Source organism: Dama dama, chromosome 4 (assembly GCF_033118175.1).
Source record: "Dama dama isolate Ldn47 chromosome 4, ASM3311817v1, whole genome shotgun sequence".
In the NCBI taxonomy this organism is placed as follows: Eukaryota; Metazoa; Chordata; class Mammalia; order Artiodactyla; family Cervidae; genus Dama; species Dama dama.
In genome coordinates this window covers 64,100,104-64,172,192 of record NC_083684.1, presented here as the reverse complement: position 1 = coordinate 64,172,192, position 72,089 = coordinate 64,100,104, and the positions used below count along the sequence as shown (strand labels likewise).

General features: G+C 40.0%; 1 protein-coding gene and 2 pseudogenes across 1 annotated transcript; all 3 read right to left on the bottom strand.

Annotated features, from left to right (window-relative positions):
- Positions 1–13,431: 13,431 nt before the first annotated feature.
- On the bottom strand, positions 13,432–14,242 carry LOC133055156 (vomeronasal type-1 receptor 4-like; annotated as a pseudogene).
- A 21,291-nt stretch (positions 14,243–35,533) lies between these two features.
- On the bottom strand, positions 35,534–36,474 carry LOC133055155 (vomeronasal type-1 receptor 4-like; annotated as a pseudogene).
- Positions 36,475–45,982: 9,508 nt separating this feature from the next.
- On the bottom strand, positions 45,983–46,924 carry LOC133055154 (vomeronasal type-1 receptor 4-like). Its single transcript, XM_061140605.1, has one exon. It carries the CDS (start codon positions 46,922–46,924, stop codon positions 45,983–45,985), a length of 942 nt encoding a protein of 313 aa, XP_060996588.1.
- Between the last annotated feature and the right edge of the window lie 25,165 nt (positions 46,925–72,089).

Genomic DNA, 72,089 nt, shown 5'->3' with positions numbered 1-72,089 from the left:
AAACAACGTTAGTGAAGTTGATGGAATTCCAGTTGAGCTGTGTCAACTCCTAAAAGATGATGCTGTGAAAGTGCTGCACTAAATATGTTAGCAAATTTGGAAAATTCAGCAGTGACCACATGACTAGAAAAGGTCCATTTTCATTCCAGCCCCAGAAAAACACAATGCCAAAAAATGCTCAAGCTTCTGCACAATTGCACTCATCTCACACACTAGTAAAGTAATGCTCCAAATTCTCCAAGTCAGGCTTCAGCAACACGTGAACTGTGAAATTTCAGATGTTCAACTGGTTTAGAAAAGGCAGAGAAACCAGAGATCAAATGCCAACATCCTCTGGATCATCAAAAAAGCAAGATAGTTCCAAAAAACATCTATTTCTGCCTTATTGACTGTGCCAAACCCATTGACTGTGTGGATCACAATAAACTGGAAAATTCTGTAAGAGATGGGAATGCCAGACCACGTGACCTGCCTCTTGAAAAACATGTATGAGGGTCAGGAAGCAACAGTTAGAACTGGATATGAAACAACAGACTGGTCTCAAATAGGTAAAGCAATACATTAAGGCTGTGTATTTTCACCCTGCATATTCAACTTATATGCAGAGTACATCATGAGAAGTGCTGGGCTGGAAGTAACACAAGCTGATCTCAAGATTGCTGGGAGAAATATCAATAACCTGAGATATACAGATTGCACCACCCTTATGGCAGAACATGAAGAAGAGCTAATGAGCATCTTGAGGAAAGTGAAAGAAGAGAGTGTAGAAGTTGGCTTAAAGCTCAACATTCAGAAAACTAATATCATGGGATCTGGTCCCATCACTTCATGGCAATAGATCGGGAAACAGTGTCAGACTGTATTCTGGGGTCTCCAAAATCACTGCAGATGTGATTGCACCCATAAAATTAAAAGACCCTTACTCATTGGAAGGAAACTTGTGACCAACCTAGACAGCATATTAAAAAGCAGAGACATGACTTTGTCCACAAATGTCCATCTAGTCAAGGCTATGGTTTTTCCAATAGCCATGTATTTATGTGAGATTTATACTATAAAGAAAGCTGAGTGCAAAAGCATTGATGCTTTTGAACTGTGGTGTTGGAGAAGACTCATGAGAATCCCTTGGTCTGCCAGGAGATCCAATCAGTCCATCCTAAAAGAAATCAGTCCTGAATATTCATTGGAAGAACTGATGTTCAAACTGAAACTCCAATACTTTGGCTGACTGTGTGAAGAGTTGTGAAGAGCTAAAGAATGTGTAGAGCTGACTCATTGGAAATGACCCTGATGCTGGGAAAGATTGAAGGTGGGAGGAGAAGGGGACAACAGAAGATGAGATGCTGGATGGCATCACCTACTCAATGGACATGAGTTTGGGTAAGCTCTGGGAGCTGGTGATGGACAGGTGTTAGGATCCTTTAATGGATCGGAACCTGGTGGTCTGGAGTCAATGATAAGGCAGTGAAAGAGCAAGAGGGGCTGATGGTCCCTGGTTTACACCGAGGACCAATAAAGCCCTTGACACAGGGCTTGCATCGCTCACGAAGGCACAGGGCACCCTCTCAATGGGAACTTGAAAGCCCATGTAGGAGAGTGAGCACGATGGGTCTCTATGCGCCAGAGAAATACTCGGGGAGTGGTGGGGGGGGGGGGAGAGAGAGAGGGAAATGACATGGGGAAGTAAGTTCTGATGGAGCAAATGAGCTTTAATGATCTTTTTGTGATTACGTATAGGCTGTTGTACAAGGAATTTCTTTTGACAATGATAAAGATCAGAAAACTAAATGTGCAGCAACACTTACTAAGGGAACAAGGGATTAACAACAGTCATAAGGTCAGGATACAATCCATATCTCAAAAAAGAGAATTGAGACTAAGTTTTGTCATAAAGAGAATGTTTACTGAAGGAGACCCAAGCCTGTCTCCCACAATGACCCCAGCCCTGGGAGCGGCTTGCCTTTCTACTGATAAGGAACAGAGGATTTATGAGAAACAGCATGTAGGAATCCTCCCATTAAACATCCCCTGACAATTCTCACTTATTTATTTATAATATTTGTAAAAAGGGCTTTGACCATTTGAGTTTGTTTAGTTTCAACAATTTCTGCATGAAGGCAACAATAAACAGCAAATATAATTGTCGAGACAATCATCAAAATTATAGTTCCTGACCCGATGCTGTGAGTGAAGCTTGGAGACCATCTGCATGGGTCTAGCCCAGATAAATGGTCAGATAGTTGTTCAGCTAAAGTTTCCAAATGAGTGGAAGATAGCAGATTTTTAGAAGCAGTTTCAAAGATTTATTTTTGTAATATTATACTTTCAGAGAGACATTATCATGTATGTTTTGTAAATGATATTTTATATGTTCCCAGATGTAGGCAGTATGATTAAATTGAACAGGAGTAACAGAAAATTGAGTAGAATTCCATTCACATTTTTGTATCACCTGTTTTTTTATATCTATTAATTGATCCCCAACCCATTTGATGACTGTTTTTTAGTTCTTGTATTTCATCTTAAATATCCTCATCTATCTGAGCCTGAGTGGCCCAAATAGTATAAGCATCTTTAGTCCAATTTTGGATAAAATTATGTGTTTGAATTGAAGTTTGTAATGCAATGCCAGTGATGGCAGCAGTGGTGCAAATAGCTATTAATCCCAAAATGCCGAGAATCAGCCATCCAATGAATCGTTTAGACTGCTGGAGCAGTTTAGTAAGTAACCAGGAAGCAAGTCCAGCCATGGGACCTTCTTCCCAGGGCCATTGGAGATTTATTGGTAACCACAGACTACGTCAAGATCGAAGAATCGAAAGGGAATCATATCTTAAGGAAATAGAGGAGTTAAGAGAGCTATATAATTTTCAATTTATAGAAGTTACAGAACATAAAGTCTTAATGAATTCTGAGTTTCCTATAGCTACAACAAAAGGAAGTGGAACACAGGCTTGTATGAACTATGAGTGATGATAGCAAAAGAAATAATTACTATGACTCTGATTGGTCCCTGTGAAATGTCCAGTCTAAGTCCCAAGTTCTTCAGTGCTTGCTGCAAGTTTCCAGATGTCCCATTGTTTAGGCCCAATCTGCTTATCAAGGACTATTTGAGGATGAGAATGTGTCTTTTTGCTATCAGGCCAGCCAAGGAGTCCTTTTCATGGCAGTGTTTCATTGAACTATTGGTAAGCTTTGCTGTTACTTGAATAACATAATCACATATAGTACTGTTATTATAATCTGAGCAGTTAGATAGCCATGTACCATGGGGTCCCCAATCAAAAATGCTGTAATTGGCCATAAACATTAGTTTCCCTGATTCAGCTTGACATCTATCTCAGTAAATAGAGTATATTTAATGTCTTTATAAGTAAACCCCTTACATTCTGACTTTTGTCCTCTTCCTAGAGTATTGGTAGTGTTGACATGGTTTTCAGAAAAGGACAGGGCAGTAAACAGTCCAAGCAATGTGTGGAAGTTCTTTTTTGTAGGCAGGTTGAAAGCCCGTGTTTGTTGACTAACATTAATACATAATTTTGTTGGTCCCATGCATAAAGGAAGGATTTTATAGCCTAGAGAAATGTCACTTAGTCTTCCTTCTTTCTCAGGATGAGAGGGCCCCTCCAAGCTCCAAGGAGGGGGCATATGTGTTGAGTCATTAGTTGATATGATTGGTCCTATATCTGTCCATTCTAGAACCTACAATAAAAACAGGGGTTAGGTACATAAGCCCAATAAGTGTGATCAATCAAGTCAGCCTGAGTGGGGGAAGCAAAAGCAAGCAAAGAAAGTATAGCAAAAAAAATATTTTCAGGCTTCTGAGGCATTCCCTGTTGAGAAATCAGATTTTCAGCTTGATTAGTAAGGATTTTTATCTGTCCCCAAGTAGGGAGATCATAAGGACGATGACGTCGTGTGTGGCATTTTTTGGAAATGTTTTAAAGCCACCATGGCTTGTACTGGAATTTCTTCCTCCTGAGGTTTTTGCTGTTTCGTCTCTAGTTTGAATGTTGGCCCCCCCTTAGGTCGAATCTTCTGAAGAGGAAGCCATGTGAGTTCGTTGGATCCATCTGGAGAAATAGAAGCATACCCCTTTTCCTGTAAGATTAGTTTTCTAGATTTCCATCAACCCATCTTGATACCAAATGGGAAGAGGAAGGGAGGTGTCCTTCAATGTCTCGAAATGTTTTTCTGCTTTTGTCAAAATATCACCTTGCACTAAGTTAAAAAACATTCAAAAAAATAAAGCTACATTAACAATAGTTATAGGCTTAAAGAACATATTGCGTTGGAATCTAGTAGAGTCTGCTCTAGATAAAGAAGATAGAAGTGTTCCTATCCATTTCTCCTTTAAAAACATTTTTTTTTTTGTATTTTCTGTGTGTGATGTGTTTAACTCTGTCTCGTGTTTGTGGATTAAAAGGAATGTCTCTAATGTGTTTAACAGAGAATGAAAGTAAAAATTGTTTGAACTGTCTAGAAATACAGGCAGGGCCATTGTCTGTTTTTATAGAATTAGGTGTTCTCATTATTGCAAAGTAAGCTAAAAGGTGGGTTATAACATGTTGTGTAGCTTCACCTCGGAGAGGTGTGGCCCATATAAAAGAAGAATTTGTATCAATCAAGATATGCAAGAAGGAAGAGGAGGAAAGTTCAGGGCAATAAGGTACATGCATTTGACATAAATCTTTTTTCTTTTTTTGTATTCATCATACCATTCGTCATTCCTTATACCTTATTATTAAAAATATATACCTTATTTTTCTTTAGGAACCGTGAACTGTCTTGTATATTAGCATTTTATAGATTGGTGAATATATTTATTACATTATATATTATAATATATATTTATTTATATATATGTAAATATATACACACACATATATATTTATACAATTATATTTAAACAATATATTTCTATAATGTAACATATTTATATATTTACTAATAGTCCAAAATCTCTTTAGGTTTTATGTAAGAAAAACATTCTGTAAGAGGAAGGTAGTGTTCAGTAATTAATATTTTCAAATCTTGTTTTATTTGGAAATGACCTAGCTATTTATTGAATTTTTATTATTTAGTTTAAAATAACTCTAGAAATTTAAGTTATCCCAATCCTAAGAGATTATTTTAAATGATAGATTATTACTTTTAATAGTTTATCTAAAAGTTTTCATCTCATTTATATATATATATATATATATATATATGGAGAGGGTAATGGCAACCCACTACAGTGTTCTTGCCTGGAGAATCCCAGGGATGAGGGCAGCTGGTGGGCTATGGTCGGGGTTTACAGCAAGTTGCAGAGTGTCGGACACGACTGAAGCAACTTAGTAGCAGCAGTATAGTATATATATATATACATATATAAGTTACTTTTTTGTTGACAAATTTAGTTTACCTTAAACCTAGGCACAATAAATGTATCATATAATGTGATGACTTAAGACATGTTAATTAGATTAGCAAACAATTATATTTAAATTATATTTATATTTAAATAAATATTACATTTTATTTCAGCCTCTTGATGAAAGTGAACGAGGAGGGTGAAAAAGTTGGCTTAAAGCTCAACATTCAGACAACTAAGATCATAGCATCTGGTCCCATCACTTCATGGCAAGTAGATGGGGAAATAGTGGAAACAGGGTCAGACTTTATTTTGGGGGGCTCCAAAATCACTGCAGATAGTGATTGCAGCCATGAAATTAAAAGACACTTACTCCTTGGAAGGAAATTTATGACCTAACTAGACAGCATCTTACATAGCAGAGACATTACCTTTCCAACAAAGGTCTGTCTAGTCAAGGCTATGCTTTTTCCAGTGGTCATGTATGGATGTGAGAGTTGGACTGTGAAGAAAGCTGAGCACCAAAAATTTGATGCTTTTGAACTGTGGTGTTGGAGAAGACTCTTGAGAGTCCCTTGGACTGCAAGGAGATCCAACCAGTCCATCCTAAAGGAGATCAGTCCTGAGTGTTCACTGGAAGGACTGACGCTGAGGCTGAAGCTCCAATACTTTGGCGACCTCATGCAAAGAGTTGACTCTTTGGAAACGACCCTGATAGTGGGAGAGATTGAGGGCGGGAGGAGAAAGGGACGACAGAGGATGAGATGGCTGGATGGCATCACCGACTTGATGGACATGAGTTTGAGTGAACTCCGGGAGTTGGTGATGGACAGGGAGGCCTGGCGTGCTGAGATTCCTGGGGTTGCAGAGAGTTGGATATGACTGAGTGACTGAACTGAACTGAACTGAAACATTATATTTAATATTGAATATTTTTCAGTTCACAGGAACCTGAATTTAAATAGAGCTCATTTAACTTCATATTATCTAAAAACAAGGACATACATTGAGACACAGATAAATTTAGATAGACAGATAGAGATAGTTTTCCGCTTGAAATTAAAAAAAAAAAAAAAACACTTTTTTTTTGTGTGTGTTCTTCCAATTTGTTTATGACTAGAGGCCCAAATAGAGTGGGCTGTGTATCCCAAGGACATGATAAGAGTTAACTTATGGCTTTTTCCTAGGCCTGCTTTTGTTTCCCAGGCAGAATTGAAGCTTCAAAAAAGTATTTTAACAAATTAACCTTTTCATAACTGCATGTGTAAGAAAAACCGGTTTTGTAAATTCAGAAATGAATTTATTTTAATCAGTTTCTTTCTGGCGTCTGAAGAATATCATGGCCATTCAGTGTCAAAAATGTCATTTTTCTTTTTTATAGTCACAGTATACCATTAATGATATATGCATGAGGGAACTGTTGTCACATTGGGAGCAAAGCTTTAGCTACAAAATTCTGACAAAGAGTGGGACTGTTAAGCATATCTTGAGGTAACATAGTCCATTGAAATCTTTTGTGAGACCCAATATGATTAGGATAAGGGAGAGAGAAAGTGAATCTCTCCCGGTCTAAAGGGTGTAGGGGTATGTTGAAAAAGCAATCTTGTAAATCAGTAATAATAATATGCCAATTTTGAGGAATAGTAGTAGGTGATGGGATCCCTAGTTGTAATACACCCATAGGTTTCATAGATGCATTAACTTTTCTAACGTCTGTTAAGAGACACTGTTTTTTAAATTTCTTTTTTATAACAAAAATAAGAGAGTTCCAAGGAGAGCAAGATTCCTCAATATGTCTCGATTTTAATTGTGTGTCTCTAAGTTCTTTAGCAGCCTGTAATTTATCTTTCATAAGGGGCCATTGCTCTGTCCAAATAGGCTCGTCATTTTTCCCAGTTATTTTAATAACTGCTTGGTTTGTTAAATAAGCAGTGGCCCCTAGGAAAAATGTGGAATGTATATCTGAGTTTTCCATTGCATAAGTCAGTCCTTTCCTATTATATAAAGGGGTGCACTTATCACACAAGGAGAAGGAAATGGCAACCCACTCCAATATTCTTGCCTGGAGAATCCCATGGTTGGAGGAGCCTGTTGGGCTATAGTCCACGGGGTGGCAAAGAGTCGGACACAACTGAGCAATTTCACTTCACTCACTTACCACAGAAGGTCTTAATGTTCCAGGTTGGCCTTCTGGTCCCTCACAGGGGTATATTTGAACACTTTGATAGACTTCTTGAATTTTGGTTTGAGAAATTCCTGCAATTTGGCAAGAGATTTTTTTGTATAGGCCATGATTTGGGCCATAAGTGTTTGGAAATAATAGTAATATCAGATCTAGTGTCAAGGAGACCAGAAAATCTTTTACCATTAATTTTGATATTTATATTTGGTCAGCCATATTCAGATACCAATGATATCCATAAGGATTGTTTTTGGTCTGTACTGTTGAATCTGCCAGTCCATGTATCATTAGAGGAGTTAATAGAAATGTCTTGCCAACAAAGGTCCATCTGGTCAAGTCTATGGTTTTTACAACGGTTATGTATGGATGTGAGAGTAGGACTGTGAAGAAATCTAAGTGCCAAAAAATTGATGATTTTGAACTGTGGTGCTGGAGAAGACTCTTGAGAGTCCCTTGGACTACAGGGAGATCCAACCTGTCCATCCTGAAGGAGATAGGTTCTGGGTGTCCATTGGAGGGACTGATGTTGAAGCTGAAACTCCAATACTTTGGCCACCTCATGCGAAGAGTTGACTCATTGGAAAAGACCCTGATGCTGGGAGGGATTGGGAGCAGGAGGAGAAGGGGACGACAGAGGATGAGATGGTTGGATGGCATCACCAACTCGATGGGCATGAGTTTGTGTGAACTCCGGAAGTTTGTGATGGACAGGAAAGTCTGGCCTGCTGTGATTCATGGGGTCACAAAGAGTCGCACATGACTGAGCGACTGAACTAAGTAAGGCAAAAGAACTAATTGAGCAATTTTGTCCTCCTTTTTGAATTGCCCTAGAATCTGTGATGACATCATGATTTGAAGTTCTCCTTTAAAATCTGAATTAATCATTTCAGTGTGAACAGCAATTCCTTTACAAGTCAAACTAGATCAGCTGAGTAAAGACCGAAGATTTGTGGGGGTGGGGGCCCAAAAAGTCCGGGAGGGATTGTAGAAGGGACTGCTTGAGGGTAAAGGGGAAAATCATTTAGGGCTGATATGTTGACGGCAACACTGCTGGATATTGAGGGTTTGAGGGAAAATGTGGAATTTGTCCCTGGTTTTTGTTGAAGGGGACCTGGGGGGGTCCCCTGCTTGGAGTTTCCTGGGATAGGTGTTCCTTCAATATCAAATTTAGATTTACAATCTTTGGCCCAATGCATTCCTCTATGGCAGTGAGGACAAATTCTTGGAGGTTTGTTTATTAACCCTCTTATGGCAGTCCCTTTTTAAATGGTTTTTGTCTCTACTTGTAAAGCATCCTTCATTTTCCTCTCTAAAGGCAGCAGCCATTGTCTCAGCTAGCATTTGCATCTTTAGAGTTTCTATCCTAGATTGAGACAAGCCTTCAAATAATCAATAATAGTCCCAGTCTCATGAATTGGAGTGAAAGCTCTTTGACATTCCTGATTTGCTTTCTCATAAACAAGTAATTTCTCTAGCTGTCTTTTGACTTCTTCTCCAATTACAGTATGGGAAATAGCAGTTTCTAATCTAGCTAAAATATCAGCATAATTTTCATTAGGTCCTTGTAATATTTTGGTGTAGCTACCTGTAGGCTCTCCTTGTGGAGTAATTTGATCCCAAGTTTGAAGGGCCAATGTTTTTAATTGTTCATGCAACAAGGAAGGGCATTGTATTTGAGCTTCTATGGCATCAAATTGTCAGGTGTCAGTTAACATTTCAAAAGTCATTTGGTTTTGGGAGTGCCAGCTCGGGCATTCTTGTTAGCATGATCTCTGGCTATATCATGAAACCACATTGTCCATTGAAGATATTCTCCTGGTTTAAGGAGAGCTTTTACTAGAATTTGCCAATCACAGGAAATAAAGTTTCCAATAGAAGATGCCACAGCATTTAGAAGCTCTTTAGTAAAAGACGAATGTGGTCTATACACAGTTAAAGCCTTTTTCGTTTGTTGCATGTAAAAAAAGCTAATACCTTCATATTGAGGTATTATGTGCCCTTGAGCATCAGGATTTCTTAAAACTGGAAGGCAGAGAAACCATCGGGTTCAGAGACTTGTGATTGCACACCAGTAATTTAGAGAGATTCTGTCATGGAGGAGAGTGAGTACGTACTGATTTCTTGCAAATATGAGTCTGTACTAAGGACTTCTCATTATTATTTTTAAAAGGACTGCCAGTTTTCGTGTCAAAAAGTGTCTCAGGAGAGTCATTGTTAGAATCATTAGGTTCTAGCGAAGGAGAGACTTTTGGATTTGTGCCTGCTGGCAGAGGAGGAGCATTCGGAGCAGCCAGGAGAGGGCTTGTAGGAAAATTCTGAAATATTTTCTGTTGTTCTAATTGGGCCTTTTGTAAAGTTTTATCACTTAATTTATATTCATGTAACAAGTGTTCTGTCTGTTGTCGAATATTAGGAGGGCTAGAAGTTACCTTGAAATGGCAGAATTACGGCTTCAATGAGAGCCCATGGGGCCAGAAATCGATTGGAATATTTTTTTCTCTGTTTGGTGGCTCATTCATCATTTTCTTTGACCCGGTACCAAATTTCTGCATCAAAACTGTCTTTATCAGGGAACCAAGGATTACAATTAACCACTGTTTAAAGGCAATCTTCTATTTGTTGGTACAAAACCAAATGTCCCTGAGCTTTAAACAAATGGTGAAGTAAAGTAGAGAGATGATGGGGCTTTCCAGCCGTTTGAAGTTAAGTAGAGAAATGAGGGGGCTTTTTAGCCATTTGACCCATGTCTTAGTACTTACTGACCTCAGTAGGCCCTGAGTCATTCAGTCTGAAATGCCATGTATACCACAGTCCCTGTTCTCGGTGCAACATGTTGGGATCCTTTACTGGATAGAGAGTGAGAGAGAAAAGGAACGGGGACCTAAGCTCTGATGGAGCAAAGGTGCTTTAATGATCTTTTTGTGAGTATATGTAGGCTGTTGTACAAAGAATTTCTTTCAACAATGATAAAGTTCAGAAAATTAAACGTATAGCAACCATTACCAAGGGAACAAGGGATTAACTATGGTCATAAGGTCAAGAGAGAATCCATATCTCAAGAAAGAGGATTAAGACAAAGCAGTTTTCTCATAAAGAGACTGTTTACTGAAGGAGACCCAAGCCTGTCTCATACACTGACCCCAGCACTGGGAGCGGCTTGCTGTTCCACTGATAAGGAACAGAGGATTTATGAGAAATAGCATATAGGAACCCTCCTGTTAAACATCCCCTGACAGACAGGGAGGCTTGAGGTACTGCGGTTCATGGGGTTGCAAAGAGTCAGACACGATGAGTGACTGAACTGAACTGAACTGAATCAAATACCTCCCAGAAAACAATGTCCAGGACTTGAGGGCATCACATGTGATCCTATGAAACATTTTTTAAAATAACATCTATCTTTCTTAAACTATTCCAAAAAGTTGAAGAGGAGGGGGACACTCTTAAATATTTTCTATCAGGCTATCTCTACGCTGAAATCAGTATTATAATGAAACACTACAGAAAGTTACAGATCATTTTCTTGATGAATATGGTTGAAAAAAGTTTTCAAGAAAATGTTAGCAGACAGAATTCAACAATCTATAAAAGGTATCATAAGTGATTATCATGTAGCATTCTTCCAGAGATGCAAGGATGGTTAAAAATCCACAAATCAGTCCACGTGATACACCACATTAAAAAAAGGAAGAGAAACACAAGATTGTGTCAACAGACGTAGAAAAAGCATTGACAAAATCGAACATCCATTCATGGTAAATACTCTCAGAAAAATGGGCATAGAGAAAATACTCTCAAAATTAAAAGGCCATTTATGACAAACCCACAGAGGTGGACATCTGAAAGCTTTTTCCTCTAAAATCAGGTCCAAGGGAAGGATGCTCACTCTTGCCACTCTGGTTTAACAGTGTGGAGGTCCTAGCCACAGCATTTGGACAAAAATGTAATAAGAGACTTCCAATGCCTAAGAGAAGAAGTAACACTGTCACTACTATAGAGAAATGATACTTTATATAGAAAACCCTAATATCTCCACCCGAAAACTAACCAATGAATTCAGTACACACACACACACACACACACACACACACACACACAGAGAATGGAATATTCCTCACCCCTTAAGAATAAAATTTTGCTGCTTCTAACATAGATGGACCTGGATATCATTCTGTTTAGTGAATTAAGTCAGACAGAGAAAGAAAAATACTGCATATTATCACCTGACACATGCAATCTAAAACTAGTACAAATGGATGAAAACAATGGAGTAGAAAAAGACTCTTGCACATAGAGAATAAACCAGTGTTTACCAGTGGGGAGAGAAAGTGGGAAGGGGCAAGACAGAGTAAAGATTCAGAAGTACACACTACTATGTATAAAAAAAAAATAAATAAACTACAAGACATACTTTACAGCACAGGGAATATGGCCAGTAGTTCATAATAGCTTAAAACTAAGTATAACCTATATATTCAACTACAATGTTGTACCTCTGCCACCACCATAATACTGTAAACCAATTAAAATGCAATGAAAAATGTAACATAAAAGAAGAGCTCTGCTTTGTGATATGTGGTTGTAATGGCACCCATATTACAATATTTACATGTAATAAATTACCAAATCTTGCACTTGAAATTTCCACAATGTTATTTGTGAAATATATTTCAGTTTGAAAGATCTGCTGAAAAATAGTTTTCTTTCGGCATGTTTTTTACTGTACTTCACTTCAAACTGCTCATTTCTACATGAAAATATTTTAATGTGCTAATCTTCCTGCAAGACTCTTTCTAATAAATACTGCCGTCTCTCTCAACATTTAAATCAGTTCTAATGAGGTGGATGAAACTGGAGCCCATTATAGAGAGTGAAGTAAGCCAGAAAGAAAATCACCAATACAGTATACTAAGGCATATACATGCAATTTAGAAAGATGGTGATGATAACTCTATATGCAAGACAGAAAAACAAGCACAGATGTATAGAACAGACTTTTGGACTTTGTGGGAGAAGGCGAGGGTGGGATGATCTGAGAGAATAGCATTCAAACATGTATAGTATCAACTGTGAAACAGATTGCCAGTCCAGGTTTGATGCATGAGACAAGTGCTCAGGGCTGGTGCCCTAGGATGACCCTAGGAGGGAGGTGGGAGGGAGGTGGGAGTGGGGTTCAGGATGAGGAACACATGCAAATCCAGGACTGATTCAGATCAAAGCATGGCAAAAACCACTACAATATTGTAAATTAATTAGTCTCCAACTAATATAAAGAAAGGAAAATGAAAAACAAACAAACAATGTTAACTATAAACTTGTAACTGGCTCCCAAACTCTTACCTGACTTTACCTTCGAGTGCTAACCAGGCTATTCTTTACTCTGTAAGAACATTAATTTCTTCAATTTTATTTCTGACTACTGTACACATTGATCCATTTTCATGTATACTTGAATCTATAATTCCATACCTACTTCATTGCTAGGAAAATTGCTTCGTTAGACTAAAAGTAGCATATTTGAACACTTCATAATATGCAGATTATTTGAAAACCTGTTCTTTAATGCATAAACCTGAACTCCTTTTCTACAAGAAAACTTCACTGATATATTCATATTTCATGACAATATATTTCAATTGGTCTTTATATTGAAGAAGATACTTGGCATGTCCGGTATATTATCTTGAGATTCAAAATTTAAATTAGGACTCTGAGGGTGAATAAATGAACAGGCAACTGATCGTAATAGAAATAAATAAAATTCACACTTTTCTCATAATAGTAGAGGACTTTGCATTTCTTACCCAGGCCAAACAGAGTCTGTGTACACTGGAGTTGTGGCTCATGAGCAGAAAGGGGCTGACAGTTGGGAAACATGCTGCAATTATTATACTCATGTCCACAAGTAACCGGCTGGGCTGATCAAAAAGACCCAAAAGAACTTGACAGGTGGAGGAAAGAATATAAAAGTAGACAAAGGTGCTCCCGAGGAGAAGGATGAATTTAGTAGCTCTGGACTCAGGGGAGGACCTGGAGGAGGCGTCAGTCCTACGAATGTGCTGGACCTGCTGCTTATGTCTGTACAGGATGAGAACCATGGAGCTGCTGGCCCAGAGGGTGAGCCCCAAACATAAAACATCAGGGAATAATAGCAATGCTGCATATAAAGCGTCTTCAGACTTGTCAGTAATAATAGAAGAACAGTAGCCAAAATCTCTTTCCTCTGTGATGTTTTTGTCACTCCTTTTGCCAGTAATATTGAAAGGAAAAATGACATTTACCAGCATTTGCAGGATCCAACACAGGAAAATAGAGGGAACCACGTACTTGGGAGCTGTTACTTTCAGCACTGCCCACCTGGAGTTCCAGGGACTGATCGTGATCACCTGAAAGACACTCAAGAGGCAGATACTACCGATGGACACTCCCCTCCCCACTCTGTGCAGAAAGTACAGAAGTTTGCAGCCAAAATCACTGCGGAAATGCTTCCACCCAAAGACTGTTATTGTCTGAGGGACCCCTTTAGAGAGGAGGACCAAGGAGTTTGCAACAATCAGGTGCTTAAGGATCAAATCTGTGGACCTTAACCTGTAACCCAAGAAGTGAAGGATGATATAACTGCAAAGGAGTGAGAAATTCCCCAGAATTCCAACGACGGTCTGTGTTAAGATGATCATACCTATCATGAAAAAGCTGCTGGCCATCCTTTCAGTTCACAGTCACTGGTACTTTTAAGTTAGAATGTCCTGCATGGGAATATGAGGCATGGGTTACGTGCATCATGTCAACTGAAATCCAGTATTCTCCACTTAACAATATTTCCCACTTGGAAATATTTGCTTCTTGTGTTTCTCTTACCAGCAGCCTTTAAAGGGTTCCATGTATAACATTTAATGAACTAATATGTAAAATTAATCACTGAAGATACTCATGTGATCCCTTCTTTATTCTTCACAAATTTATTAGGCAGGGACAGAAGAGACCTTAGTTATACAGAGGAGTGTTACCTACCCCCAGACAGGTTAAGCCTTTGTCAAACCTGCTTCTTAGTGCAGAGTGAGGACTGAATCCCATTGGACTACTCAAGACAGTGGTTTGAGGAACCTCCCAGGTGCTTAAATGATTAACACCCTGCATTCCACCGCAGAGGATCCAAGCTCAATCCCTGGTCCAGGATCTAACATCTCATGAACTTTGTTGCTTGGCCAAAAGCAAAAAGAGAGTGCACTGATCACCAGCAATGCCAAACATCTAGTTTGTTGCAGGCATATAATAAACCAGATCTATATTGGATTTTGATTTCACAGTTTTTCTGTTTATAGACCTGTGGTATTTTTAAATTTTCATATAACATGATTCCACTTATTTGTAAAGCTTTATTCTATGGTACCATGTATTATGGATTACATCTTAGCATCTTAACACATGAACATCACTGCTGGCAGTAGAATACAGCCAGTGAATATATTAGCAGAGCCCAGTGAATATATTAGCAATGAATTAATATTTGCAGTTGACATTAAAATACAAGACAGAGAGGAAAATTTGGCACTTATAAAGCATGTATTATTGTGTCTTTCATAAACCAGCATACTAGATTTGCTAGAATGTCAACAAATTGGTTTTGGTGTCAGTTTCTGATGTGATCACTTACCAAGAATCTTGAACTGCCTTTCTCTCACAGACTCTGCTGCTCAGTCGAAAGTACAATGAATATATCTTCCAGCTGCCAGGACAAGGGCTCGGTGGGATGGTCATTATACCCAGTATGTGTGTGGGAGTGAGGCAGCCAGATCCTGATATATGGATTTGAGACGCTGTGCTGCCCTCCCCTCCTGTCATGATTGCAATTATCATTTCACCTGCAGCAGCGATGGGAATGCAGGCTTGGGAGCTGAGAACATTTCTGGAAACTTTTCTCTCAGTTGTTAATTACTGGAAACAATTACAAGTTTCTAGTTAGCAGCCTTAGGAGACAACTGGCTGTACTTGACAGGCAATTTCTTTTCCATGATCCCTGAAAGTAATGGTCTCACGAGGAAGAAATGCTGAAATCACACACATTAGGGACTGACACAAACCATGTGCATGCCTCTGGATTCTTCACTTCCCTGAGATGAGTCTCTGCCCTAATACTAGTACTTTCCTCACCTTCCCCCATTGAATGGAACCGTCAATGATAGTATTGGTAAAGAAATGGAATGAGACAAAATACCTGGGAAGTATATTGGAAGAGACAAAAGGAAAAGGAGGAACATCATCAAGAATTCATGATAGGATCCACTGGCACAACTTATTTCAATTTAGACTCATTTTCATAATTCAATGCCAATTATTATGGAACTTTTGTAGGAAATAAACTTTATTATTTTTGAACCCTTTGATAAGAATTGGGTCCAGAACAAATAAATAGAAAAAAGAGTGAGGGTTTCAAAATAGCTATAAAATAAAAGCACACAGATCTGATGGCTCAAATATTTTATCAAGTACTTAATTCAGAAGCATCCTGTACAGGAAACAATATGACACTAAAACCAAGTGCATCAGTGCAAAATTAAAAGAAATGTTGAAATGCAAGTAAGAGGCTTCACAAAAAGCAAACACACCGACAAATGGATCATGTACTTCTAGCCTCTAGAACTGTGAAAAACTGTCTCTGTGAAAAACTGTGAAAACTATCTATGTTTAAATCTCCCAGGCTGCTGTGTTTTATTAAGGCAGACCTAAAATGTAATATAAAGTGTAAGAGTCTGTCTGTTTGATCCTGGGACTTCCAACGGTGATCCTGCAATTTATGTCAGAGAAAGTTTTGCCTGTGTTCTCTTCTAGCAGGTTTATGGTGTCATGTTTTCTATTTAACCCTTGGAGCCATGTTGAGTTTATTTTTGTGTATTGTGTGAGGGTGTGATTTGACTTCATGGATTTACATGAGGCTGTCCAAAAACCGGAGAAGAGTGGAGAAATAACTCAAGAAACAACAAAGAGAAGGAGCCAAAGCAAAAACAATGCCCAGCTGTGGATGTGACTGATGGTGGAAGTAAAGTCTGATGCAAAGAACAGTATAGCACAGGAACCTGGAATGTTAGATCCATGAACCAAGGTACATTGGAAATGGAAAATATCAGATGGGAGGGGTGAACGTTGACATTTTAGAAATCAGTGAACTGAAATGGGCTGGGACGGGCGAATTTAATTCAGATGACCATTTTATGTACTACTGTGTGCAAGATCCCTTAGAAGAAATAGAGTAACACTCATAGGTAACAAAAGAGTCTGAAACGCAGTATTTGGGTGTAATCTCAAAAATGACAGAATGATCTCTGTTCGTTTCCAAAGCAAAGCATTCAGCATCACAGTAATCCAGGGGGATGCCCCAACCAACAATGCTGAAGAAGCTGAAGTTGAATGGTTTGATGAAGACCTACAAGACCTTCTAGAATTAACACCAAAACAGATGTCCTTTTTACCATAGGGGACTGGAATACAAAAGTAGGAAGTCAAGAGATACCTGAAGTAACAGGCAAGTTTGGCCTTGGTGTACAAAATGAAGCAGGGCAAAGGCTAACAGAATTTTACCAAGACAACGCACTGGTCATAGAAAACACCCTCTTTCAACAACACAAGAGACAACTCTATACCAAATGGACATCACCAGATGGTCAACACCAATATCAGATTGATTATATTCTTTGCAGCCAAAGATGGAGAGGCTCTATACAGTCAGCAAAAAAAAGACCAGGAGCTGACTGTGGCTCAGATCATGAACTCTTTATTGTGAAATTCAGACTGAAATTGAAGAAAGTAGAGAAAACCACTAACCATTCAGGTATGACCTCAATCAAATGCATTTGAATTATACAGTGGGTGTGACAGTTTCAAGTGAATAGATCTGATAGACTGAGTGCCTAAAGAGCCATGGACAGAGGTTGGAGACATTGTACAGGAGGCATTGTTGAAGACAACCCCCAAGAAAAAGAAATGCAAAACGTCAAAATGGTTGTCTGAGGAGTCCTTACAATTAGCTGAGAAAAAACAGATGATGAAGGAAAAGGAGAAAAGAACAGATATACCCATCTGAATGCAGACTTCCAGGGCATAACAAGGAGAGATAAGAAAGTCTTCCTCAGTGATCAATGCAAAGAAATAGAGGAAACCAATAGAATGAAAAAGGCTAGGTATCTCCTCAAGAAAATTGGAGATACCGAGGGAACACTTCATGCAGAGATGTGCACAGTAAAGGGCAGAAATGGTATGGACCTAACAGAAGCAGAAGATATTAAGAAGAGGTGGCAAGAATACACAGAAGACTATCCAAAAAACCTCATGACCCAGCACCACGATGGTGTGATCACTCACACTCACCTAGATCCAGACATCCTGGAGTCTGAAGTCAAATGGGCCTTAGGAAGCATCATGACGAAAACAGCCAGTGGAGCTGCTGGAATTCCACTGAGCTATTTCAAGTCGTAATAATGACGCTGTGAACGTGCTGCACTCAATACACCAGCAAATTTGGAAAACTCAGCAGTGGCCACAGGACTGGAAAAGGTCTGTTTTCCTTCCAATCCCAAAGAAAGGCAATGCAAAAGAGTGTTCAAACTACCACACGATTGCACTCATCTCACACGCTAGCAAAGTAATGATCAAACTTCTCCAAGCCAAGCTTCAACACTATGTGAACCAAGAACTTCTAGATGTACAAGCTGGATTTAGAAAAGGCTGAGGAGCCAGATATCAAATTACCAACATCCACTGGATCATCAAAAAAGCAAGAGAGTTCTGGAAAAACATCTACTTATGCCTTTTTGAATACAACAAAGCCTTTGACTGTGTGGATCATGATAAACTGTGGGAAATTATTCAAGAGATAAGAGTACCAGACCACCTGACCTGCCTCCTGTGAAATCTGCATACATGTCTTAAGCAACTGTTAGAATGGACATGGAAGCATAGACTGGTTCCAATTTGGGAAAGGAGTACATCAAGGCTGTATATTGTCACCCTGCTTATTTAACTTATATGCAGAGTACATCATGTGAAATGCCAGGCTGGATGAAGCACATCTGGTACCAAGATTGTTAGGAGAAATGTCAGCAACTTCAGATATGCAAATGACACCACACTTATGGCAGAAAGTGAAGAGTAACTACAGAACCTCTGGATGCATGTGAAACAGGAGAGTGAAAAAACTTGCTTAAATCTGAAGATTTGAAACACGAAGATCATGGCATCTGGTCCCACTATTTCAGAATAAATAGATGGGGAAACATTGGAAACAGTGACAGAAGTTAATTCCTTGGGTTCCAAAATCACTGCAGATGGTCATGCAGCCATGAAATTAAAAGATCCTTCTCCTTTGAAGAAAAGTTATGATGAACTTAGATAGCATATTAAAAAGCAGAGACATTACTTTGCTGACAAAGGCCCATCTACTCAAAGCTGTGGTTTTTCCTGTAATGTATGAATGTGAGAGTTGGACCACAAAAAAGCAGAGCACAGAAGAATTGATGTTTTTGAACTGTGGTGTTGGAGTAGACTGTTGAGAATTCCTTGAACTGCACAGAGATCAGAACAGTCAGTCCTAATGGAAATCAGTCCTGAATATTCACTGGAAGGACTGATACTGAAGCTGAAGCACCAATACTTTGGCCACCTGATGTGAAGAATGGACTCATTGGAAAAGACCCTGATGCTGCAAAGGATTGAAGGCCGGAGAAGGGGACGACAGGATGAGATGCTTGGATGGCATCACTGACTTGATGGACATGAGCCTTAGCAAGCTCCAGCAGTTGGTGCTGGACAGGGAAGCCTGGCAGCTTCAGTCTGTGGGCCCACAAAGTGTTGGATGTGACTGAGCAACTGAGCTGAACTAATTACATTTGGCCCACGGATACTGGTGAAAATTCTCTATCTTGAATCAACTCATTAGGAAACTTAATGGACCTGAAAAATTCACTTGCCATGTAGTATAACATGACTACCCAGATGATGTCACATCCATGGGAGGAGAACTGTTTATTATTTATATAATTATCAATAGGTTTTCAACACTATGAGCATTCTTTACCTCCTGTGATGGTTTCTTATGAGGAAGAAGCTAGTATAAGGGGATATGCCTTCACAATTTTTGGTGGCCTTATCTTTTGACCAATTCTTTGTGACCCCATGGATTGCACCATGACAGACTTCCCTGTCCATCACAAACACATGCAGCTTACTCAAACTGATTTCCATAGAGTCGGTGATGCCATCCAACCACCTCAACCTCTGTCATCCCCTTCTCCTCCTGCCTTCAATTTTTCCCTGCATAATGATCTTTTCAAATGAGTCAGTTCTTCTCATCATGGGCCAAAATATTGGGGTTTCAGCCAGTGACAGTTCTTCCAATGAATATTCAGGACTGATTTCCTTTAGGATGGACTGGTTGGATCTCCTTGCAGTCTAAGGCAGTCTCAAGAGTTTTCTTCAACACCACAGCTCAAAAGCATCAATTCTTCAGTGCTCAGCTTTTTTTTACAGCCAAACTCTCAAATCCACACATGACTACTAGAAAAAGCATAGCCTTGACTAGACGGACCTTTGTTGGCAAAGTAATGTCTCTGCTTTTTAATATGCTGTCTAGGTTGGTCATAACTTTATTTCCAAGGAGCAAGCGTCTCCTAATTTCATGGCTGCAAGCACCATCTGCACTGATTTTGGAGCCACCAAAATAAAGTCTCTCACTGTTTCCATTGTTTCCCCATCTCTTTTCAATGAAGTGGTGGGACTGGATGCCATGATCTTAGTTTTCTAAATGTTGAGTTTTAAGCCAAGTTTTTCACTCTCCTCTTTCACTTTCATCAAGAGGCTCTTTTGATCTCCACTTTCTGCCATAAGGGTGGTGTCCTGTGCATCTCTGTGGGTACTGATATTTCTCCCTGCAACCTTGATTCCAGCTTGTGCTTCATACAGCCCAGCATTTCGCATGATGTACTCTGCATTTAAGTTAAATAAGCAGGGTGACAATAAACAAGCTTGACATACTCCTTTCTCGATTTGAAACCAGTCTGTTGTTCCATGTCCAGTTCTCACTGTTTCTACTTGACCAGCATACAGATTTCTCAAGAGGCAGGTCAGGTGGTCTGGTATTCCCATTCTTTAAGAATTTTCCACAGATTGTTGTCATCCACACAGTCAAAGCTTTTGGCGTAGTCAATAAAGCAGAAGTTGATGTTTTCCTGGAACTCTCTTGCTTTCTCGATGATCCAGAGGATGTTGGCAATTTGATCTCTGTTTCCTCTGCATTTTCTAATTCCAGCTTGAATGTCTGGAAGTTCATGGTTCACATACTGTTGAATTGGGTACAGTAAAACTTAAAGGGTTTTTTTTTTTTTTTAATTTTTATTACTTGGAGGCTAATTAGTTTACAATATTGTAGTGGTTTTTTCCATACATTTCCATGAATCAGCCATGGATTTACATGTGTTCCCCATCCTGATCCCCCCTCCCACGTCCCTCCCTATCCCATCGTTCTGGATCTTCCCAGAGCACTAGCCCTGAGCACTTGACTCATGCATCCAACCTGGGCTGATGGTCTGTTTCACCCTTGATAGTATACTATCAATGCTGTTCTCTCAGAACATCCCACCCTCGCCTTCTCCCACTGAGTCCCAAAGTCTGTTCTGTACATCTGTGTCTCTTTTACTGTTTTGCCTATTGGATCATCATTACCATCTTTCTAAATTCCATATATATGCGTTAGTGTACTGTATTGGTCTTTATCTTTCTGGCTTACTTCACTCTGTAAAATGGGCTCCAGTTTCATTCGTCTCATTAGAACTGATTCAAATGAATTCTTTTTAATGGCTGAGTAATATTCCATTGTGTATATGTACCATAGCTTACTTATCCATTCGTCTGGTGATGGGCATCTAGGTTGCTTCCATGTCCTGGCAATCATAAACAGTGTTGCAATGAACACTGGGGTGCAGGTGTCTCTTTAATATCTAGTTTCCTCTGTGTGTATGCCCAGGAGTTGGATTGCTGGGTCATATGGCAGTTCTATTTCCAGTTTTTTTAAGGAATCTCCACACTGTTCTCCATAGTGGCTGTACTAGTTTGCATTCCCACCAACAGTGTAAGAGGGTTCCCTTTTCTCCACACCCTCTCCAGCATTTATTGCTTGTAGACTTTTGGATAGCAGCCATCCTGACTGGAGTGTAATGATACCTCGTTGTCGTTTTGATTTGCATTTCTCTGATAATGAGTGATGTTGAGCATCTTTTCATGTGTTTGTTAGCCATCTGTATGTCTTCTTTGGAGAAATGTCTGTTTAGTTCTTTGGCCAATTTTCTGATTGGGTCATTTATTTTTCTTGAATTGTGCTGTAGTAATTGCTTGTATATTTTTGAGATTTATCCTTTGTCTGTTGCTTCATTTGCTATTATTTTCTCCCATTCTGAGGGCTATCTTTTCACCTTCCTTATTGTTTCCTTTGCTGTGCAAAAGCTTTTAAGTTTCATTAGGTCCCATTTGTTTATTTTTGCTTTTACTTCCAATATTCTGGGAGGTGGGTCATATAGGATCCTGCTGTGATTTATGTTGGAGAATATTTTGTCTATATTCTCCTCAAGGAGTTTTATAGTTTCTGGTCTTACATTTAGATCTTTAATCCATTTTGAGTTTATTTTTGAGTATGGTGTTAAAAGGTGTTCTAGTTTCATTCTTTTACGAGTTGTTGACCAGTTTTGCCAGCACCACTTGTTAAAGACATTGTCTTTTTTCCATTGTATATCCTTGCCTCCTTTGTCGAAGATAAGGTGCCCATAGGTACCTGGATTTATCTCTAGGCTTTCAATTCTGTTCCATTGATCTATATTTCTGTATGTGTGCAAGTACCACACTGTCTTGAGGACTGTGGCTTTTTAGTAGAACCTGAAGTCAGGCAGGCTGATTCTTCCAGTTCCATTCTCCTTTCTCAAGATTCCTTTGGCTATTTGGGGTTTTTTGTATTTCCATACAAATTGTGAAATTATTTGTTCTAGTTCGGTGAAAAATACCATTGGTAGCTTGATAGGGATTGCATTGAATCTATAGTTTGCTTTGGGTAGTATACTCATTTTCACTATATTGATTCTTCCAATCCATGAACACGGTATATTTCTCCATCTATTTGTGTCCTCCTTGATTTCTTTCACCAGTGTTTTACAGTTTTCTATATATAGGTCTTTTGCTTCTTTAGGTAGATTTATTCCTAAGTATTTTATTCTTTTAGTGGCAATGGTGAATGGACTTATTTCCTTAATTTCTCTTTCTCTTTTCTCATTGGTAGTGTATAGGAATACAAGGGATTTCTCTGTGTTAATTTTATATCCTGCAACATTACTATATTCATTGATTAGCTCTAGTAATTTTCTGGGAGAGTCTTTAGGGTTTTCTCTGTAGAGGATCATGTCATCTGCAAACAGTGAGAGTTTTATTTCTTCTTTTCCAATCTGGATTCTTTTTACTTCTTTTTCTGCTCTGATTGCTATGGCCAACACTACCAAAACTATGTTGAATAATAGTGGTGAGAGTGGGCACCCTTATCTTGCTCCTGACTATACGGGAAGTGCTTTCAATTTTTTCACCATTGAGGATAATGTTTGCTGTGGGTTTGTCATTTATAGCTTTTATTATGTTGAGATGTGTTCCTTCTCTTCCTACTTTCTGGAGGGTTTTCATCATTAATGGATGTTGAATTTTGTCAAAGGCTTTCTCTGCATCTATTGAGATAATCATATGGTTTTGTCTTTCAATTTGTTAATGTGGTGTATTACATGGATTGATTTGCAGATATTAAAGAATCCTTGCATTCCTGGGATAAAGCCCACTTGGTCATGATGTATGATCTTTTTAATATGTTGTTGGATTCTATTTGCTAAAATTTTGTTAAGGATTTTGTATCTATATTCATCAGTGATATTGGGCTATAATTTTCTCTTTTTTTGTGGCATCTTTGTCAGATTTTTGTATTAAGGTGATTGTGGTGTCATAGGATGAGTTTGGAAGTTTTTCTTCTTCTGCAATTTTCTGGAAGAGATTGAGTAGGATAGGCATTAGTTCTTTTCTAAATTTTTGGTAGAATTCAGCTGTGAAGCCATCTGGTCTTGGGCTTTTGTTTGTTGGAAGATTTCTGATTACAGTTTCAATTTCCGTGCTTGTGATGGGTCTGTTGAGATTTTCTATTTCTTCCTAGTTCAATATTGGAAAGTTTTCCTTTTTGAAGAAAAGGCATCTGGTCCCATCACTTCATGACAAATAGATGGGGAAACAGTGGAAACAGTGGCTGACTTTATGTTGGGGGGCTCCAAAATCACTGCAGATGGTGGTTGCAACCATGAAATTAAAAGACGCTTACTCCTTGGAAGGAAATTTATGATCAACCTAGACAGCATATTAAAAAGTAGACACAGGACTTTGTCCACAAAGGTCCATCTAGTCAAGGCTATGGTTTTTCCAGTAGTCATGTATTTATGTGAGAGTTGGACTATAAAGAAAGCTGAGCGCAGAAGAATTGATGATTTTGAACTGTGGTGTTGGAGAAGACTCTTGAGAGTCCCTTGGCCTGCAAGGAGATCCAACCAGTCCATCCTAACGGAAATCAGGCCTGAATGTTCATTGGAAAGACTGATGTTCAACCTGAAACTCCAATACTCTGGCCACCTGATGTGAAGAGCTGACTCATTGGAAAAGACCCTGATGCTGGGAAAGATTGAAGGCGGGAAGAGAAGGGGACGACAGAAGATGAAATGGTTGTATGACATCACCGACTCAATGGAGATGAGTTTGGGTAAACTCTGGGAGCTGGTGATGGACAGGTGTTAGGATCCTTTAATGGACCGGAAACTGGTGGTCTGGAGTCAATCATAAGGAAGTGAAAGAGCGAAAGTGGTTGATAGTCCCTGGTTTACACTGAGGACCAATAAAGCCCTTGACACAGGGCTTGCATCACTCATGAAGGCACAGGGAGCCCTCTCAATGGGAACTTGAAAGCCAGTGCAGGAGACTGAGCATAATGGGTCTCTGTGCTCCAGAGAAATAGCCATGGGTGGAGTGTGGCATGTGTGGGGAGTGAGAGAGAGAAAAGACACAGGGACATAAGCTCTGATGGAGCAAATGTGCTTTAATGATCTTTTTGTGAAGATGTATATGTTGTTGTACAAGGAATTTCTTTCGAGAATGATAAACATCAGAAAACTAAATGTGCAGCAACCGTTACCAAAGGAACAAGGGATTAACAGCAGTCATAAAGTCAGGAGACAATCCATATCTCAAAAAAGAGGATCAAGACTAAGTTTTGTCATAAAGAGAATGTTTACTGAGGGAGACCCAAGCCTATCTCCCACAATGACCCCAGCCCTGGGAGCAGCTTGCCTTTCTACTGATAAGGAACAGAGGATTTATGAGAAACAGCACGTAGGAATCCCCCCATTAAACATCCCCTGACAATTCTCCATTATTTATTTATAAAATTTGTAAAAAGGGCTCTGACCATTTGAGTTTGTTTTGTTTCAACAATTTTTGCATGAAGGCAACAGTAAATGACAAATATAATTCTCAAGACAATCAGCAAAGTCATAGTTACTGACCCGATGCTGTGAGTGATGCTTTGAAACCATCTGCATGGGTCCATCCCAATTAATTGATCTGCAAGTTGTTCAGCTAAAGTTTGCAAATTAGTGGAAAAGGCGAGATGTTTAGAAGTGGTTTCAAAGACTTCTTTTTGTAATATTGTACATTCAGAGAGACATTATCATGTATGTTTTGTAAATGATATTTTATTTGTTCCCTGTTGTACACACTATGATTAAATTGAACAGGAGTAACACAAAATTGAGTAGAATTCCAATCACATTTTAGTATCACCTGTTTTTGTATATCTATTAATTGATCTCAAACCCATTTGATGGCTGTTTTCAGTTCTTGTATTTCATCTTAAATATCCTCATCTATCTGAGCCTGAGTGGCCCAAATAGTATGAGCATCTTTAGTCCAATTTTGGATAAAATTATGTGTTTGAATTGAGGTTTGTAATGCAATGCCAGTGATGGCAGCAGTGGTGCAAATAGCTATTAATCCCAAAATGCCAAGAATCAGCCATCCAATGAATCGCTTAGATTACTGGAGCAGTTTAGTAAGTAACCAGGAAGCAAGTCCAGCCATGGGGCCTTCTTCCCAGGGCCATTGTAGATTTATTGGTGTCCAGAGACTACATCGAGATCAAAGAATCAAAAGGGAATCATTTCTTAAGGAAATAGAGGAGTTAAGAGAGCTATATAACTTGCAATTTATACAAGTTACAGAACGTAAAGTCTTAATGAATTCTAAGTTTCCTATAGCTACAACAAAAGGAAGTGGAACACAGGCTTTTATGAACTATGATTGATGATAGCAAAAGAAATAATTACTATGACTCTGATTGGTCCCTGTGAAATGTCCAGTCTAAGTCCCAGGTTCTTCAGTGCTTGCTGCAAGTTTCCAGATGTCCCATTGTTTAGGCCCAATCTGCTTATCAAGGACGATTTGAGAGCGAGTAGGTGTCATTTCGCCATCAAGCCAGCTAAGGAGTCCTTTTCATGGCAGTGTTTCATTGAACTGTTGGTAATCTTTTCTGTTACTTGAATAGCATAATCACATATAGTACTGTTATTATAATCTGAGCAGTTAGATAGCCATATACCAGGGGGTCCCCAATGAAAAATGGTATAATTGGCCATAAACATTAATTTCCATGATTCAGCTTGACATGTATCTCAGTAAATAGAGTATATTTAATGTCTTTATAAGTAAACCCCTTACATTCTAACTTTTGTCCTCTTCCTAGAGTTTTGGTAGTGCTGACATGGTTTTCAGAAAAGGACAGGGCACTAAACAGTTCAAGCAATGTGTGGAAGTTGTTTAATGGAGGCAGGACGGAAGCCCGTGTTTGTCGACTAACATTAATACATAATTTTGTTGGGCCCACACATAAAGGAAGGATTTCATAGCCTAGAGAAATGTCACTTAGTCTTCCTTTTTTCTCAAGATGAGAGGGCCCCTCCAAGCTCCAAGGAGGGGGCATATGCGTTGAGTCATTAGTGGATACGATTGGCCCTCTATCTGTCCATTCTAGAACCTAAAATAAAAAGGGAGGTTAGGTACATAAGCCCAATAAGTGTGATCAATCAAGTCAGCCTGAGCAGGGGAAGCAAAAGCAAGCAAAGCAAGCATAGCAAAAAAAATATTTTCAGGATTCTGAGGCATTCCCTGTTGAGAAATCAGATTTTCAGCTTGATTAGTAAGGGTTTTTATCTGTCCCCAAGTAGGGAGATCATAAGGTCGATGACATCGAGTGCGGCATTTTTTGGAAATGTTTTAAAGCCGCCATGGCTTGTACTGGAATTTCTTCCTCCTGAGGTTTTTGTTGTTTTGTCTCTAGTTTGAACGTTGGGGTCCCCCTTAGGTCGATTCTTCCGAAGAGGAAGCCATGTGAGTTCGTTGGATCCATCTGGAGAAATAGAAGCATACCCCTTTCCCTGTAAGATTAGTTTTTTAGATTTCGATTGATTAGTTAACCCGTCTTGATACCAAATGGGAAGAGGAAGGGAGGTGTCCTTCAATGTCTCGAAATGTTTTTCTGCTTTTGTCAAAATATCTCCTTGCAGTAAGTTAAGAAACATTCAAAACAAATAAAGCTACATTAACAATAGTTATAGGCTTAAAGAACATACTGAGTTGGAATCTAGTAGAGTCTGCTCTAGATAAGGAAGATAGAAGTGTTCCTATGCATTTCCTCCTGTAGTTTCTTTTTGTCATGTGTCTGTTTAACTGTGTCTCCTGTTTGTGGATTACAAGGAATGTCTGCAAAGTGTTTAATAAAGAATGAAATTAAAAACTCTTTGAACTGTCTAGAAATACAGGCAGGGCCATTGTCTGCTTTTATAGAATTAGGTGTTCTCATTATTGCAAAGTAAGCTAAAATGTGGATTATAACATGTCGTGTAACTTCACCTCGGAGAGGTGTTGCGCATATAAAAGAATAATTTGTATTGATCGAGACATGTAAGAAGGAAGAAGATGAAAGTTCAGGGCAATGAGGTATATGCATTTGCCATAAATATTTTTTATATTTTTGTATTCATCATTCCATTCATCATTCCTGATATCTTTTTATTAAAAATATATCTTATTTTTCTTTAGCAACCATGAACTGTCTTTTATATTAGCATTTTACAGATTGTTGAATATATTTATTATATTATATATTATAATATATATTTATATATATGTAAATATATACACACATGTATATTTATACAATTATATTTAAACAATATATTTATTATAATATAACATATTTATATATTTATTAATAGTGCAAACCTCTTTAAGTTTTCTGTAAGAAAAACATTCTGTAAGAGGAAGTTAGTGGTCAGTAATTTATGTTTTCAAATCTTATTTTATTTGGAAATGACCTAGCTATTTATTGAATTTTTATTATTTAGTTTAGTATAACTCTAGAAATTTAAGTTATCCCAATCCTAAAAGATTATTTTAGATTATAATAATAGATTATTTCTTTTAATAGAGTTTATCTAAAAGTTTTCATCTCATTTATATATATATATATTATATTTATATATATAATATATTTATATATATACTATATTTATACATATATAATATATTTATATATACATGGAGAGAGAAATGGTAACCCAATCCAGTGTTCATGCCTGGAGAATCCCAGGGACGGAGGAAGCTGGTGGGCTGCCATCTATGGGGTTGCAGAGAGTTGGACAGGACTGAAGCGACTTAGCAGCAGCAATATACATATATATGTATATATATATATATATATATATATATATATAAAGTTACCTTTTGGTTGACATATTTAGTTTACCTTAAACCTAGGCACAATAAAAGTATTATATAATGTTGATGACCTAAGACATGTTTTAATATGTTAGCAAACAATTATATTTAAATTATATTTATATTTAAATAAACATTACATTTTATTTCAGCCTCTTGATGAAAGTGAAAGAGGACGGTGAAAAAGTTGGCTTAAAGCTCAACATTCAGAAAACTAAGATCATGGCATGTGGTCCCATCACTTTATAGAAAATAGGTGGGGAAACAGTGGAAACAGTGTCAGACTTTATTTTGGGGGGCTCCAAAATCACTGCAGATGGTGATTGCAGCCATGAAATTAAAAGACGCTTACTCCCTGGAAGGAAACTTATGACCTACCTAGACAGCATATTAAAAAGCAGAGACATTACATTGCCAACAAAGGTCCGTGTAGTCAAGGCTATGCTTTGTCCAGTGGTCATGTATGGATGTGAGATTTGGACTCTGAAGAAAGCGAGCACCGAAGAATTGATGCTTTTGAACTGTGGTGCTGGAGAAGACTCTTGAGAGTCCCTTGGACTGCAAGGAGATCCAACCAGTCCATCCTAAAGGAGATCAGTCCTGGGTGTTCACTGGAAGGACTGACGCTGAAACTGAAACTCCAATTTTGGCCACCTCATGCGAAGAGTTGACTCATTGGAAAAGACCCTGATGCTGGGAGGGATTGAGGGCCAGAGGAGAAGGGGACGACAGAGGATGAGATGGCTGGATGGCATCACCGACTTCATGGACATGAGTTTGAATAAACTCAGGGAGTTGGTGATGGACAGGGAGGCCTGGTGTGCTGAGATTCATGGGGTTGCAAAGAGTTGGACACGACTGAGCGACTGAACTGAAGTAAACTGAAACATTATATTTAATATTGAATATTTTTCAGTTCACAGGAAACTGAATTTAAATAGAGCTCATTTAACTTTATATTATCTAAAAACATAGACATACATTGACACCCAGATAAATTTAGATAGACGGATAGAGATAGATTTCCGCTTGAAATTAAAAAAAAATTTTTTTTTTTTTTAGTTCTTCCAATTTGTTTATGACTGGAGTCCCAGATAGAGTGGGCTGTGTATCTCAAGGACATGATGAGAGTTAACTTCAGACTTTTTCCTAGGCCTGTTTTTGTTTCCCAGTCACAACTGAAGCTTCAAAAAAGTATTTTAACAAGTTAACCTTTTCATAAATGCATGTGTAAGAAGAACCAGTTTTGTAGTTTCAAAATAGATTTTAATTTAATCAGTTTTTTCTGGCTTCTAATGTACATCATGGCCATTCAGTGTCAAAAATGTCATTTTTCTTTCTTATAGTTACAGTATATCACTAATGATATATGCATGAGGGAATTGTTGTCACATTGGGTGTAAAGCCTTGGCTACAAAATTTTGACAAATAGTGAGACTGTTAAGCATATCTTGAGGTAAGATATTCCATTGAAATCTTTTATGAGACCCAATATGATTAGGATAAGGGAGAGAGAAAGTGAATCTCTCCCGGTCTAAAGGGTGTAGGGGTATGTTGAAAAAGCAATCTTGTAAATCAGTAATAATAATAGGCCAATTTTGAGGAATAGTAGTAGGTGATGGGATCCCTAGTAGCAATACACCCATAGGTTTCATAGATGCATTAACTTTTGTAAGGTCTGTTAGAGACGCCATTTGTTAGATTTCTTTTTTATAACAAAAATAGGAGAGTTTCAAGGAGAGCAAGATTCCTCAATATGTTTCGATTTTAATTGTATGTCTATAAGTTCTTTAGCAGCCTGTAATTTATCTTTCATAAGGGGCCATTGCTCTGTCCAAATAGGCTCATCATTTTTCCCAGTTATTTTAATAATTGTTTTGTTTGTTAAATGAGCATTGGCCCCTAGGAAAAATGTGGAATGTATATCTGAGTTTGCCATTGCATAAGTCATTCCTTACCTATTAGATTAAGTGGTGCATTTATCACATAAGGAGAAGGAAATGGCAACCCACTCCAATATTCTTGCCTGGAGAACCCCATGGATGGAGGAGCCTGTTGGGCTACAGTACATGGGGTGGCAAAGAGTCGGACACTACTGAGCGACTTCACTTCACTCACTTACCACATAAGGTCTTAATGTTGCAGGTTGGCCTTCTGGTCCCTCACAGGGGTATATTTGAACACTTTGATAGACTGCTTGCATTTTGGTTTGAGAAATTCCTGCAATTTGGCAACAGACTTTTTTGTAGAGGCCATGATTTGGGCCATAAGTGTTTGGAAATAATAGTAATATCAGATCCAGTGTCAAGGAGACCAGAAAAATTTTTACCATTAATTTTGAAATTTATAATTGGTCAGGCATATTCAGATACCAATAATGTCCATAAGGATTGTTTTTTGTCTGTATGGTTGAATCTGCCTGTCCATATATCATTAGAGGTGTTAATAGAAATGTGTTGCTAACAAAGGTCCATGTAGTCAAGGCTATGCTTTTTCCCGTGGTCATGTATGGAGGTGAGAGTAGGACTGTGAAGAAAGCTAAGTGCCGAAAAATTGAAGGTTTTGAGCTGTGATGTTGGAGAAGACTCTTGAGAGTCCTTTGGACTACAGGGAGATCCAACCAGTCCATCCTGAAAGAGATAGGTCCTGGGTGTTCATTGGAGAGACTGATGCTGAAGCTGAAACTCCAATAGTTTGGCCACCTCATGTGAAGAGTTGACTCATTGGAAAAGACCCTGATGCAGGGAGGGATTAGGAGCAGGAGGAGAAGGGGATGACAGAGGATGAGATGGTTGGATGGCATCACCGACTCGATGGGCATGAGTTTGAGTGAACTCCGGGAGTTTGTGATCGACAGGGAGGCCTGGAGTGCTGCGATACTTGGGGTCGCAAAAAGTTGGACACGACTGACCAACTTAACTAACTAGCTAAGGCAAAAAAGTAATTGAGCAATCTTGTCCCCCTTTTAGAATTGTCATAGAATCTGAGATGACATCATGAATTGAACTTCTCCTTTAAACCTGAATTAATTATTCCAGGGTGGACATCAATTCCTTTACAATCAAACTAGATCAGCTGAGTAAAAGACCGAAGGTTTGTGGGGGTGGGGGCCCAAAAAGCCTGATAGATATTCAAGAATAGACTGCTTGAGGGTAAAGGAGAAAATCATTTAGGGCTGATATATTGATGGCAACACTGCCGGATGTTGAGGGTTTGAGGGAAAAGATGGAATTTGCCCCTGGTTTTTGTTGAAGGGGACCTAAGGGGTCCCCTGCTTGGTGTTTCCTGGAATAGTCCTTCCTTCAATATCAAATTTAGATTTACAATCTTTGGCCCAATGCATTCCTCTATGGCAGTGAGGGCAAATTCTTGGAGGTTTGTTTATTAACCCTCTTAGGGCAGTCCCTTTTTAAATGGTTTTTATCTCTACATGTAAAGCATCCTTCATTTTCCTCTCTAAAGACAGCAGCCGTTGTCTCAGCTAGCATTTGCATCTTCTGAATTTCTGATCCTAGATTGAGACAAGCCTTCATATATAATAGTCCCAGTCTCGTGAATTGGAGTGATAGCTCTTTGACATTCCTGATTTGCATTCTCATAAACAAGTCATTTCTCTAGCTGTTTTTTGACTTCTTCTCCAATTACAGTATGGGAAATAGCAGTTTCTAATCTAGCTAAAATATCAGCATAATTTTCATTAGGTTTTTGTAAAATTTTGGTGTAGCTACCTGTAGGCTCTCCGTGAGGAGTAATTCGACCCCAAGTTTCAAGGGCCACTGTCTTTAATTGTTCATGCAACAAGGAAGGGCATTGTATTTGAGCTTCTATGACATCAAGTTTTCTGGTATCAGTTAACATTTCAAAAGTCATTTGGTTTTGGGAGTGCCAGCTTGGGCATTCTTGTTAGCATGATCTCTGGCTATATCATGAAACCACATTGTCCATTGAAGATATTCTCCTGGTTTAAGGAGAGCTGTTACTAGAATTCGCCAATCATAGGGAATAAAGTTTCCAATAGAAGATGCCACAGCATTTAGAAGCTCTTTAGTAAAAGGTGAATGTGGGCCATACACAGTTACAGCCTTTTTCATTTGTATCCTGTAAAAATAAACAAATATCTTAATATTGAGGTATTATGTGCCCTTGAGCATCAGGATTTCTTAAAACTGGAAAGGCGGAGAAACCATCAGGTTCAGAGACTTGTGATAGCAAAGCCAGTAATTCAGAGAGCTTCTGTCATGGAGGAAAGTGTGTACATACCGATTTTTTTGCAAATATGAGTCTGTACTAAGGACTTATCATTATTATCTAAAAAAGGATCACCAGTTTTGATGTCAAAAAGTGTCTCAGGAGACTCGTTGTTAGAATCACTAGGTTCTAGTGAAGGAGAGACTTTTGGATTTCTGCCTGCTGGCAGAGGAGGAGCATTTGGAGCAGCCGAGGCAGGTCTTGTAGGAAAATTCTATAATATCTTATGTTGTTCTAATTGGGCCTTTTGTAAAGTTTTATCATTTAATTTATATTCATATAATAAGTGTTCTGTCTGTTGTCGAATATTAGGAGAGCTAGAAGTTACCTTGAAATGGCAGAATTACAGCTTTAAAGAGAGCCCATAGGGGCCAGAAATCGATTGGAATATTTTTATCTGTTTTTGGTGGCTCATTCAACATTTTCTTTGACCCGGTGCCAAATTTCTAAATCAAAACTGTCTTTATCAGGGAACCAAGGATTACAATTAATCATTGATTAAAGGCAAGCCTCTATTTCTTGGTGTGAAACCAAAAGTCCCTGAGCTTTAAACAAATGGTGAAGTAAAGTAGAGAGATGATGGGGCTTTCCTGCCATTTGAAGTTAAGTAGAGAAATGAGGGAGCTTTGTCGCCATTTGTCCCATGTCTTAGTACTTACTGACCTCAATAGGCCCTGAGTCACTCCGTCTGAAATGCCACATATACCAGAGTCCCTGTTCTGGGTGCCACTTTTTGTGATCCTTTAATCGATATATATATAGAGAGAGAAAAAAGGCATGGGGACCTAAGCTCTGATGGAGCAAAGGTGCTTTAATGATCTTTTTGTGAGTATATGTAGACTGTTTTACAAGGAATTTCTTTCGACAATGATAAAGATCAAAAAAGTAAACGTACAGCAACTATTACCAAGGGAACAAAGAATTAACGATGGTCAAAAGGTCAAGAGACAATCCATATCTCAAGAAAGAGAGACAGAGGTGGATATCTGAAAGTGTTTTCCTTTGAAACCAGGACCAAGGGAAGGATGCTCACTTTTGTCACTCTGGATTAACAGTGTGCAGGTCTTAGCAACTGCATTTGAACAAAAATGTAATAAGAGACATCCAAAGCCTAAGAGAAGAAGTAACACAGTCACTACTATAGAGAAACGATACTTTATATAGAAAACCCTAATATCTTCACCAGAAAACTAACTAATGAATTCAGTACACACACTCACACACACAATGGAATATTCCTCACCCATTAAGAATAAAATTTTGCTGCTTCTAATATAGATGGACCTGGATATCATTCTGTTTAGTAAATTAAATCAGACAGAGAAAGACAAATACTGTATATTTTCACCTGACACATGCAATCTAAAACTACTACAAATGGATGAAAATAATGGAGTAGAAAAAGACTCTCACACATAGAGCATAAACAAGTCTTTACCAGTGCGGAGAGAAAGTGGGAAGGGGCAAGACAGAGTATAGATTCAGAAGTACACACTACTATGTATAAAATAAATAAACTACAAGGACATACTTTACAGCACAGGGAATATAGCCAATAGTTCATAATAGCTTAAAACAAAGTATAACCTATATATTGAACCACAATGTTGTACCTCTGCCACTACCATAATACTGTAAATCAACTATAATTCAATGAAAAATTTAACATAAAAGAAGAGTTCTACGTTGTGATATGTGGTTGTAATGGCAGTCATATTACAATATTTACATGTAACAAATTACCAAATCTTACACTTTAAATTTACACAATGTTATGTGTCAAATATATTTCAGTTTGAAAAATCTGCTGAAATATAGTTTTCTTTTGGCGTGTTTTTTATTGTACTTCACTTCAAGCTTCTCATTTCTACATGAAAATATTTTAATGTGCTAATCTCCCTGCAAGATTCTTTCTAATAAATACTGCCATCTCTCTTAATATTTAAATCAGTTCTAATGAGCTGGATGAAACTGGAGCCCATTATAGAGAGTGAAGTAAGCCAGAAAGAAAATCACCAATACAGTATACAAAGGCAGATATGTGGAATTTAGCAACATGGTGATGATAACTCTATATGCAAGACAGAAACAGAGACACAGGTGTATAAAACAGACTTTTGGACTCTGTGGGAGAAGGTGAGGGTGGGATGATCTGAGAGAATAGCATTCAAACATGTATATTATCAATTGTGAAACAGATTGCCAGTCCAGGTTTGATGCATGAGACAAGTGCTCAGGGCTGGTGCCCTAGGATGACCCCAGGAGGGAGGTGGGAGGGAGGTGGGAGTGGGGTTCAGGATGAGAAACACATGCAAATCCATGAGTGATTCATATTAATGTTAGGCAAAAACCACCACAATATTGTAAATTAATTAGTCTCCAACTAATATAAATAAAGGAAAAAGAAAGAAAAATTTTAACTATAAACTTTTAACTGGCTCCCAAACTCTTACCTGATTTTACCTTTGAGTGCTTACCAGGGTATTCTTTACTCTGTAAGGACATTAATTTCTTCAATTTTATTTCTGACTACTGTACACATTGATCCATTTTCATGTATACTTTAATCTATAATTCCATACCTACTTCATCTCTTGGAAAATTATTTGGTTAGACTAAAGAACATATTTGGACACTTCATAATATGCAGATTATTTCAAGGCCTGTTGTTTATTGCATAAACCTGAACTCCTTTTCTACAAGAAAACTTCACTGATATATTCATATTTCATGGCAATATATTTCAATTGGTCTTTATATTGAAGAAGATACTTGGCATGTCCTGTATAAGATTATCTTGAGATTCAAAATTTAATTAGGATTCTGAGGGTGAATAAATGAACTGGCAATTGATCATCATAGAAATAAATTCACACTTTTCTGATAATAGTTGAGGACTTTGCATTTCGTATCCAGGCCAAATAGAGCCTGTGTACACTGGAGTTATGGCTCATGAGCAGAAAGGGGCTGACAGCCTGGAAGCACGCTGCTGTGATTATACTCATGTCCACAAGGAACCAGTTGGATTGATCAAAAAGAGCCAAAAGAACTTGACAGATGGAGGAAAGAATATAAAAGCAGACAAAGGTGCTCCCGAGGAGAAGGATGAATTTAGTAGCTCTGGACTCAGGGGAGGACCTGGAGGAGGCGTCAGTCCTACGAATGTGCTGGACCCGCTGCTTATGTCTGTACAGGATGAGAACCATGGAGCTGCCGGCCCAAAGCATGAGCCCAAACATAAAACTTGAGGGAATAATAGCAATACTGCAGACAAGGTGTCTCTAGTTTTGTCAGTAACAATAGAAGAACAGTAGCCAAAATCTCTTTCCTCTGTGATGTTTTTGTCACTCCATTTGCCAGTCATATGGAAAGGAAAAATGACATTTACCAGCATTTGCAGGATCCAACACAGGAAAATAGAGAGAACCACGTACTTGGGAGCTGTTACTCTCAGCGCTGCCCACCTGGAGTTCCAGGGACTGATCGTGATCACCTGAAAGACACTCAAGAGGCAGATGCTACTGATGGACACTCCCCTCCCCACTCTGTGCAGAAAGAAGAGAAGTTTGCAGCCAGCATCTCCGTGGATATGCTTTGACGCAAAGACTGCCATTGTCTGGGGGACCCCTTTAGAGAGGAGGACCAGGGAGTTGGCCACAATCAGGTGCTTAAGGATCAAATCTGTGGACCGTAACCTGTAACCCAAGAAGTGAAGGATGATATAACTGCAAATGAGTGAGAAATTCCCCAGCATTCCAACCATGGTCTGTGTTAAGATGATCATGCCTATCATGAAAAAGCTGCTGGCCATCTTTTCAGTTCACAGTCACTGGTAATTTTGAGTTAGAATGTCCTTCATGGGAATATGAGGCATGGGTTACATGCATCATGTCAACGGAAATTCAATATTCTCCACTTAACAATAGTTCCCACTTGGAAATATTTGCTTGTGTTTCTGTTATCAGCAGCCTTTAAAGGATTTCATGTATAACATTTAAAGAGAACTAATATGTAAAATTAATCACTGAAAATACTCATGTAATCACTTCTTTATTCTTCACAAATTCATTAGGCAGGAATTGAAGGGAACTTAGTTATACAGAGGAGTGCAACCTACCCCCAGACAGGTTAATTACTTGTCAAACCTGCTTCTTAGTGCAGAGTGAGGACTGAATCCCATTGGGATACTCAAGACAGTGGTTTGAGGAACACCTCAGGTGCTTAACTGATTAAGACCCTGCCTTCCACCACAGAGGGTCCAAGTTCAATGCCTGGTCCAGGATCTAAGATCTCATGAACTTTGATGCACGGCCAAAAACAAGAAAGAGACTGCACTGATCACCAGCCATGCCAAACAGCCAGTTACTTGCAGGCATATAATAAACCAGATCTATATTGGATTTTGATTTCACAGCTTTTCTGTTTCTATCTGTGGTATCTTTTAATTTTCAATTAAAATGATTCCATATATTTGTAAAGCTTTATTCTATGGTACCATGTATTATGAATTAAGTCTTAGCATCTTAACACATGAACATCACTGCCGACATTAGAATACAGCAGAAGCCTGCCTCATGAGAAGGCAATGTCATGAAGATGAGAATGTCTCACTGTGCGGATGGCAACAGAAAGACTCTTTGGTTCCCTTGACAGAAACACACGTAAAATAACATGTATTACAGAAATGTTTGAATAATCATATGTAGGCAATAAACATTAGGGCATAAAACACTAGCATGTGATAAAACAGTTTAAGACAAAACAAATTATTATTGTCCATTCGTATGCTGAATCAGTACGTTATTGTCGGAGCCCAGTGATATATTAGCAATGAATTAATATTTTCAGTTGACATTAACATACAAGACAGAGAGGAAAATTTGGCACTTTTAAAGTGGATTCTCATGTCTCTCATAAACTGACATACTAGATTTGTTAGAATGTCAAAAAATTGGTTTTGGTGTCAGTTTGTGATGTGATCACTTACCCAGAATCTTGACCCGCCTTTCTCTCACAGACTGCTGCTCAGACGAAAGTACAACAAACATACCTTCCAGCTGCCAGGACACGGGCTCGGTGCGATGGTCATTATACCCAGTATGCATGTGGGAGGGAGGCAGCCAGATCCTGATAAATGGGTTTGAGACGCTGTGCTCCCCTCCCCTCCCGTCAAAACAGCAATTATCCTTTCACCTGCAGCAGCGATGGGAATGCAGGCTTGGGAGCTGAGAACATTTCTGGAAACTTTTCTCTCAGTTGTTAATTACTGGAAACAATTACAAGTTTCTAGTTAGCAGCCTTAGGAGACAACTGGCTGTACTTGACAGGCATTTTCTTTTCCATGATCCCTGAAGTGGATGGTCTCACGAGGAAGAAATGCTGAAATCACACACATTAGGGACTGACACAAAACATGTGCATCCCTCTGGATTCTTCACTTCCCTGAGATGAGTCTCTGCCCTAATACTAGTACTTTCCTCACCTTCAACCATTGAATGGAACCGTCAATGAAAGTATTGGTAAAGAAATGGAATGAGACAAAATACCTGGGAAGTATATTCAAAGAGACAAGAGGAAAAGGAGGAACATCATCAAGAACTCATTGATATAAGAACAACTCATATTAAGTTAGACTTATTGTCATAATTCAATGCCAGGTATTATGGAAATTTTGTAGGAAATATACTTTATTATTATTGAACCCTGTGATAGGAATTGGGTGCCAAACAAATAAATAGAAAAAAGTGTGATGGTTTGAAAACAGTTATGAATCAAAGCATGTAGATCTGATGGCTCAATTATTTTATCAAGTACTTAATTCAGGAGCATCCTGAAGAGGAAACAATATGCCACTAAAACCCAGTGCATCAGTGCAAAATTGAAAGAAAATCTGAAATGCAAGTAGGACGCTTCACAAAAAGCAAACACACTGACATCTTGATCATGTACTTCTAGCCTCCACAACTGTGAAAAACTGGGAAAACTATCTATGTTTAAACCTCCCAGGCTGTTGTATTTTATGAAGGCAAACATAAATGTAATAGAAACTGTAAGAGTCTGTCTGTTTGATCCTGGGACTCCAAGGGTGATCCTGCAATTTATGTCGGAGAAAGTGTTGCCTATGTTCTCTTCTAGAAGTTTTATGGTGTCATGTCTTCTATTTAACTCTTGGAGCCATGTTGAGTTTATTTTTATGTATGGTGTGAGGGCATGATTCGACTTCATGGATTTACATGAGGCTCTCCAGCTCCCGGAGAAGAGTGAGAAGAAATAACTCGAGAAAGAACAAAGTGATGGAGCCAAAGTAAAACAATGCCCAGCTGTGGATGTGACTGGAGATGGAAGTAAAGTCCAATGCTTCAAAGAACAGTATTGCATAGGAACCTGGAATGTTAGATCCATGAATCAAGGGACATTGGAAGTGGTCAAATAGGAGATGGGAGGAGTGAACATTGACATTTTAGGAATCAGTGAATTAAAATGGGCTGGAACGGGCGAATTTAATTCAGATGACCATTATATGTACTACTATGTGCAAGAATCCATTAGAAGAAATGGAGTAACCCTCATAGTTAGCAAAAGAGGCCAAAGTGCAGTCTTTGGGTGTAATCTCAAAAGTGACAGAATGATCTCTGTTCGTCTCCAAGGCAAAGCATGCAATATCACAGTAATCCAGGTCAATGCCCCAACCATCAATGCTGAGGAAGCTCAAGTTGAATGGTTCAATGAACACCTACAAGACCTTCTAGAACTAACACCAAAAAAGATGTCCTTTTTATCATAGGGGACTGGAATACAAGGGTAGGAAATCAAGAGGTACCTGGAGTAGCAGGCAACTTTGGCCTTGGGGTACAAAATGAAGCAGGGCAAAGGCTAACAGAGTTTCGTCAAGAGAACGCACTGGTCATAGCAAACACCCTCTTTCAACAACACAAGGGACAACTCTACACCAGATGGACATCAGCAGATGCTCAACACCAAAATCAGATTGATTATATTCTTTGCGGCCAAAGATGGAGAGGCTCTATACAGTCAGCAAAAACAAGACCAGGAGCTGACTGTGGCTCAGATCATGAACTTCTTATTGCCAAATTCAGACTGAAATTGAAGAAAGTAGGGAAAACCTCTAACCATTCAGGTATGACCTCAATCAAATCTGTTACAATTATACAGTGGAAGTGACAAACAGCTTCATGTGAATAGATCTGATAGACTGAGTGCCTGAAGAACTGTGGACAGAGGTAGGTGACATTGTAGAGGAGTCAGTGTTCAAGAACACCCCCAAGAAAAAGAAAGGCAAAAAAAAAAAAAATGGTTGTCTGAGGAGGCCTTACAATTAGCTGAGAAAAAAAGAGAAGAGAAATGAAGAGGAGAAAAGGAAAGTTATACCCATCTGAATGCAGGCTTCCAGGGAATAACAATGAGAGATAAAAAGCCTTCCTCAACTATCAATGCCAAGAAATAGAGGAAACCAATAGAATGAGAAAGTGTAGATATCTCTTCAATAAAATTGGAGATACCAAGGGAATATTTCATGCAGAGATGGGCACAGTAAAGGACAGAAATGGCATGGACCTAACAGAAGCAGAAGACATTAAGAAGAGGTGGCAAGAATACACAGAAGACTATACAGAAAAATCTCGTGACCCAGATAACCACGATGGTGTGATCACTCACACTCACCTAGAGCCAGACATCCTGGAGTCTGAAGTCAATGGGCCTGAAGAAGCATCAGGATCAAGGAAGCTAGTGGAGTTAAAGGAATTCCAGATGAGCTATTGAGATGGTAACAGGCAGGAAGGCCAGGGGCCCTCAAATGGAGGAAATAGGCTGCAAGTGCCAGACATTTTTATCTCTCTTAAGAGGCAGGAGGAAACATCCTGGTGATATTTTTTTCCTTCTCTATAAAAATTTAAAAGGCGGCTTCTCTTAAAATGCTGTGTGCCATGACACCTGGTTTCACCTGAAACTAACTATTCTCAAAACTTGAGTCAACCAACACATTTTTCTTATGGAAATGTTTGTCTTAAGCTATGTTAATGTACCCCAGACTCTGTCTTCAATCCGCCAAGTGGCTCAGAACCTGCTTGACAAACCAGTATGTTATACTCAGATATTGTTCCCCTAATCTATGTAAATGAAACTCTTTGTATGGTAATCTGCCCTTCTACAAGATTCAAGTCAATCCTTTTATGGCCTGGGATGAATTATCTGGTGCGAAGATTATCACAAAATGCAGTTTATGGATGAAGGGCCTGGTGCCATTCTGAGTTTTACAACATAATTTCATTTCATTAAAAGACTGCTAGTGACTATATAACATCCAGCTGAAGACTAGCAGGGAGGTACTCTTTCTGCCCCCTTCTGATGCCTGTGTCAGAAGCTTTCTCTATCTCCTTTATACTTTAATAAAACTTATTACACAAAAGCTCTGAGCGATCCAGCCTCATCTCTGGCCCTGGATTGAATTAATCTCCTCTGGAGGCCAAGAATCCTGGAGTCTTATCATTCAGCAACAACCTATCACTATTTCAAGTCCTAATAGATGATGCTGTGAACATGCAGCTCTCAATACGAAAGCAAATTTGGAAAACTCAGCAGTGGCCACAGGACTGGGAAAGGTCTGTTTTCATTCCAATCCCAAAGAAAGGCAATGCCAAAGAGTGTTCAAACTACCACACGATTGCACTCATCTCACAGGCTAGCAAAGTAATGATCAAAATTCTCAAAGCCAAGCTTCAACAGTATGTGAACCAAGAACTTCCAGCGGTACAAGCTGGACTTAGCAAAGGCAGAGGAGCCAGAGATCAAATTACCAACATCCACTGGATCATCAAAAGAGCAAGAGAGTTTTAGAAAAACATCTACTTATGCCTTATTGGCTACAACAAAGCCTTTGTGTGGATTACAATAAACTGTGGAATATTATTCAGGAGATAAGAGTACCAGACCACCTGACCTGCCTCCTGTGAAGTCTGCATGCAGGTAAAGAACTAATAGAACGGACATGGAGCCATGGACTTGTTCCAAATTGGGAAAGGAGTACGTCAAGACTGTATATTGTTGCTCTGCTTATTTAATTTATATGCAGAGTACATCATGCGAAATGCCAGGCTGGATGAAGCACAAGCTGGTATCAAGATTGCCAGGAGAAATGCCAGCAACTTCAGATATGCAGATGACACCACCCTTATGGCAGAAAGTGAAGAGTACCTACAGAACCTCCGGATGAATGTGAAAGACGAGAGTGAAAAAACTGGCTTAAAGCTCAAGATGTGAAACACAAAGATCATGGCATCTGGTCCCGCTATTTCATGTAAAATAGATGGAGAATCAATGGAAACAGTGACAGAATTTATTTCCTTGGTCTCCAAAATCACTGCAGGTGTTCATGCAGCCATGAAATTAAAAGATGCTTGCTGCTTTGAAGAAAAGTTATGATCAACTTAGATAGCATATTAAAAAGCAGAGATATTACTTTGCTGACAACGGTCCATCTAGTCAAGGCTATGGTTTTTCCTGTAGTGGTGGATGGATGTGAGAGTAGGACCACAAAAAAGCAGAGCACAGAAGAATTGATGCTTTTGAACTGTGGTGTTGGAGAGGACTCTTGAGAGTCCCTTGAACTACACAGAGATCAGACCAGTCAGTCCTAATGGAAATCAGTCCTGAATACTGACTGGAAGGCCTGAGGCTGAAGCTGAAGCACCAATAGTTTGGCCACTTGATGAAGAATGGACTCATTGGAAAGGACCCTGATGCCCCGAAGGACTGAAGGCAGGAGAAGGGGACGACAGGATGAGATGCTTGGATGGCATCACCGACTTGATGGACATGACTTTGAGCAAGCTCCGGCAGGTGGTGCTGGACAGGGAAGCCTGGCATGCTGCAGCTCGTGGGCCCACAAAGAGTTGGACATGACTGAGCAACTACTGAACTAATTACATTGGGCCCACTGATATTAGGGAAAATTCCCTATCTTGAATCAACTCACGAGTAAACTTAATGGACCTGAAAATTCCACTTGCCATGTAGTATAACATGACTACCCAGATGATGTCACATCCATGGGAGGAGAACTATTTATTAGTTATATCATTATCAATATGTTTTCAACACTATGAGCAATCGTTACCTCCTGTGATGGTTTCTTACGAGGAAGAAGCTAGTATAAGGGGATATGCCCTCACAAAATTTAGTGGTCTTATCTTTTGTCCAATTCCTTTTGACCCATGGATTGCACCAAGGCAGACCTCCCTGTCCATCACCAACTCCTGGAGCTTATTCAAACTGATGTCCATAGAGTGGTGATCAGTGGTGATGCCATCCAACCATCTTAACCTCTATTGTCCCATTCTCCTCCTGCCTTCAATCCTTCCCAGCATGACGGTCTTTTCAAATGAGTCAGTTCTTCTCATAAGGGCCCAAATATTGGGGTTTCAGCCAGCATCAGTTCTTCCAATGAATATTCAGGGTGGATTTGCTTTAGGATAGACTGGTTGGATCTCCTTGCAGTCTAAGGGAGTCTCAAGAGTTTTCTTCCACACCACAGCTCAAAAGCATCAATTCCTCAGTGCTCAGCTTCTTTACATCCAACTCTCAGATCCATACATGACTACTAGAAAAAGCATAGCCTTGACTAGATAGACCTTTGCAAAGTAATGTCTCTGCTTTTTAATATGCTGTCTATGTTGGTCATAACTTTATTTCCAAGGAGCAAGCGTCTCTTAATTTCATGGCTGCAATCACCAACTTCAGTGATATTGGAGTCCCACAAATAAAGTCTCTTACTGGTTCCATAAGTTATGATGAACCTAGGCAGCATAGTAAAAAGCAGAGACATTACTTTGCCAACAAAGGTCCATCTAGTCAAGGCTATGGTTTTTCCAGTAGTCATGTATGCATGTGAGAGTTGGACTATAAAGAAACCTGAGCACAGAAGAATGGATTCTTTTGAACTGTGGTGTTGGAGAAGACTCTTGACAGCCCCATGGCCTGCATGGAGATCCAACAAGTCCATCCTAAAGGAAATCAGTCCTGAATATTCATTGGAAGTACTGATGTTCAACCTGAGACTCCAATATTTTGGCCACCTGATGTGAAGAGCTGACTCCTTGGAAAAGACCCTGATGCTGGGAAAGATTGAAGGTGGGAGGATAAGGGGATGAGAGGATGAGACGTTGGATGGATGACATCACTGACTCAATGGACATGAGTTTGGAAAAACTCTGGGAGTTGGTGATGGACAGGGAGGCCCGGTGTACTGCAGTTCATGGGGTCACAAAGAGTCGGACACGAGTGAGCGACTGAACTGAACTAAACTGAATCAAAAACCTCCCAGAAAAGAATGCAGGACCTGAAGGTATTACATGTGATCCTATCAAACATTTTAGTAAATAACATCTATCCTTCTTAAACTATTCCCAAAAATTGAAGAGGAGGGAACACTCTTAAATGTTTTTTATCAGGCTATCTGTACACTGATATCAGTACTATAATGAGACATTACAGAAAATTACAGATCACTTTCTTGATGAATATGGTTGAGAAAATTTTCAAGAAAATATTAGCAGACAGAAGTCACTAATCTATAAAAGGTATCATAAATGATTGTCATGTAGGAATCTTCCAGAGATGCCAGGATGGTTAAAAAACCACAAATCAGTCCATGTGATGCACCACATTAAAAAAAGGAAGAGAAACACATGATTGTGTCAGTAGATGTAGAAAAAGCATTGACAAAGTCTAACACCGATTCATGGTACATACTCTCAGAAAAATGGGCATAGAGAAAATACATCTCAACATAATAAAGGCTATTTATGACAAATCCACAGAGGTGGATATCTGAAAGCTCTTTCCTCTAAAATCAGGCCCAAGAGAAGGATGCTCACTCTTGCCACTCTGGTTTAACAGTGTGGAGGTCCTAGCCACAGCATTTGGACAAAAGTATAATAAGAGACATCCAACACCTAAGAGAAGAAGTAACACTGTCACTACTATAGATAAACGATACTTTATACAGAAAACCCTAAAGTATCCACCAGAAAACTAACTAATGAATTCAGTATACACACACACACACACACACACACACACACACACATGCACACACACACAAACGCACACACACACACACACAATGGAATATTTCTCACCCCTTAAGAATAAAGTTTTGCTGCTTCTAACATAGATGGACCTGGATATCATTTTGTTTAGTGAATTAAGACAGACAGAGAAAGACAAATACTGTATATTATCACTTGACATATGCAATTTAAATCTAGTACAAATGGATGAAAATAATGATGTAGAAAAAGACTCTCACATATAGAGAATAAACTAGTGTTTACCATAGGGGAGAGAAAGTGGGAAGGGGCAAGACAGAGTAAAGATTCAGAAGTACACACTACTATGTAAAAACTAAATAAACTACAAGGACATACTTTACAGAACAGGGAATATAGCCAATAGCTCATAATAGCTTTAAACAAAATATAACCTATATATTGAACCACAATGTTGTACCTCTGCACTACTATAATACTGTAAATCAACTATAATTCAATGAAAAACTTAACATAAAAGAAGAGTTCTACGTTGTGATTTGTGGTTGTAATGGCAGTCATGTTACAATATTTACATGTAACAAATTACCAAATCTTACACTTGAAATTTACACAATGTTATGTGTCAAATATATTTCAGTTTGAAAAATCTGCTGAAATATCGTTTTCTTTCGATGTGTTTTTTATTGTACTTCACTTCAAGCTACTCATTTCTACATGAAAATATTTTAATGTGCTAATCTCCCTGCAAGACTCTTTCTAATAAATACTGCCATCTCTCTTAACCATGTTAACTATAAACTTGTAACTGGCTTCCAAACTCTTACCTGATTTTACCGTCGAGTGATAACCAAGGTATTCTTTACTCTGCGAGAACATGAATTTCTTCAGATTTATTTCTGACGACTGTACACACTGGTCCATTTTCTTGTATAATTTTATCTATAATTCTATACCTACTTCATTTCTGGGAAATTGTCTTGTTAGACTGAAAGTGACACATTTGAACACTTTATAATATGCACATCATTTCAAAACTTGTTGTTTATTGCATAAATCTGAACTCCATTTCTACAAGAAAATTTCATTGATATATTCATATTTCATGACAATATATTTTAATCGGTCTTTATATTGAAGAAGATGCTTGGCATGTCTGGTATAATAATATCTTGAGATACAAAATTTAAATTAGGATTCTGAGGGTGAATAAATGAACTGGCAATGGATCATTATATGAATAAATAAAATTCACACTTTTCTCATAATAGTAGAGGACTTTGCATTTCTTATCCAGGCCAAATAGAGCCTGTGTACACTGGAGTTATGGCTCATGAGCACAAAGGGGCTGACAGTTGGGAAGCACGCTGCTGTGATTATACTCATGTCCACAAGGAACTGGCTGGGCTGATCATAAAGAGCCAAAAGAACTTGAAAGATGGTGGAAAGAATATAAAAGTAGACAAAGGTGCTCCCAAGGAGATGGATGAATTTAGTAGCTCTGGATTTAGGGGAGGACCTGGAGGAGGCGTCAGTCCTGCGAATGTGCTGGACCTTCTGCTTGTGTCTGTACAGGATGAGAACTGTGGAGCAGCCGGCCCAGAGCGTGAGCCCCAAACATAAAACATCAGGGAATGACAACAATGCTGCATACAAGGCGTCGTCAGTTTTGTCAGTAACAATAGAAAAACAATAGCCAAAATATCTTTCCTCTGTGATGTTTTTATCACTCCATTTGCCAGTCATATTGAAAGGAAAAATGACATTTACCAGCATTTGCAGGATCCAACACAGGAAAATAGAGAGAACCACGTACTTGGGAGCTGTTACTTTCAATGCTGCCCACCTGGAGTTCCAGGGACTGATCATGATCACCTGAAAGACACTCAAGAGGCAGATGCTACTGATGGACACTCCCCTCCCCACTCTGTGCAGAAAGAAGAGAAGTTTGCAGCCAACATCACCATGAATATGCTTCGACGCAAAGACTGCCATTGTCTGGGGGACCCCTTTAGAGAGGAGGACCAAGGATTTGGCCACAATCAAGTTCTTAAAGATCAAATCTATGGACCTTAACCTGTAACCCATGAAATGAAGGATGATATAACTGCAAAGCAGTGAGAAATTCTCGAGGATTCCAACCACGGTCTGTGTTAAGATGATCATGCCTATCATGAAAAAGCTGCTGACCATCCTTTCATTTCACAGACAGTGGTACTTTTGAGTTAGAATGTCCTGCATGGGAATATGAGGCATGGGTTACATGCATCATGTCAACTGAAATCCAATATTCTCCACTTAACAATAGTTCCCACTTGGAAATATTTGCTTCTTGTGTTTCTGTTACCTGCAGCTTTTAAAGGATTTCATGTATAACATTTAAAGAGAACTAATATGTAAAATTAATCACTGAAGATACTCATGTGATCACGTTTTCATTCTTCACAAGTTTATCAGGCAGGAACTGAAGGGACCTTAGTTATACAGAGGAGTATAACCTACTCCCAGACTGGTTAAGTCTTTGTCAAACCTGCTTCTTAGTGCAGAGTGAGGACTGAATCCCATTGGGCTACTCGAGACAGTGGTTTGAGGAACCTCCCAGGTGCTTAACTGATTAAGACCCTGCCTTCCACCACAGAGGGTCCAAGTTCAATCCCTGGTCCAGGATCTAAGATCTCATGAACTTTGATGCTCGACCAAAAACAAAAACGAAAAAAAAGAGACTGCACTGATCACCAGCCATGCCAAACAGATAGTTAGTTGCAAGCATATAATAAACCAGATCTATATTAGATATTGATTTCACAGCTCTTCTGTTTGTAGACCTGTGGTATCTTTTAATTTTCAATTAACATGATTCCATATATTTGTTAAGCTTTATTCTATGGAACCACATATTATGAATAAAATCTTAGCATCTTAACACATGCAAATCACTGCTGGCAGTAGAATAGAGCAGGAGCCTGCCTCAGGACAAGGCAATGTCATGAATGAGAATGCTTCACTCTGAGGATGGCAACAGAAAGACTCTTTTGTTCCCATGACAGAAACACAACTAAAATAACATGTATTATATAAATATTTGAATAATCATTTGTAGGCAATAAAAATTAGGGCATAAAACACTAACATGTGATAAAACACTTTAAGATGAAACAAAATTATTATTGTCCAATCATCCACTGAATCAATATGTTATTGTCTGAGCCCAGGGAATATATTAGCACTGAATAAATATTTGCAGTTGACATGAAGATAGAAGACACAGAGGCAAAATTTGACACTTGTAAAGCATGGATTCTGGTGTCTCTCATACACTGATGTGCTAGATTTGTTAGAATGTCAACAAATTGGTGTTGGTGTCAGTTTCTGATGTGATCACTTACCCAGAATCTTGATCTGCCTTTCTCTCACAGACTCTGCTGCTCAGACGAAAGTACAACGAACATACTTTCCAGCTGCCAGGACAAGGGCTCGGTGGGATGGTCATTATACCCAGTATGTGTGTGGGAGGGAGGCAGCCAGATCCTGATAAATGGGTTTGAGACGCTGTGCTCCCCTCCCCTCCCATCAAAACTGCAATTATCATTTCACCTGCAGCAGCAATGGGAGTGCAGGCTTGGGAGCTGAGAACATTTCTGGAAACTTTTCTCTCAGTTGTTAATTACTGGAAACAATTACAAGTTTCTAGTTAGAAGCCTTAGGAGACAACTGGCTGTACTTGACAGGCAATTTCTTTTCCATGATCCCTGGAGGTGATGGTCTCTCGAGGAAGAAATGCTGAAATCACACAGATTAGGGATTGACACAAACCATGTGCATCCCTCTGGATTCTTCACTTCCCTGGGATGAGTCTCTGCCCTAATACTAGTACTTTCCTCACCTTCAACCATTGAATGGAACCGTCAATGAAAGTATTGGTAAAGAAATGGAATGAGACAAAATACCTGGGAAGTATATTCGAAGAGACAAAAGGAAAAGGAGGAACATCATAAGAACTCATGATAGGAACCACCAGCACAACTTAAATCAATTTAGACTCATTTTCATAATTCAATGTCAGTTATTATGAAAATTTTGTAGGAAATATACTTTATTATTATTGAACCCACTGATAGGAATCAGGTTCAGAACAAATAAATAGAAAAAAGAGTGAAGGTTTCAAAATAGCTATAAAATGAAAGCACTTAGAACTGATATCTCGATTATTTTATCAAGTACTTAACTCAGGAGCATCCTGGAGAGGAAACAATATGCCACTAAAACCCAGTGCATCAGTGCAAAATTAAAAGAAAATCTGAACTGAAAGTAGGAGGCTTCACAAAAAGCAAACACACTGACATCTTGATCATGTACTTCTAGCCTCCAGAACTGTGAAAAACTGGGAATAGTATCTATGTTTATACCTCCCAGGCTGTTGTGTTTTGTGAAGTCAAAGCTAAATGTAATACAAACTGTTAAGAGTCTGTCTGTTTGATCCTGAGACTTCCAAGGGTTATCCTGCTATTTATATTGGAGAAAGTGTTGCCTATGTTCTCTTCTAGAAGTTTTATGGTGTCATGTCTTCTATTTAACCCTTGAAGCCATGTTGAGTTTATTTTGTGTACAGTGTGAGGGCGTGATTTGACTTCACGGATTTACATGAGGCTCTCCAGCTACCAGAGAAGAGTGGAGAAACAGCTCGAGACAGAACGAAGAGAAGGTGCCGAAGTAAACAATGCCCAGTTGTGCATGTGAATGGTGATGGAAGTAAAGCCTGATGCAAAGAACAATATTGCATAGGAACCTGGAATGTTAGATCCATGAACCAAGGGACATTGGAAGTAGTCAAATAGGAGATGGGAAGAGCGAACATTGACATTTCAGGAATCAGTGAATTAAAATGGGCTGGAATAGGCGAATTTAATTCAGATGACCATTATATGTACTACTATGTACAAGAATCCCTTCGAAGAAATGGAGTAACCCTCATAGTTAACAATGTTCTGCCCGTAGTCTGAGTCCCTGTCGGGAAAGAAGACTCCTCGAAACAACGCAACTTGCAATAGGGGAGTTTATTATTGACTCGAGCCAGGGCCTCCCACCCTCACCAAGGGTGTGAGGACGAAAAGGCCCCAGTTCTCTCGGGTATTTATTAGGTCAAAAAAAGCAGCAGGTAGTTGGCACAAGCGGATTGGTTACACAGTTGCAAGGTAATTTTTGTTGGCCCAACGTGGGCCTTTCAGCTTTCCCCTGATAGGTTCCCTTTTTCTTGCTAGGCATATGTTGATTGGCTGGCTCCAGGTGGCCTGGTAATTATGTTACCCTGGGAAACCAGGCCTACTCCTATCTAGGCTGCCTGTCACGGCGTTAGCCATGACAGCCTCACATTTCCCCCCTGTCTTTGTACTTTTGTAGAGGATTCTTTCTTTTCACCCTGTGAAATTGACTGATATTGTTGTCTCAATACCATAATTTGGATGGTATTTAGGCGCTCCCTAATAAATGAGACCAGACGGTTTAAAATGCATGGACCAAAGGTCAGTAACAATATTAATATTATGAGTGGACCAAGGGGGGAGGAAATCAAAGTGGTCAACCAGGGGGAGTGCTGAAACCAAGATTCAAACCAGCCTTGTTGGGCTTCTCATTCTCTCTTCCACTGGGCTAGTCTCTCTCTTACTCTCTGGAGAGATTTTTGTACCACCCCTGAATGGTCGATATAGAAACAGCATTCTTCTCCCAGTGCTGCACATAATCTTCCTTGTTGCAGAAACAACAAATCTAAGCCTCTCCTATTCTGTAACACTACTTCAGCCAAGGAGCTCAAGGATTCTTGGAGGTGCGAAATGGACTGTTCCCGTGGTTTCGCAACCCCAAGCGGCGCTGTAAAAAGAGTCAACTCCCCCACATTTTTCAATTTGGTTCCGATCCCTTCTTCCCCCCGGGCAGACATAGACAGGCACCTGTTCATAGTACTGTGGGCCTTTTCACTCACAGTTACAGGTGAACAGACCGATAGAGCCGTGGGCAAAGAACTTGGTCAGTTGGTGGGGACCAAACCCATTACCATCAGCCGCCAGCACGCACAAATCAAAGGTCAGTACTGGCCACCATGTCCCTTTGGGGGCCACGTTGGAGCTCGAATTAAGCACTTCTCCAGTCTCCGGATTGTAGATCACCCAAGTCAGGTTAGCTGGCTGATGGGGGTTGTGGCTGGTTGCTCCTGGGCCAATGAAAACTGTTATCAGCAGGAGAGTTAAGAGGGCTCCCGTCGTACGAGTTTCAGTTTCAAAGGATTTGATGGGTGAGGTCTTGCCTCCCATTCTGCTTGTGCCTTTTCCTGTTCTTCTGGGGTGGCTTGCCACACGTGATTGCAGTGAACCCAGGGCCCGATTCTGTCGACCTTAGCAGCAGTAGGAGTGACAAGGAGAACTACATAAGGGCCTTTCCATCTAGGTTCTAATGCTTTAGATTGGTGTCGTTTTACCCAAACCCAATCACCCGGGCCAATATTATGTGAGGGGATGGTGCCCTTGCTTGGACCCTCGTGTATCTCTTGAATTAATTTCCAAACATGGCGATGCACCTTACTTAATGCCATCAGTGTTTGCTGGAATTGTCCCAAGGTAGGGGGTGGTAGGCATTTTCCCTCGAATATAGGACACACAGGAGGGGGTCTGCCATACAGAATCTCAAAAGGGGTAAGATTCAGCTTATAAGGGGTGTTACGTGCTCAAAAGAGCACAAAGGGAAGGAGGGTCACCCAGTTCCCGCCAGTCTCTATTGCCAACATTGTCAAAGTTTCTTTTAGGGTCCGATTCATTCTCTCAACCTGTCCTGAGCTCTGGGGATTATATTCACAATGTAACTTCCATTTTGTCCCCAGAGCTTGGGCCAGCCCTTGTACAATCTGGCTCACAAAGGCAGGTCCGTTATCAGAGCCCATAGTCACTGGCAGCCCGTACCTAGGCACTATCTCTTCTAAGATCTTTTTAGCAACCACTGTTGCTGTCTCTCCCTTAGTGGGGAAGGCTTTTACCCACCCCGAGAAGGTATCTACCAGAACCAACAGATAGCGATACCGGTGCTTACCTGGCCTTACCTCAGTGAAATCTATCTCCCAGTGTTGCCCTGGCTCTTCCCCTCAGTACCTCGTTCCAGTGTGCTGTCTTTTCCTTGTCCTCATCAGCTGGCATGCTTTGCAAGTCTGGATTATCTCTCGTACAGTTGCATTTTGTTGAGGGAAACTCAGGCAGGCCGTCTGGAGAAGTGTCAAGGTCTTTTTCTCCCCCAAGTGTGTAGTTGTGTGCAGGTGTTCACATAGGTGACGACCCAGGATGGCAGGCAATATCAGGTTGTTGTTTTGATCTCAGTACCATCCATCTTTGTCATCCTTCTGGAGGGTGGTATCCTCGTTGATCCAAACGAGGTCAGGGAGGGAATAGTCGGGGACTGGCTGCAGAGTCCCCATACCAGGAGGTGGAAGTCCCACGGCTAATATGGGGGCAGCGTAGTCCCAGCTGGCCGCTTCTCGAGCAGCCGCATCAGCAGCCTGATTGCCCCGTGGCCTAGGGTCTTCTCCTTTCTGGTGTTTATTTGGGTTAGGCAAGGCAAGGGCTGGGGCTTCAGTAAGCGCATTGATCTTTCTTTAGTGCCTGCCTTTTTGGTCTCTTTTTTTCTCCTGACGAAGTCATTCCTCCCTTTCTTCTGGGGTCTACCTATTATTAAATACCTTTTCAGCTGCTTTCAGTAAGTCTTGTATTGTCTGTTCTCCTAACCCCTCTATCTTTTGTAATTTCCTCCTAATATCTGGGTCTGCCTGATTCACAAACGCTAGTAGAACTGCAGCGCGTGATTCCTCAGCCTGGGGGTCCATGGATGTATATTGCCTAAAGGCTTCCATTAGCCTCTCTAGGAAGGCTGACAGGCTCTCAGTGGGCTCTTGCCTTACTAAATTTACCTTCGCCAAATTTGTTGGCTTCCTAGCTGCGGCCCGCAGGCCAGCCATTAGAGTCTGGCGGTACACTCGGAGACACTCCCTACCTTCCACTCGCTCAAAATCCCAGTTAGGCCGCAACAGAGGAAACCCCTCCTCCATGAGATGAGGCTGGGCGGTTGGTCTCCCGTCAACCCCCGGGAGTCGTTTCCGCACCTCTGCCAGGATCTGCTCCCATTCTTCTGTGGTGAAGAGCACCTGCAACAGCTGCTGACAATCATCCCACGTGGGGTTATGAGTGAACAAAATGAAATCTAAGAGGTCAATGAGGCCTTGGGGTTTCTCCGAAAAAGGAGAATTTTGGGTTTTCCAATTATACAGATCACTCGTGGAAAAGGGCCAGTACTGATAGGTTCACTCTCCGTCCAGGTTAGCTGGTCCCACTCGGACGGGGAGTGCCTGTACAGTAGATGAAGGTAACTCTGGGTCCCTATGATCATGCTCACCCCTATTTCCTCTATTCCTTCTCTGGGGTCGGGGTTCCCTTATCCCTTCTGATTCATCGGGGGTGGGGGGGCTCTTCCCCCCAGGGGAACCTGCAACGGAGGAGGGGCATATGGCGGGGGCCTAATTTCCGTCTCCAAGTCAATCGGGTTCTGGTACGAGGATTCCTGCAAGACCGGTTTTGGGCCCTTATTCTTCTTGGCTTCCTCTGGGGAAGTGGGGGTTTCCATAACCAGGGCTTGTACATTAGGAGAATCAGGGAGTTTGTGAACAAAAGGTTTTAACCATTCGGGCGGATCTTCTACTAGATCTTGCCAGACAATAACATATGGGACTTGGCTCGGGTGGCCCCAGGGATCAGGAGCCATAACTTTCTCTTTCACTGCCCGAATAATAGAAGGTTGAGAAGTTCCCTCTGGAGGCCATCCAACTTGGAAGGCGGGCCACTCTGCACAGCAAAAGGTTATTAATTTACTCTTTGTAACCAGTAGCAACAGATCATACGCTCTAGCCCTGACATCCGAGAAATGATCAGTCATGAGAGAGAGTGGGGTAGATTCTCCTTGCCCCATAGCGAGAGTCAGAAGAAGGTCAACGAGAATTACCACCAAAAAATCCTATCGGGAGTGGTGGTGGCCAGGAGGTTGGGCTTGTAGTATGCTTCGTGGAACTATTTGAGTGCGTTAGTCGTTGCACGGAAGTTTTCTTGTTGGGGGCAGGCACCCTAAGGGTTTCTATCCCGTTCCGTGACCCCCTTATCCTTTCACGGGAGTCTTCCAGTGGCAGGCGCCCTATCGGCTCTTAAGTGCCTGTCCTGTGCCCACACAAACGGGTTTTTATTTGGCCAGATTCTCAGTTTAGAATACGAGAAAAAAGAAAAGAGTTTCACCATCTCGGGCTCCCGTTACTGGGGCTGACTTGTTGGGAGACCTTCAGAATCCGCCAGGGAGTAGCCCTGGTCGGGACTCGTCAGTCGCCCTGAAAACTGTCTGCCTGTTCACTGAAACTCTCAGAAACAGAAATGAGGCTCCACGGCTTTATAGGAGGAAGTAGACAACGACACACCAGAGAACAACGAGACAGGAGACAATGCTGGCAGTTATACAGAAAAACACACAGACAGACACACATCGGCCGACAACACAGAACTGGAGGGCGAGACCCCCTGAGTTTCCCTATCCTCTGGAAAAAGAGTCACCTTACTGAATGGCATCCACTGTTCCCCAGATCCGGGCTTAGGAGAGGGGGTCTCCTTCCCGCAGAGCTGGCTGCCTTCCAGCATGCTCGCTGGCCTTGGCCTCACGCCAACCGGAAAGGCCAATCCATCCCCTCATGGAAAGCTTTCCCTCACACCAGACACCTTCCTGCCTTTTAGCAGGGCCTCGGATGTACACTGGGCTTCCTGCACCAGATACATTCTTGCTTCACAGAAGGGCCCCGGATTTACACTGGACTTTTCCAGACCTGCCTGAGCACTGGTGCTATTACCTGTCCTTTTTCCCCTTTGTTCCAAAGAGTGTTCTTTCCCGGTCAAGGGATCCTGGGTGAGCCCCCCAAATGTTCTGCTCATAGTCCGAGTCCCCGGTCAGGAAAGAAGACTCCTCGAAACAATGCAACTTGCAATAGGAGAATTTATTACTGACTCGAGTCAGGGCCTCCCACCCTCACCAAGGGTGTGAGGACAGAAAGACCCTGAGCCCCAGTTCTCTCGGGTATTTATTAGGTCAAAAAAAGCAGCAGGTAGTTGGCACAAGTGGATTGGGTACACAGTAGATACTTGGCACAAGCAGATTGGTTACACAGTTGCAGGGTAATTTTTCTTGGCCCAACGTGGGCCTTTCAGCTTTCCCCTGATAGGTTCCCTTTTTCCTGCTAGGCATATGTTGATTGGCTGGCTCCAGTAGGCCTGATAATTATGTTACCCCGGGAAACCAGGCCTACTCCTAATCTAGGATGCCTGTCATGGTGTTAGCCGTGACAGCCTCACAACAAAAGAGGCCAAAGTGCAGTATTTGGGTGTAAACTCAAAAGTGACAGAATGATCTCTGTTCATTTCCAAGGCAAAGCATTCAATATCAGCATAATCCAGGTCGATGCCCCAACCAGCAATGATGAAGAAGCTCAAGTTGAATGGTTCGAGGAAGACCTACAACACCTTCCAGAGCTAAGAGCAAAAAAGATGTCCTTTTGTCATTGGGGACTGGAATACAAAAGTAGGAAATCAAGAGATACTGGTGTAGCAGGCAAGTTTAGCCTGGAATACAAAATGAAGCAGGGCAAAGTCTAAAAGAGATTTGCCAAGACAACGCACTGGTCATAGCAAACACCCTCTTTCAACAACACAAGAGACAACTCTACACCAGATGGACATCACCAGATGCTCAACACCAAAATCAGATTAATTATATTCTTTGCAGCCAAAGATGGAGAGGCTGTATACAGTCAGCAAAAACAAGACCAGGATCTGACTGTGGCTTAGATCATGAACTCCTTATTGCCAAATTCAGACTGAAATTGAATAAAGTAGGGAAAACCACTAACCATTCAGGTATGACCTCAATCAAATCTGTTACAATTATACAGTGGAAGTGACAAACAGTTCAAGAGATTAGATCTGGTAGACAGAGTGTCTGAAGAACTTTGGAAGGAGGTTGGTGACATTGTACAGGAGACAGTGTTCAAGATCATGCCCAAGAAAAAGAAATGCAAAACGTCAAAATGGTTGTCTGAGGAGGCCTTACAATTAGCTGAGAAAAAAAGAAATGATAAAGGAAAAGGAGAAAAGGACAGATATACCCATCTGAATGCAACTTCCAGGGAATAATAATGAGAGAAAAGAAAGCCGTCCTCAGCGATCAATGCAAAGAAATAGAGGAAACCAATAGAATGAGAAAGTGTAGATATCTCTTGAAGAATATTGGAGATACTAAGGGAACATTTCATGCAGAGATGGGCACAGTACAGGACAGAAATGGTATGGACCTAACAGAAGCAGAAGATATTAAGAAGAGGTGGCAAGAATACACAGAAGACTATACAAAAAAATCTCCTCACCCAGATAACCACGATGGTGTGATCACTCACACTCACCTAGATCCAGACATCCTGGAGTGTGAAGTCAAATGGGCCTTAGGAAGCATCATGATGAACAAAGCTAGTGGAAGTAATGGAATTCCAGATGAGCTATTTCAAGACCTAATAGATGACTCTGTGAACGTGCTGAACTCAATATGCCAGAAAATTTGGAAAACTCAGCAGTGGTCACAGGACTGGAAAAGTTGTGTTTTCATTCCAATCCCAAAGAAAGGCAATGCCAAAGAGTGTTCAAACTACCACACGATTGCACTCATCTCACCTGGTAGCAAAGTAATGATCAAAATTCTCCAAGCCACACTTCAACAATATGTGAACCAAGAACTTCCAGATGTGCAAGCTGGATTTAGAAAAGGCTGAGGGGCCAGATATCAAATTACCAACTTCCAGTGGATCATCAAAAGAGCAAGAGAGTTCTAGAAAAACAGCTGATGAAGCCTTTGACTGTGTGGATCACAATAAACTGTGGGAAATTATTCATGAGATAAGAGCACCAGATCACCTGACCTGCCTTCTGTGAAATCTGCATGCATGTCAAGAGGAAACTGTTAGAATGGACATGGAAGCATGGACTGGTTCCAAATTGGGAAAGGAGTACATCAAGGCTGCATAATGTCACCCTGCTTATATAACTTATATCCAGAGTACATCATGCGAAATGCCAGGCTGGATGAAGCACAAGCTGGTATCAAGATTGCCAGGAGAAATGTCAGTAACTTGAGATATGCAGCTGACACCACCCTTATGGCAGAAAGTGAAGAGTAACTACAGAACCTCTGGATGAATGTGAAAGACGAGAGTGAAAAAACTGGCTTAAAACTCAAGATTCAAAACACAAAGATCATGGCATGTGGTCCCATGATTTCACGTAAAATAGATCGGGAAACAATGGAAACAGTGACAGAATTTATTTCCTTGGTCTCCAAAATCACTGCAGATGGTTATGCAGCCATGAAATTAAAAGATGCTTGCTGCTTTAAAGAAAAGTTATGATCAACTTAGACAGCATATTAAAAAGCAGAGACATTACTTTGCTGACAAAGGTCCACCTAGTCAAAGCTATGGTTTTTCCTGTAGTGGTGGATGGATGTAAGAATTGGACCACAAAAAAGCAGAGCACAGAAGAATTAATGCTTTCAAACTGTGGTGTTGGAGAAGACTCTTGAGAATTCCTTGAACTGCATGGAGATCAGACCAGTCAGTCCTAGTGGAAATCAGTCCTGAATATTCACTGGACGGACTGACACTGAAGCTGAAGCACCAATACTTTGGCCACCTGATGCAAAGAGTACACTCATTGGAAAAAACCCTGATGCTGCGGAGGATTGAAGGCAGGAGAAGGGGACGACAGGATGAGATGCGTGGATGGCATCACTGACTTGATGGACATGAGTTGAGCAAGCTCCAGCAGTTGGTGCTGGACAGGGAAGCCTGGCATGCTGCAGCTCGTGGGCCCACAAGGAGTTGGACATCACTGAGCAACTGAACTGAACTAATTGCATTGGGACCACAGATACTTGGGGGAAATTCCCTGTCTTGAATCAACTCATTGGTAAACTTAATGGACCTGAAAAATCCACTTGCCATGTAGTATAACATGACTACCCAGATGATGTCACATACATGGGAGGAGAACTGTTTATTATTTATGTAATTATCAATATGTTTTCAACACTATGAGCAATCTTTAACTCCTGTGATGGTTTCTTATGAGGAAGAAGCTAGTATAAGGAGATATGCCTTCGCAAATCTTAGTGGTCTTATCTTTTGTCTGATTCCTTGCAACCCCATGGACTGAACCATGGCAGACCTCCCTGTCCATCACCAACTTCTGGAGCTTACTGAAACTGATTCCATAGTGTCGGTGATGCCATCCAACCATCTCTACCTCTGTCGTCCGCTTCTCCTCCTGCCTTCAATCCTTCCCAGCATGACGGTCTTTTCAAATGAGTCAGTTCTTCTCATCATGGGCCAAAATATTGGGGTTTCAGGCAGCATCAGTTCTTCCAATGAATATTCAGGATGGATTTGCTTGAGGATAGACTGGTTGGATCTCCTTGCAGTCTAAGGGAGTCTCAAGAGTTTTCTTCAACACCACAGCTCAAAAGCATCAATTATTCAGTGCTCAGCTTTTTTTTTACAGTCAAACTCTCACATCCAGACATGACTCCTAGGAAAAGCATAGCCTTCACTCTGCGGACCTTTGTTGGCATAGTGATGTCTCTGCATTTCAATATGCTGTCTAGGTTGGTCATAACTTTATTTCCAAGGAGCAAGAATCTCTTAATTTCATGGCTGCAATCACCAACTTCAGTGATTTTGGAGCCCCCTAAAGTAAAGTCTCTCACTGTTTCCATTCTTTCCCCATCTCTTTGCCATGAAGTGATGGGACCGGAAAGAATATGAAAAAGAACGTCACTGAATCACATCGCAGAACAGCAGACACTGACACCATACTGTAAATCAACAGTATATATCAGTAAAATAAATTTAAAAAACTGAATGTGTCAGATATGATGTGAAGTGAAAGTCGCCCAGTTGTAGCCAACTCCTTAGACTCCATGGACTGTAGACTGCCAGGCTCCTTTCTCCGTGGAATTCTCCAGGCCAGAAGACTTGATTGGGTAAGCGATCCCTTCTCCAGGGGATTTCCCCAACCCAGGGATCAAATCCAGGTCTCCTGCATTGCAGGCAGATTTTTTACCATCTGAGCCACCAGGGAACCCCAACAATCCTGGGGTAGGTAGCCTATCTCTTCTTCAGTTCATCTTCCTGACCCTGTAATTATACTGGGGTTTCCAGCATTGCAGGTGGATTCTTTACCAGCTGAGCTACCAGGGAAGCTATGATTAGATGACAAATTGTGGAATTCATGACTGGGTCCTCTGCCACGTCCATCATTTCCAGCTCCTCCTTCCTACAAGTAGATGTTACCAAGCTGAATTTGGGCCCATAGGAGTCTTTCAATTTATTATTTCATGAAATTTTCTATTATTTTGTGAGGGTTCTTGCATCTATGTTTATGAGAGATTCTGGCCTGTAATTTTCTTTATATATATTGCCATTTTGTGCTTTTGGTATCAGAGTGATGCTGGCCTCATAAAATGAGGTAAGAAGCATTCTTTACTCTTCAGGTTTTTTTGGAAGTGCTCAGGAAGCCTAGGGATTAACTCCTTGAATGTTTGGTAGAATTCACCTGTGAAGCCATCTGGTCCTGACCTTTTGTTTGGGGAAGTTTTCTGTTTCTATTTCAAGCACTGGACGAGTGATCAGTCTAGTAAGGTTTTCTACTTCATGATTCAGTCTTGGAATGTTGTATTTTTCTAAAAATTGGTCCATTTCTTCTGGTTTGTCCAAGTGTGTTGGCATAGATAGATGTTCACAATATTCTCATAATTCTTTGCATTGTTGTGTAATTACTGCTCTTTTTCTTCTTGTTTCATAATTTATTCATCAGAGCCTTCGTTCTCTCTTTCTTAAAGTGAGTCTAGTTAAAGGTTTCTCAATGTTTCCATTTTCGAAAAACCAGTTTTAGTTGGATTGATCTTTTAAAAAAGGCTAATGCTAAGTCACTTCAGTCATGTCTGCCTCTGTGCGACCCCATGGATAGCAGCCCACCAGGCTCCTCCATCCACAGGATTCTCCAGGCAAGAATAATGGAGTGTGTTGCCATTTCTTTCTCCAAAATATTTTTAAAATATTTTTTAAAATATTAAAAAACATTTATTTATTTATCTTGGTGCACCATGTCTTAGTTTTGGCTCTCGGTATGTTTAATTTCAGCACGTGAAATCTGAGTTATCCCGTGTGTTATCAGAATGCTGGACCACGGATCAAACCCAGGGCCCCTGCATTGGGAGCTTGGAGTCGTGGCTAATGAAATACCAGGGAAGTCCCTGATTGATCTTTTCTACAGTTTTTAGTCTCTGCTTTATCTATTTCCACATTGATTTTTCTCATTTCCTTCATTCCAGACCCTGGGATTTGTTTGTTCCTCTTCTAGTTTCGTTAGGTGTATGGCTAGAATGTTATTCGAGATTTCTCTTCTTTCCTTAGGTGGGTCCATATTGCTGTAAACTCCCCTGTCACTTTTCTAGTTCTCAACTCAAAGATGGCTTCTTCATTCCATACCATTGTGATTGGAATAGAGGTTATATGTGATTTCTACTTAAATTTGTTGAGATCTGTTTTGAGTTCCCATATATGATCTATCCGTGGGCAATCGAGCCAGGAGCTGAACCCATGACTGACAACTCAGAGAAATGGATACCCTGGTGAGTGAGTGGTTTGAGCCACAGACTGGGTACCCCAGTCCTAGGGTTCTGTGTGTTTGATACAAGCCACATTGTCTGGTGGGAGAAGTGCTGGGATGAGAAGAAGGGCTATAGGAAGGCAGGACTATGCTCATGAGGAGCACACATTGCCTAGCCCATGAGGCAGGGAAGACATAGGTCTACTCAAGGAGCTGTTGTTTTCCCACAACCAACTCACCACACAGCCCAGGCTCAGTGGAATGAACACACCAGTCCTCCTCCCTCCATGGCAATGTATCTGCAAAAGTCACTATGAGGGAAGAGTTGATGGAGGGACACAGAGGTACCAACAGCCAGGGCAGAGCCTGGGTGGAGCAGTGGCAGCCACTGTTGCTCTCAATTCAAGAAACCCCACAGAAGCAGCCTGGAGATCATATGACAGCTTGTTCACTACAGCTCATTCCCTGATATCACATGCAAATAACTGCCTACCCTGAGGAGTAGTTTCACAACAGTGCAGGAGTGACCGAGGATGGGGAAAGTTTAGAGATACAGGAGACCTGCTGCCCAGACAAGACAAATAGGTCTGCTCTCGTGACTGCAGAGTTTCCTAGGACTGCCTACCACCTACTGATGTGCCCTCAGCCTGAACACAGCAAATGCTTCTGCCCAACTCAATCCATGTCATATCCCTGCACTGGATCTAGAGTGCCTGCAACCAGAGAGAAAACTTCACTAAGGGACACAAAGCAACCTGGTTCTGGGACAGAGCTGTTCAGCAACAGCTCACTTCTGAACCAACGCTTAGGATCCATGTGAGCTCCTGCAAGCTGTAAAGAGCAGCTCCATAACAGAGTGGGGGCTGCAAAGACAGGGAGCAGTCTTCAACTGGGGAGGACAATAGGAACTTACACTTGAGGCTGCGACAGCACAGCGTTGGCACCTACATAGACCGAGCATCAGACCCCTGTCTGCTCATAGTTCCCAATTGATTCATAGGTCTTCTTCCTCTGGGGAAATGGACCCACTGTGCGGAGAGGAAAACACACACTTAGAAGAAAGACATTCACCTTGGGCCCGACCCACAGGGATTCTGTTCCAGCACCTGACTGGATTCAAAACAAAAAACGAGCTCCTTCACTATGTTTCCTGCAAGAGACTTTTCTCAGATATAAATCTGCAAAGAGACAAACAGAGAGAGACTAAACAACACACTACTAAAATATGATACGTTCAAAAGAGAAATCAAGAGTAAATCAGAAATTACCGGAAGACAAATGAGAACAAAAACACAACTTTCCAAAACTGATGGAACACAGTAAACACAGTTGGAAGAGAAAACTTTATATCAATACAGGAATACTTCAAATGTGTGAGAAAAATCTAAAGAAAAAACCCAAACCCACTTAACTGACCAGATTTCTAGAAACAGTCTTTAAAGACTGAATTAGGAGGAAATAGACAATTTGAATGAAAAGAAGAAAAATGGCTGTCTGAGGAGGCCTTAGAAATAGCTGTGAAAAGAAGAGATGCAAAAAGCAAAGGAGAAAAGGAAAGATATACCCATCTGGATGCAGGGTTCCAAAGAATAGGCAGGAGAGATAAGAAAAGCTTCCTTAGCAATCAATGCAAAAAATACAGGAAAACAATAGAATGGGAAAGACTAGAGATCTCTTCAAGAAAATTAGAGATACCAAGGGAACACTTCATGCAAAGATGGGCTCAATAAAGGACAGAAATTGTATGGACCTAACAGAATCAGAAGATATTAAGAAGAGGTGGCAAGAGTACACAAAAGAACTGTACCAAAGAAACCTTGAAGACTGAGATAATCACGATGGTGTGATCACTCACACTCACCTAGAGGCAGACATCCTGGAATGTGGAGTGAAGTGGGCCTTAAGAAGGACCACTACGAACAACTTTAGTGGAGGTGATGGAATTCCAGTTGAACTGTGTCAACTCCTAAAAGATGATGCTGAGAAAGTGCTGCATTCAATATGTTAGCAAATTCGGAAAATTCAGCAATGGCCACAGGACTGGAAAAGGTCCATGTTCATTCCAGCCCCAAAGAAAGGCAATGCCAAACAATGCTCAAGCTACTGCACAATTGCACTCATCTCACACGCTAGTAAAGAATGCTCAATATTCTCCAAGTCAGGCTTCAGCAACACATGAACTGTGAACTTCCAGATGTTCAACTGGTTTTAGAAAAGTCAGAGGAACCAGGGATCAAATACCAACATCCTCTGGATCATCGAAAAAGAAAGAGAGTTCCAGAAACACATGTATCTCTGCCTTATTGATTGTGCCAAAGCCACTGACTGTGTGGATCACAATAAACTGTGGGAAATTCTGAAAGAGATGGGAATACCAGATCACCTGATCTGCCTCTTGAGAAACCTGTATGCAGGTCAGGAAGCAACAGTTAGAACTGGATATGAAACAACAGACTGGTCCCAAATAGGTAAAGGAATACATCAAGCCTGTGTATTGTCACCCTGCTTATTTAACTTATATGCAGATTACATCATGAGAAATGCTGGGCTGGAAGTAGCACAAGCTGAACTCAAGATTGCTGGGAGAAATATCAATAACCTGAGATATGCAGATGGCATCACCCTTATGGCAGAAGGTGAAGAAGAACTAATGAGCCTCTTGAGGAAAGTGAAAGAAGAGAGTGGAGAAGTTGGCTTAAAGCTCAACATTCAGAAAACCCAGCTCATGGCATCTGGTTCCATCACTACGTGGCAAATAGATGGAGAAACAGTGGAAACAGTGTCAGACTTTATTCTTGGGTCTCCAAAATCACTGCAGATGGTAATTGCAGCCATGAAATTAAAAGACACTTAGTCCTTGGAAGGAAATTTATGACCAACCTAGACAGCATATTTAAAAGCAGACACATGACTTTGTCCACAAAGATCCATCTAGTCAAGGCTATGGTTTTTCCAGTAGTCATGTATTTATGTGAGAGTTGGACTATAAAGAAAGCTGAGCACAGAAGTATTGATGCTTTTGAACTGTGGTGTTGTAGAAGACTCTTGAGAGTCCCTTGGCCTGCAAGGAGATCCAACCAGTCCATCCTAAAGGAAATCAGTCCTGAATACTCATTGGAAGGACTGATGTTCAACCTGAAACTTCAATACTTTGGCCACCTGTTTTGAAGAGCTGACTCATTGGAAAAGACCCTGATGCTGGGAAAGATTGAAGGCGGGAGGAGAAGGGGACGACAGAAGATGAGATGGTTGGATGGCATCACCGACTCAATGGACATGAGTTTGGGTAAACTCTGGGACCTGGTGATGGACAGGTGTTAGCATGCTTTAATGGACCAGAACCTGGTGGTCTGGAGTCAATCATAAGGAAATGAAAGAGAGAAAGTGGTTGATAGTCCCTGGTTTACACCGAGGACCAATAAAGCCCTCGACACAGGGCTTGCATCACTCACGAAGGCACAGGTTGCCCTCTCGATGGGAACTTGAAAGCCCATGTAGGAGAGTGAGCATGATGGGTCTCTATGCTCCAGAGAAATAGCCGGGGGTGTCGGTGTGGTGGGGAGGGGGTGGGGAGTGAGAGAGAGAAAAGATATGGGAACCTAAGCTCTGATGGAGCAAATATGCTTTAATGAACTTTTTGTGATGATGTATAGGCTGTTGTACAAGGAATTTCTTTTGACAATGATAAAGATCAGAATACTAAATGTGCAGCAACCCTTACCGAGGGAACAAGGGATTAACAACAGTCACAATGTCAGGAGACAATCCATAACTCAAAAAAGAGGATCGAGACTAAGTTTTGTCATAAAGAGAATGTTTACTGAGGGAGACCCAAGCCTGTCTCCCACAGTGACCCCAGCTCTGGGAGCAGCTTGCCTTTCCACTGATAAGGAACAGAGGATTTTTGAGAAACAGCATGTAGGAATCCTCCCATTAAACATCCCCTGACAATTCTCCCTTATTTATTTATAATATTTGTAAAAAGGGCTCTAACCATTTGAGTTTGTTTAGTTTTAACCATTTTTGCATGAAGGCAACAGTAAATTACAAATATAATTGTCAAGACAATCACCAAAATTATAATTCCTGACCCAATGCTGTGAGTGATGCTTGGAAACCATCTGCATGGGTCTAGCCCAGATAATCGATCAGCCAGTTGTTCAGCTAAAGTTTCCAAATGAGTGGAACAGGGCAGATTTTTAGAAGAGGTTTCAAAGATTTCTTTTTGTAATAGTGTACATTCAGAGAGACATTAACATGTATGTTTTGTAAAGGAAATTTGATTTGTTCCCAGTTGTAGGCACGATGATTAAATTGAACAGGAGTAACAGAAAATTGAGTAGAATTCCAATCACATTTTAGTATCACCTGTTTTTGTATATCTATTAATTGATCTCAAACCCATTTGATGGCTGTTTTCAGTTCTTGTATTTCATCTTAAATATCCTCATCTATCTGAGCCTGAGTGGCCCAAATAGTATGAGCATCTTTAGTCCAATTTTGGATAAAATTATGTGTTTGAATTGAGGTTTGTAATGCAATGCCATTAATGGCAGCAGTGGTGTAAATAGCTATTAATCCCAAAATGCCGAGAATCAGCCATCTAATGAATCGTTTAGACTGCTGGAGCAGTTTAGTAAGTAACCAGGACGCAAGTCCAGCCATGGGACCTTCTTTCCAGGGCCATTGGAGATTTATTGGTAACCACAGACTATGTCGAGATTGAAGAATCGAAAGGGAATCATTTCTTAAGGAAATAGAGGAGTTAACACAAGTATATAATTTTCAATTTATACAAGTTACAGAACATAAAGTCTTAATGAATTCTGAGTTTCCTATAGCTACAACAAAAGGAAGTGGAACACAGGCTTTTATGAACTATGAGTGATGATAGCAAAAGAAATAATTACTATGACTATGATTGGTCCCTGTGAAATGTCCAGTCTAAGTCCCAAGTTCTTCAGTGCTTGCTGCAAGTTTCCAGATGTCCCATTGTTTAGGCCCAATCTGTTTATCAAGGACGATTTGAGGGCGAGAAGGTGTCATTTCGCCATCAAGCCAGCCAAGGAGTCCTTTTCATGGCAGTGTTTCATTGAACTGTTGGTAATCTTTGATGTTACTTGAATAACATAATCACATATAGTACTGTTACTATAATCTGAGCAGTTAGATAGCCATATACCATGGGGTCCCCAATCAAGAATGGTGTAATTGGCCATAAGCATTAATTTCCCTGATTCAGCTTGACATCTATCTCAGTAAATCGAGTATATGTAATGTCTTTATAAGTAAACCCCTTACATTCTGACTCTTGTCCTCTTCCTAGAGTTTTGGTAGTGTTGACATGGTTTGCAGAAAAGGACAGGGCAGTAAACAGTCCAAGCAATGTGTGGAAGTTTTTTTTGGAGGCAGGACGAAAGCCCGTGTTTGTCAACTGACGTTAATACATAATTTTGTTGTGCTCATGCATAAAGGAAAGATTTCATAGCCTAGAGAAATGTCAATTAGACTTCCTTCTCTCTCAGGATGAGAGGGCCCCTCCAAGCTCCAAGGAGGGGGCATATGTGTTGAGTCATTAATGGATACGATTGGTCCTATATCTGTCCATTCTAGAACCTACAATAAAAACAGGGGTTAGGTACATAAACCCAATAAGTGTGATCAATCAAGTCAACCTGAGTGGGGGAAGCAAAAGCAAGCAAAGCAAGCATAGCAAAAAAAATTTTCAGGATTCCGAGGCATTCCCTGTTGAGAAATCAGATTTTCAACTTGATTAGTAAGGGTTTTTATCTGTCCCCAAGTAGGGAGATCATAAGGTCGATGACATCGAGTGCGGCACTTTTTGGAAATGTTTTAAAGCCGCCATGGCTTGTACTGGAATTTCTTCCTCCTGAGGTTTTTGTTGTTTTGTCTCTAGTTTGAACGTTGGGGTCCCCCTTAGGTCGATTCTTCCGAAGAGGAAGCCATGTGAGTTCGTTGGATCCATCTGGAGAAATAGAAGCATACCCCTTTCCCTGTAAGACTAGTTTTCTAGATTTCGATTGATTAGTTAACCCGTCTTGATACCAAATGGGAAGAGGAAGGGAGGTGTCCTTCAATGTCTTGAAATGTTTTTCTGCTTTTGTCAAAATATCTCCTTGCAGTAAGTTAAAAAAAAATTCAAAACAAATAAAGCTATATTAACAATAATTATAGGCTTAAAGAATATATTGCATTGGAATCTAGTAGAGTCTGCTCTAGATAAGGACGATAGAAGTGTTCCTAACCATTCCCCCTTTAAAAAATCAAAATTTTTTTGTAGTTTCTGTGTGTGACGTGTTTGTTTAACTATGTCTCGTGTTTGTGGATTACAAGGATGTCTGTAATGTGTTTAATAGAGAATGAAAGCAAAAATTGTTTGAACTGTCTAGAAATATAGGTAGGGCCATTGTCTGTTTTTATAGAATTAGGTGTTCTCATTATTGCAAAGTAAGCTAAAAGGTGGGTTATAACATGTTGTGTAGCTTCACCTCGGAGAGGTGTGGCCCATATAAAAGAAGAATTTGTATCAATCAAGACATGTAAGAGGGAAGAGGATGAAAGTTCAGGGCAAGGAGGTACATGCATTTGCCACAAATCTTTTTTCTGTTTTTGTATTCATCATTCCAATCATCATTCCTTGTACCATTTTATTAAATATCTTATTTTTCTTTAGCAACCATGAACTGTCTTGTATATTAGCATTTTATAGATTGGTGAATATACTTATCATATTATATATTATTATATATATATATATTATATATGTAAATATACACACACACATATATACCGTAATATTTAAACAATATATTTAATACAATTATATATTTATTAATACTCCAAAACTCTTTAGTTTTCTGTAAGAAAAAAGTTCTGTAAGAGGAAGGTAGGTTCAGTAATTAATGTTTTAAAATCTTATTTTACTTGGAAATGACCTAGCTATTTATTGATTTTTTATTATTTAGTTTAGCATAACTCTAGAAATTTAAGTTATCCCAATCCTAAGAGATTATTTTAGATTATAATAATAGATTATTACTTTTAATAGAGTTTATCTAAAGGTTTTCATCTAATTTATATATATATATAAAATATATTTTTAATATATATATATATAATATATTTATATATATATGGAGAGGGAAATGGCAACCCATTCCAGAGTTCTTGCCTGGAGAACCCCAGGGACGGGGGAAGCTGGTGGGCTGCCGTCTATAGGGTTACAGAGAGTCGGACACGACTGAAGCGACTTAGCAGCAGTGTATATATATATATATATATATATATATTTTAGTTTACCTTATATATATATACATATATATATGTGTTTTAGTTTACCATATATATATATATATATATATATAAATTTAGTTTACCTTAAACCTAGGCACAATAAAAGTATTATATAATGTTGATGACTTAAGACATGACTTAATTAGATTAGCAAACAATTTAAATTATATTTACATTTAAATAAACTCTACATTTTATTTCAGCCTCTTGATGAAAGTGAAAGAGGACGGTGAAAAAGTTGGGTTAAAGTTCAACATTCAGAAAACTAAGATCATGGCATCTGGTCCCATCACTTCATGGAAAATAGTTGGGGAAACAGTGGAAACAGTGTCAGACTTTATTTGGGGGTGGGGAGGGCTCCAAAATCACTGCAGATGGTGATTGCAGCCATGAAATTCAAAGACGCTTACTCCATGGAAGGAAACTTATGACCTACCTAGACAGCATATTCAAAAGCAGAGACATTACTTTGCCAACCAAGGTCCTTCTAGTCAAGGCTATGCTTTTTCCAGTGGTCATGTATGGATGTGAGAGTTGGACTGTGAAGAAAGCTGAGCAGTGAAAAATTGATGCTTTTGAACTGTGGTGTTGGAGAAGACTCTTGAGAGTCCCTTGGACTGCAAGGAGATCCAACTAGTCCATCCTAAAGAAGATCAGTCCTGGATGTTCACTGGAAGGACTGACACTGAAGCATAAATTCCAATATTTGGCCACCTCAAGCAAAGAGTGGACTCATTGGAAAAGACCCTGATGCTGGGAGGGATTGAGGGCAGGAGGAGAAGGGGATGACAGAGGATGAGATGGCTGGATGGCATCACCGACTTCATGGACATGAGTTTGAATAAACTCTGGGAGATGGTGATGCACAGGGAGGCCTGGCGTGCTGAGATTCATGGGGTTGCAAAGAGTTGGACATGACTGAGTGACTGAACTGAACTGAACTGAAACATTATATTTAATATTGAATATTTTTCAGTTCACAGGAATCTGAATTTAAATAGAGCTCATTTAACTTCATGTTATCAAAAAAAAAAAAACACATACATTGAGACACAGAAAAATTTAGATAGACGGATAGAGATAGTTTTCCGCTTGAAATTAAAAAAAAAAAAAAAGCTTTTTTTTTTTTTTTTAGTTCTTCCAATTTGTTTATGACTGGAATCCCAGATAGAGTGGGCTGTGTATCCCAAGGACATGATAAATGTTAACTTATGGCTTTTTCCTAGGCCTGTTTTTGTTTCCCAGGCAGAATTGAAGCTTCAAAAAAGTATTTTAACAAGTTACCCTTTTCATAACTGCATGCGTAAGAAAAACCGGTTTTCAGAAATGATTTTATTTTAATCAGTTTTTTCTGGCATCTAAAGAATATCATGGCCATTCAGTGTCAAAAATGTCATTTTTCTTTTTTATATTCACAGTATATCATTAATAATATACGCATGAGGGAATTGTTGTCACATTGGGAGCAAAACTTTGGCTACAAAATTCTGACAAAGAGTGGGACTGTTAAGCATATCTTGAGGTAACATAGTCCATTGAAATCTTTTATGAGACCCAATATGATTAGGATAAGGGAGAGAGAAAGTGAATCTCTCCTGGTCTGAAGGGTGTAGGGGTATATTGAAAAAGCAATCTTGTAAATCAATAATAATAATAATATGCCAATTTTTAGGAATAGTAGTAGGTGATCGGATCCCTGGTTGCAATACACCCATAGGTTTCATAGATGCATTAATTTTTCTAACGTCTGTTAAGAGACGCTGTTTTTTAAATTTCTTTTTTATAACAAAAATAGGAGAGTTTCAAGGAGAGCAAGCTTCCTCAATATGTCTTGATTTTAATTGTGTGTCTCTAAGTTCTTTAGCAGCCTGTAATTTATCTTTCATAAGGGGCCATTGCTCTTTCCAAATAGGCTCGTCATTTTTCCCAGTTATTTTAATAATTGCTTTGTTTGTTAAATGAGCAGTGGCCCCTAGGAAAAATGTGGAATGTATATCTGAGTTTGACATTGCATAAGTCAGTGTTTCCTATTAGATTAAGGGGTACATTTATCACATAAGAAGGAAATGGCAACCCACGCCAATATTCTTGCCTGGAGAATCCCATGGATGGAGGAGCCTGATGGGCTATACAATCCATGGGTTAGCAAAGAATTAGACACAACTGAGCGACTTCACTTCACTCACTTACCACATAAGGTCTTAATGTTCCAGGTTGGCCTTCTGGTCCGTCACAGGGGTATATTTGAACACTTTGATAGACTTCTTGCATTTTGGTTTGAGAAATTCCTGCTATTTGGCAAGAGAATTTTTGTATAGGCCATGATTTGGGCCATAAGTGTTTGGAAATAATAGTAATATCAGATCCAGTATCAAGGAGACCAGAAAATCTCTTACCATTAATTTTGATATTTATATTTGGTCAGGCATATTCAGATACCAATGATGCCCATAAGGATTGTTTCTGGTCTGTACTGTTGAATCTGCCTGTCCATATATCATTAGAGGAGTTAATAGAAATGTGTTGCTAACAAAGGTCCATCTGGTCAAGGCTATGGTTCTTCCAGTCACATGTATGGATGTGAGAGTTGGCCTGTGAAGAAAGCTAAGAGCTGAAAAATTGATGCTTTTGAACTGTGGTGTTGGAGAAGACTCTTGAGAGTCCCTTGGACTACAGGGAGATCCAACCAGTCCATCCTGAAGGAGATAGGTTCTGGGTGTTCATTGGAGGGACTGATTCTGAAGCTGAAACTCTAATACTTTGGCCACCTCATGTAAAGAGTTGACTCATTGGAAAAGACCCTAATGTTGGGAGGGATTGGGGGCAGGAAGAGAAGGGGACGACAGAGGATGAGATGGTTGGATGGCATCACCGACTCAATGGGCATGAGTTTGTGTGAACTCCGGGAGTTGGTGATGGAGAGAGAGGCCTGGCCTGCTGCGGTTCATGGGGTCACAAAGAATCGGACATGAATGAGTTACCGAACTAACTAAGGCAAAAGAAGTAATTGAGCAATTTGTCCTCCTATTTGAATTGCCTTAGAATCTGAGATGACATCATGATTTGAAATTCTCCTTTAAAATCTGAATTAATTATTCCAGGGTGAACAGCAATTCCTTTACAAGTCAAACTAGATCGGCCGAGTAAAGACCGAAGGTTTGTGGCGGTGGGGACCCAAAAAGTCCGGTAGGTATTCTAGAAGGGACTGCTTGAGGGTAAAGGAGAAAATCATTTAGGGCTGATATATTGACAGCAACACTGCCGGATATTGAGGGTTTGAGGGAAAAGATGGAATTTGCCCCTGGTTTTTGTTGAAGGGGACCTGGGGGGTCCCCTGCTTGGAGTTTCCTGGAATAGGTCTTCCTTCAATATCAAATTTAGATTTACAGTCTTTGGCCAATGCATTCCTCCAATGCAGTGAGGGCAAATTCTTGGAGGTTTGTTTATTAACCCTCTTAGGGCAGTCCCTTTTTAAATGGCTTTTATCTCTACTTGTAAAGCATCCTTCATTTTCCTTTCTAAAGGCAGCAGCCATTGTCTCAGCTAGCATTTGCATCTTTTGAGTTTCTGATCCTAGATTGAGACAAGCCTTCAAATAATCAATAATAGTCCCAGTCTCATGAATTGGAGTGATAGTTCTTTGACATTCCTGATTTGCACTCTCATAAACAATTAGTTTCTCTAGCTGTCTTTTGACTTCTTCTCCAATTACAGTATGGGAAATAGCAGTTTCTAATCTAGCTAAAAAATCAGCATACTTTTCATTAGGTCCTTGTAATATTTTGGTGTAGCTACCTGTAGGCTCTCCTTGTGGAGTAATTCGATCCCAAGTTTGAAGGGCCAATGTTTTTAATTGTTCATGCAACAAGGAAGGGCATTGTATTTGAGCTTCTATGGCATCAAATTTTCTGGTGTCAGTTAACATTTCAAAAGTCATTTGGTTTTGGGAGTGCCAGCTCAGTAATTCTTGTTAGCATGATCTCTAGCTATATCATGAAACCCATTGTCCATTGAAGATATTCTCCTGGTTTAAGGAGGGCTTTTACTAGAATTCGCCAATCATAGGGAATAAAGTTTCCAATAGAAGATGCCACAGCATTTAGAAGCTCTTTAGTAAAAGACGAATGTGGTCAATACACAGTTAAAGCCTTTTTCGTTTGTTGCATGTAAAAAAAGCTAATACTTTCATATTGAGGTATTATGTGCCCTTGAGCATCAGGATTTCTTAAAACTGGAATGGAAGAAAAACCATCAGGTTCAGAGACTTGTGATTGCAA

What these genes read in the sequence shown, in the direction of transcription:
- LOC133055154 (XM_061140605.1), bottom strand. Translation starts at nt 46,924, where the DNA reads ATGGTCAGCAGCTTTTTCATGATAGGCATGATCATCTTAACACAGACC.